Below are 70,075 nucleotides of genomic sequence, written 5' to 3'. Positions count from 1 at the left end.
CTCTCCCGATTATATAAGCTAATAAGTAGTATATTAATTATAGATAAAATCCTATCCTATAAAGTAAGAATCGCTTATTATTTTATATATTATTATATATTAAACGGGTTACTAGTTATCGTATAATTAGGAATCGAAGGAATAGAGCTAGCTTAGAATACTAGCTAAGGCCTCTTAAGAATACTAGTATAACTAACCTCCTTTAAATATAAATATTAATAGAACTAAGATACTTTTAGATATACTTAAGGTATTATAAAGTTCCTTAGTCTTTAGGCTATATAGTAGCTTAATTCTAGTCTTAAAAGGTTCTTTTATTTAGCTATAATTATCTATATAAGATAGTATATCCGCTAGTAAATAAAAAGAGAATTATTAACTTTAATACCTTTTCTATATACTAATATACTACTAATAAATTCTATTAAAAATTATACCTTATACTTCTTTTTCCTTTCTATTATATAGTCTTATATAATTCCTTAATTTCCTAAAATTCCGCTTTTACTTATATACCTTAAGAACTAATTAGTAGGAAGTAGCTAGCTTATTAATTTTAAAGTAAGCCTTAAAAATAAAAGTAAACCTTATCTTATTATAAGAGCCTTACTTTTATAAGATTAATAATAGCTATATCCTTATATAGTATCTAGCTTATAATATTATAACCTTTATCCCTTTTACTAACTTTCTTAAACTTATTAAGAGGCTTAAGGTTATAGCTTATAAGAGAAAAGAAGCTTAGATAAAAGCTAGCCTTAGCTTTATCCTCTTTTATATCCTTAATATATAAGCTATAAAAGTAAAAGGTATTAAGCTATTTACCTTTATTAACTTATATAATAAAAAAGATATTAAAAGGGCCTTAGCTAGCTAAGGCTAGTAAGGGCCCCTTATAATAAAAAGGCTATTACTAATAGCCTAACTCCTTTAATAGCCCTTCTTATTAATAAAAAACTTTAACTTATACTACTTTTATTAAAACCTTTTTATAAAACCCTTTAAGGCCTATAAGGTAAAAGCCCTTATTAGTTAGCTTAACTACTATAAGGCTTCTTTACTAATAGACCTTTAAGTAGCTATAAAAGGTACTTATTAAAGGAAAGGCTTAAAAGGGGCTTTAGTTATAGACCTTACTTTTTATAGTCCTTTTAAATAGCTAACCTATACTAACTTTTACTTCTTAAAAGCTATAAGCTTAAACTATAAGCCTATAGCTTTTAAGGCTAGCTTAAGGGGTCTTAATAAGCCCTTATTAGCTAAGCTTACTACTTATAATTATAGGAAAGTAAACTAAAAGGTCTTTTTAAAATACCTAGCTAAGAAGGAATAAGACCTCTTTATAGTTATAAAAAGGGCTATAAAAGATAACTTAAAAGGGATAGCTTCCCTTTTAATAAGAACCCTTATAAAAGCCTTAAATATAGCGATACTAAAAAAAAAGGCCTTATAAAAGATCTAAGCCTTAGTAAACTAATAGGCTAACCTACCTTTAAAAAGCCCTAAGCCTAGCTTAATAGGCTTATAGGCTAGCCTAAAATAAAGGGAGCTAGAAAAGCTTTATAAAGGCCTAAATAGCTTTAAGTATACTATTAAAGCTATTAAAAAGTAATATTAAGAGAGCTTCTTAATAAAAGTAATAAAGAAGGATATCTTTATAGCTTTTTCTTATACTAAGGCTAAAGCTAACCTTACCTATCTTAGTATCTTATATATAAAAGAAAGGATAAAGATAAAAGCTAGTACTTTTATAGAAAAATATAAAGCCTTTCTAATAACTCTTTTTCTAACCTTAGACCCTAGCCCTAGCCTTTACCTTAGCCCCCTTTAAAGCCTAGAAAATAAAGAGCCTTTAAGCTATATAAGTAGTAAGGGTATAGCTAAGTAAGTCTAGCTAGAGCTAAAGGACCTTAAGATTAAGAGGGCTACTTTTAGCTCTTTTAATAAGAAAGCCTTTAGCCTAGACTCCCTTAGCTTCCTCCTTATTTAATATATATATAAGGATATCCCTACGGTCTTTAATAAGGCCTATAAAGCCCTATTTAACTAAGGATACTACCTTAAGGTATAAAAGAAAGCTATAAGTATTATACTTCTAAAGTAAAATAAGCTAAACTATACTATCTTTAAAGCTTATAAGGTTATTAGTTTACTTAACTAATTAAGAAAGGTCCTTAAAAAGCTATATACTACTTAGCTAAGATATTTAGCTAATATAGCTAAGCTTTTAAACCTTATATAACTAAGGGGATAAAAGAAATAGTTAGATATAAATATAGCCTTCCTCCTTTTATACTATATTTAAAAGAAGTAAGAGTTTAATAAGAAGGCTATTATTAGTACCCACTTATTAAATATAAAGGGCGCCTTTAATTTCGTATTAAAGGAATAGCTTATAAAAGTCTTAAGGGACTTAAACTTTCTTAAGGCCTTTATAAGCTAGGTAAACTACTTCCTTACTAAAAGGAAGATCTAGCTAGCCTTTAAAAGGTAAGTCTAGCCCCTTAAATAAGGGTGCTTTAAGGGTCCCTTATTAGCCTTATTTTATTCCTCTTATATATAAGGGGGATACTAGCGGCTAAGGGGTACTAGCTATCTTATATAAATAACTTTAATATCTTTATAATATCGACCTTAGCTAAGAAGAACGTTTAATAGCTAGAAGTAATTATTATAAAGTATAGCTTAATTTTATAGTTCTTAGAAATATCCCTTAGTATAAAGGACTAAGGAAGCTAAAAATACTTAGTATAAAAGAAGGAAGAAGGAGCTAAAAAGAGGTATATAAAGGGAAGTATAAGTAGCGAGAGATAAGATAGATATACTAGTAACGGCTAAAAAAGAGGGGAAAAACTAGTAAAAAGCTTAGTAGTTAAAAGGATATTAGTAGCTTCTTTAAGTAGGATCTTCTTTATTAATTAAGGTACTAAATAAGTATAAAAGGGGGCGTTATATAAAGGAAAGAAGTATAATTAAGGCAATATAATAATTACTCCCTTACCTTTATTACTACTCTTATAAGAATTAAATCTCTCTACCTTACCTATCCGACCTTTTACTTTTAATTTTACCTTTATATATTTTTATATACTTCTTAAATCTCTCTATATAAGAGTTATAAGCCTAGAAGGAATAGTAATCCTATACCTTCTAGCTACTATAAAAGGCACCTTTCTTATATCCTTTATAGCTTCTTTTTACCCCTCTTACTAAAAAAGCCGATTTTTACTTAACTTTTCTACCCTTCCTTATAATAATAATAAAAACTAACTCCTTTACTATCCCTATAGTTTATATAACGATTTTAGTAGAGCCTTAGGATTAAGATAAGTAAGTAAAGGAGCTATAGGCTTATATAGATAGAACTATTTATAATTTAGTCTTCTTTAATAAGTAGGACCTTCTTAAGCCCCTTCTTTATCCTAGGATAATAGACTTTATAAAAGGAGCTACCCTCTTCTTTAAGCTAACCTCTATATAGTAAAGAGCTTTTTCTACTACCTTAGGCGGCTATAAAAGTTACTAAAAGGAGTACCTCTATAAGATAAAACTATTAACTACTATATATATACCGATAATAGAATCCGTTAGTACTATAAAGCTAATTTCTTATTAAGAAAAAGCGACTCTTAGGTAGTAGCTTTTAAAGCTTAAGACCTTAATAGCTCCCTTAAGAGGCTATAAAACTAACCGTATTAAGAAGACCTATATAGCCTACCTAGGAGCTTTTTCTATTAAGAACCTACTAGCTTCTTTATAGCTAGCTAAGTAAGAAGAAATCCTTAAGGAAGCTAACTAATACTTCCTTATAAAAGCTCTTTCTAGCTAATAGCTATAGGATATATCTTTACTAATAAAGCCTATTAATAATAGTTACTTAACTATCTTTTAAAAGGCTAGCTAGGAACTAAATAAAGAAGCTATTAAAGTATAATAGTAAGTAGTCTTATTCCTTTATAGCTAGTACTTAACTTAGACGGTTCGACCTATAGCCCTTATTACTATAGCCCTTACTACTACTACTACTACTATAGCTATTACTCCTTTAGCTTTTCCTCCCTTAAGAGCCTTAATACTATCCTTAACTATAGCTACTACCCTAGCCCCGGCTATATATCTTATTCTAGATCTAGCCCTAGTCTTATTAGTTAGACCGGCCTAACTAGTCCCTTAGAAGACCTTTTAGTCTATTAGTTAAAAAATTAAGGAACTAGTTAAAATCGAACCTCTTTATTAAAATTAATAATAAGGGGTAAAAAGGGAGGGTTTTTAAGCAAACCTTTTAAAAAGAGATAAGGATTCCTTAAAGAGATAATATATAAGGAGGAATCGACCTACTTATTAAGTATATAAAAAGCCCTATTAGCTAAAAGACTACTAGTAGGTCTTTAAGGAAAACCGACTTAAAGGAATTAACCTTTTAAAGAGGCTATAAGAAATAGTATAATAGTCTCTTAAAGAGGACCCCTTATTATAGAAAAAGATAGATAAGATTTAGGTTGCTAAGAAATAATAACTAACGCCGCTGCCCTTATTTAAGCTATATATTTAAGGAAAATTTATAAGTATAGTAAATCTAGTATTTATCTTCTTTATAGATTAGTAAGACTAACCGTTAGGACCCTCTAACTATCCCTTATAAAACTTAGCTATCCTTAACTTTAGTACTTCCCTTAATATCTATAATATACTATTATAATTCCGGTCCTTTAAGAAGGTATAAAAGGAATACCTTATTACTAGGGAATTAACTATATAGATAAAGGGATATAGAAGGGTGAATTTTACGATAAAATTACTTAATAAGTCTATATAAATTCTTCGATAAAAAAGGGTAGCTTTTTACCCTTAATTTTTAATAAGCTTAATTTCCTTTTACTTTCTTTAAAAGAAAGGAATCTTCTAGGATATAACGTCTAAGCCTATAAAGCTAGTCTAAAGAATTAGACTATTAGGCTTATTAAGGAAAAATCCGGTTAATTTATTCTCGAATTCTAACCTATTTATAGGAAGGAACTACTTAAGAAGTTAGCTTTCCTTACTAAGAGGAATAGGTCTACTATAAAGGACCTTCTTTTAGTAACTTAAGGAGGCGGTCTTTTTTAATATATACGACTTAGTTACCTAGCCCCCCTAGCTTTATATAAGCTACGCCTATAATAGGGCGTATAAATAAGGGGCTTAAAGACTATCGAATATAAATACTATAGCTAAGGAAAGACTAAGAGATAAATTTCTAAATAAACGCCTTTATAGCTAGACTAGCTATATAAGGAAATTTAGGTCGACTAAACTAATATCTCTAAGGATTAAGAAAGCTTTATTAAGGTAATGTTTTTTATAAATGCTTTTTTAAGGATAGTTTTCCCTTATTTCTTATAGACCTACCTAAGTATAACTAGTTTACTTTCTAGGACTTTATTAACTAAATAAAATCCTACTTTAGCTATAAGGTAAAGAAGATATAGTTTAATAGGGAGCTATTTATAAAGGATATCTTAAAATAGCTTTAAAAAGGGAGTATTTTACCCCTCCTATTAGTACTAAATAACTAAGCCTAAAATAAAGGGGCAGAAAGATTAAGGGGAGCTATAATAGAAAGGGCCTATATAATAAGACTTAATATAAAGCTTCTATATAACCTTTAAAGGGAAGTTATTAAGACCGCTTATTACCTTTAAAACTAGACCTTAAGGGACCCTAGGGGCCTAAGGGACTAAAGGGACCTAGAGACCCTTATTAAGACCTAAGGAATAAACTAGAAATTACCCTTAAAGCTCTTTATAAATAAGAGGGCCTTACTAGCTTACCTTTATACCTATAGCTATAAGGTATATACTATAACTACTAATATATAGCTAAAAAAAAAAAGAAGATAAAAAAGCTTAATTTAAGAGCCTTTACTAGTTACCTTATTAGTTATAATTCTATAAATATCTTTTAGATCTAGATTCCTCTTTTATAGAAGGTTATTTTAACTAAGGATATAATTTTCGACGAATTTAGCTTCTTTAATAGAAAGAGGGATTAATAGCCCCTCTTACTCTTATAACGTTAGCTAATTTAAAATATCTAAACTCCCCCTTCTTAATAGTCTTAAAAAGAGGCCTTAGATAAGGAAATAAAAAAAGAAACTAATATTAAAGTAGTTAAGGATAACGCTAACTTTAAAAAAAAAGAGGAAGCTATTAAATTAGATAATCTAGATAAAAAAGGAGACTATAGGAAAGTAGTAGAGCTAGAATACGCCTACCTCCCTACGCCTCCTCCTATATAAGAAGAAGATCTAAAAGTAGCTTTCTTTATTAGTCTTCCTATCTTAACCCCTAAGGGGGTAGGAAAGGCACTTCTCTTAAAGGATTACCTAGCTGCTTTTTTATCCCTACTTTAAGAAGTAAAGGAAGGTATAGGGCCCGATATAAAAGAAGATTAATTTCTCCCTTATTTTAATCGTTTTTCTAACTTCTATCTAACGCTTATAAAAGATAGTTCCTATAAAGCGTTTATAGTAGGCCGGGTCTTTAAGCTACAGCTATTAGTAAGGAAGGTATATAAAAGAGACCTCCTATACCTACTAGTAAACTAAAAGTAGCTCTAAAACCACCCCTTTAAAGACTAGTTTTTCTAGGCTTAGAAAGACTACCTAGCCTTATATAAAGAGATAAGGTTTTTTAAAGAGGTCCTTAAGAAAAAGGTAAGGGGAAAATAAGTCCTTAGCTATAAAAAGGTCTTTATCTATAAGACTAATAAATATAGCTTCTATTAAAAGTATAAAGCCTAGCTAGTTATTTATAGGAATTAATAAGAAAAAGGGGATTTACTTACTAAGGCAACTACCTTAATAAGGATATCTTTTTAGACCCTTATAGCTATAGTAGTAGAATTTAACCTTAAGCTCGATTAAATAGATATAGTTAACGCCTTTATTAACTACTTACTTAAGGAAGAAAAAGTTATTTATATATACCTTTTACTAAGCTTTTAATAGCTAGGAAAGGTTCTATATCTTAGGAAAGCTTTATATAGACTATAAGGATTACCCTTTCTTTAGTAATAGTATTTAATAGGTTCCCTTAAAGCCCTAGGCTTTAAGAAAGTCCCTTAGGAACTATATATAATATAGAAAGGTAAAATTATAGTCTTCTTTTATATTAATAATATTATTTAGGCCTACCTAAAAGAGGAAGAAGCTATTACTAAGGAGGCTATATAAGGCCTATAATAAAAGTATAAGATAACTAAGCTAAGGGAGCTAAAGTAGTTCCTAAGGATATAAATCCTTTAAAATAGGTCTTAATAGACTATCTAGCTTACTTAGGACGCCTATATCGATAAGGTCGCTTATAAATTCCTCCTTAATTCCCTTAATAAGAAGCATCCCTTTATACCTATATTAAATAAAGAGCTTTTACCTAATCTATCCTTTTAAGCTAGGGAGTAAAAGAAATACTAATATTAATAAAAGGTAAGCTCCTTACTCTTTTTAACTATTTCTATTAAACCGGATATCTCTTTTATAGTCTCTTAGTAAGCTAGGTATAACTAGAATCCTAGCCCTAGGTATTAAGAACTAGTAAATAAAGCTATCCTTTATCTTTATTTAATAAGATTATATAGTTTACGCTTAGGAGGGTAGGAAAGGAAGAAATTAACTATTAAAATCTTCCTTTATTTAAGCGATTTATTCTTTATAGATAATTCCTTAGATAGAAAGAGCTTATAAGGGTATATTATATCCCTTTTTAAAGGAACTATTACTTAGAAAGCTTTAAAGTAAGCTACCGTTACTATATTAAGTATAAAAGTAAAGCTACTAGCTTTTTTAAAAGCGTTAAAAGAAGTAATTTTCCTTAGCTAGCTACTTATATCTTTATAACTATAAATTCTATCCCCGTTAGCTATAGAATATAATAATATATAGACTATATAAATTCTTATAAAGGAAAATAGTAAGCTATTAACCTAGCTATAGTATATCGATATCTATTAATATTAGTTACGCTAAGAGGTCTAAAAGGGACTTATTTCTATCTATTAAGTTTTAATAGTATCGATAAAAGCTAACGTTCTTATAAAGCCCTTACTAAAGTAAAAGCTAGCTATCTTTTTATAGTAAATTAAGCTAGAAGACGTTTAAGAGAAGCTATCCTTAGAGGCCCGCCTTAAGAGTTTATAAGAAGAGCTAATAGTATATATAAGAAGGTAACGTTTATAGCTAAAGAAAAGGAAGAGGTTTTTCCTTTTAAAGGGCCCCTTATTTAATTAGGTATTTCCCTTTTAAGAAGGCCCCCTTTCTTATAGGACTTTCTTATCTTTAGGCCCCTATTCCTTAAGTAGGTCTAAAAGAGCCTAGGGACCTAAAAGGGCCCTTACTTTCCTTAAGTAAAGAAAGAAGTATAGAGCTAAAAGCCTCCTTTATACGCTTACTAGCCTAAAGCTATATTAGCTATACCCTTAAGGGGCAGGCTATAGCTAAGGGGGTATATCGCGAAGTATAGCTTAATTTTATAGTTCTTAGAGATATCCCTTAGTAAGAGGGACTAAGGAAGCTAAAAACACTTAGTATAAAAGAAGGAAGAAGGAGCTAAAAAAAGGTATATAAGGGGAAGTATAAATAGCGAGAGATAAGATAGATATACTAATAACAGCTAAAAAGGGGGGGAAAAACTAGTAAAAAGCTTAGTAGTTAAAAGAATATTAGTAGCTTCTTTAAGTAGGATCTTTTTTATTAATTAAGGTGCTAAATAGGTATAAAAGAGGGCGTTAGATAGTCTTATAAAGAGAGATATAAGAAGTATATATAAAATATATAAAGGTAAAATTAAAAGTAAGGGGTTAGATAGGTAGGGTAGAGGGATTTAACTCTTATAGGAGTAGTAATAAAGGTAAGGGAGTAATTATTATATTACCTTAATTATCCTTCTTTCCTTTATCTAACGCCCCTCTTTATACCTATTTAGTATCCTAATTAATAAAGAAGATCCTACTTAAAGAAGCTATTAATATTCTTTTAACTACTAAGCTTTTTACTAGTTTTTCCCTTCCTTTCTAACTATTACTAATATATCCGTCTTATCTCTTACTACCTCTATAAGAAGCTATCGCTACTTCTACTTCCCCTTATACCCTTACTATCCTTTCTATACCTCTTTTTAGCTCCTTCTTCCTTTTTCTATACTAAGTGTTCTTAGCTTCCTTAGTCCCTCTTACTAAGGGATATCTTTAAGAACTACGAAATTAGGCTATACTTCGCAATATACCCCCTTAGCTATAGCTTGCCCTTATAGTAAGGGTATAGCTAATATAGCTTTAGGCTAGTAAGCGTATAGAGGAGGTTCTTAGCTCTATACTTCTCCCTTTACTTAAGGAAAGTAAGGGCCCTTTTAAGTCCCTAGGCTCTTTTAGACCTACTTAAGGAATAAGGGCCTAAAGAGGGGAAAGTCTTATAAGAAAGGGGGCCTTCTTTAAAGGGAAAAACCTAATTAAAATAGGGGGCCCTCTAAAAGGAAAATCCTCTTCCTTTTCTTTAGCTATAGACATTATATTCTCGTATATACTATTAGCTCCTCTTATAGACTCTTAAGGCAAGCCTCTAAAATTAGCTTCTCTTAAACGTCTTCTAGCTTAATTTACTATAGAAAGATAGCTAGCTTCTACTTCGGTAGGGGCTTTATAAGACCGTTAGCTTTTATCGATACTATTAAAACCTAATAGACGAAAATAAGTCCCCTTTAGACCTCTTAGCGTAACTAATACTAGTAGATATCTCTATACTATAGCTAGGTTAATAACTTACTATTTTCTATAAGAATTTATATAGTCTATATATTATCGTATTCTATAGTTAATAGGGTCGGAATTTATAGTTATAGAGATATTAATAGCCGGCTAAGGAAAATCGCTTCTTTTAATGCTTTTAAAAGAGCTAGTAGCTCTACCTCTATACTAAAAGTTATAACGGTAGCTTACTTTAAAGCTCTCTAAGTAATAGTTCCTCTAAAAAGGGATATAATATACCCCTATAAGCTCTTTCTATCTAAGGAATTATCTATAAAGGATAAATCGCTCGAATAAAAGTAGATTTTAGTAGCTTATTTCCTTCCCTACCCTCCTAAGCGTAGACTATATAATCTTATTAAATAGAGATAAAGGATAGCTTTATCTACTACTTCTTAATACCTAGGGCTAGGATTCTAGTTATACCTAGCTAGCCGGGAGACTATAAAAGAAATATCCGGTCTAGTAGAAATAGCTAAAAAAAGCAAGGAGCCTACCTTCTATTAATATTAGTATTTCTCTTACTCCCTAGCTTAAAAGGACGGATTAAGTAAAAGCTCTTTATCTAATATAGGTATAAAGGAAAGCTTCTTTTTAAGGGAATTAAGGAGGAATTTATAAGTAACCTTATCGATATAGGCATCCTAAGTAAGCTAGATAGTCTAATAAGACCTATTTTAAAGGATTTATATCCCTAGGAACTACTTTAGCTCCCTTAGCTTAGTTATCTTATACCTTTATTATAGGCCTTATATATCCTCCTTAGTAGTAGCCTCTTCCTCTTTTAGGTAGGCCTAGGTAATATCGTCGATATAAAAGAAGACTATAATTTTACCCTTCTATATTATACACGGTTTTTAAGGGACTTTCTTAAAGCCTAGGGCTTTAAGGGGACTAGTTAAATACTATTACTAAAGAAAGGGTAATCTTTATAGTCTATATAGAGCTTTCCTAAGCTATAGAACCTTTCCTAGCTATTAAAAGCCTAGTAGAAGGTATATATAAATAACTTCTTCTTCCTTAAGTAGGTAGTTAATAAAGGCGTTAACTATATATATCTAATTAAGCTTAAAGTTAAATTCTACTACTATAGCTATAAGGGTCTAAAAAGATATCCTTACTAGGGTAGTTGCCTTAGTAGGTAGATCCCTTTTTTCCTATTAATTCCTATAAATAACTAGCTAGGCTTTATACTTTTAAAGGAAGCTATATTTATTAGTCTTATAGATAAAGACCTACTTATAGCTAAGGACCTATTTTCCTCTTACCTTTTCCTTAAGGACCTCTTTAAAAGACCCTATCTCTTCGTATAAGGCTAGGTAGTCTTTTTAGGCCTAGAAAAACTAGTCTTTAAAAGGATATCTTTCTAGCTGCTTTTAGTTTACTAGTAGGTCTAAGAGGTCTCTTTTATATACCTTCTTTGCTAATAGCTATAGCTTAAAAAGCTAGCTTACTATAAACGCTTTATAGGAACCGTCTTTTATTAGCGTTAGGTAGAAGTCGGAAAAACGATCGAAATAAGGGAGAAATTAGTCTCCTTTTATAACTATATCGGGCCCTATACCTTCCTTTGCTTTTTAAAGCAAGGATAAAAAGGCATCCGGGTAATCCTTTAAAAGAGGTGCCTTTCCTACCCCCTTAAGGGTTAAGATAGGAAGACTAACTAAAAAAGCTACTTTTAGATCTTCTTCTTATTCTATAAGAGGAGGCGTAGGGAGGTAGGCGTATTCTAGCTCTACTACTTTCCTATAGTCTCCTTCTTTATCTAGATTATCTAATCTAGTAGCTTCCTCTTTAAAGTTAGCGTTATCTTTAACTACTTCGACGTTAGTTTCTTCTTTTATTTCCTTATCTAAGACCTCTTCTTAAGACTATTAGGAAGGGAGGATTTAAATCTTTTAAATTAGCTAACGTTAAGAGAGTAAGAGGGGCTATTAATCCTTCTTTCCGTCGAATAAGCTAGATTCGTCGAAAATTATATCCCTAGTTAAAATAACCTTTTATAAAAGAGGAATCTAGATCCGGAAGATATTTATAGAATTATAACTAACGAGGTAACTAATAAAGGCTCTAAGATTAAGCTTTCTTTTCTTCTTCCTTTTTAGCTATATATTAGTAGTTATTATATATACCTTATAGCTATAGGTATAAAGGTAGGCTAGTAAGGCCCTCTTTTTTATAAAGAGCTTAAGGGAGGATTTCTAGTTTATTCCTTAGGTAGTCCCTCTAAGGGTCCGGTTCTAAAGGTAATAGGCGGTCTTAACGACTTCCCTCTAAAGGTCGTAGGGAAGCTTTATAGTAAGTCTTATTATATAGGCCCTTTATATTATAGTACCCCCTAATCTTTCTGCCCCTCTATTCTAGGCCTAAGTATTTAGTGCTAACGGGAGGGGTAAAATACCCCTTTTTTAAAGCTATTTTAAGATATCCTTTATAAATAGCTCTCTATTAAACTATATCTTCTTTACCTTATAGCTAAAGTAGGATTTTATCTAGTTAACGAAGTCTTAGAGGGTAGACTAGTTATACTTACTTAGGTAGGTCTATAAGAAATAAGGGAAAACTATCCCTAAAAAGCGTCTATAAAAAACATTACCCTAATAAAGCTTTTCTAGTCCCTAGAGACGTTGGTTTAATCGACCTAAATTTCCTTATATAGCTAGTCTAGCTATAAAAGCGTTCGTCTAGAAATTCGTCTCTTAGTCTTCACTTAGCCGTAGTATTTATATTTAATAGTCTTTAGTCCCCTTATTCGTACGCCCTATTATTAGCCTAGCTTATATAAAGCTAGGGGGCTTAGGTAACTAAGTCGTGCGTGCTAAAGAATGCCGTCTCCTTAAGCTGCCGGAAGAGGGTCCTTTATAGTAGACCTATTCCTCCTAGTAAGGAAAGCTAACTTCTTAAGTAGTTCCTTCCTATAAATAGGTTAGAATTCGAGAATAAATTAACTAAATTTTTCCTCGATAAGCCTAATAGTGTGATTTTTCTAGACTAGCCTCGTAAGCTTAAACGTCGTATCCTAAAAGATTCCTTCCTTTTAAAGAAGGCGGAAGGAAATTAAGCTTATTAAAAATTAAGGGTAAAAAGCTACCCTTTTTCTTCGAAGAATTTATATAGACCTATTAAGTAATTTTATTATAAAATTTACCCTTCTATATCCCTTTATCTATACGGTTAATTCCTTAGTAATAAGATATTCCCTCTATACCTTTTTAAAGGACCGGAATTATAGGAGTATATTATAGATATTAAGGGAAGTACTAAAGTTAAGGATAGCTGATTTTCGTAGGGGATAATCGGAGGGCTCTAACGGTTAGTCTTAGCCTTATTAATCTATAGGAAAGATAAAGGCCGGATTTACTATACTAACGATTTTTCCTCGAATTTATAGTAACGGCGTTAGTTACTATTTCCTAGTAACCCGAATCTCGTCTATCTTCTTCTATAACGAGGGGTCCTCCTTAAAAGACTATTATACTATTTCTTATAGCCTCTTTAAAGGGTTAACTCCTTTAGGTCGGTTTTCCTTAAAGACCTATTAGTAGTCTTTTAGCCGATAGGGCTTTTTATATACTTAGTAGGTAGGTCGATTCCTCCTTATACGTTATCTCTTCGAGGAATCCTTATCCCTTTCTAAAAGGTCTGCTTAAAAACACCCCCTTTTTGCCCTTTATTACTAATTTTAATAAAGAGGTTCGATTTTAACTAGTTCCTTAATTTTTCGATTAATAGACTAAAAGGTCTATTAGGGGACTAGTCGGGCCGGTCTAACTAATAGGACCGGGGCCGGGCCTAGAGTAAGAGGCGGAACCGGGCCTAGGGCAGCCGTTAAAGATAGTATTAATACTCTTAAGGGAGGTAGAGCTAAAGGAGCAATAGCCGTAGTAGTAGTAGCGGGGGCCGTAGTAATAAGGGCTGCTATAGCTATAAGGGCAGTAGGTAAAGCTATTTAGGTCGAGTGCTAGCTATAAAGGAATAAGACTACTTACTATTATGCTCTAGTAGCCTCTTTATTTAGTTCCTAGCTAGCTTCTTAAAAGATAGTTAAGTAACCGTTACTAATAGGCTTTATTAGTAGAGATATATCCTATAGCTACTAGCCGGAAAGAGCTTCTATAAGGAAGTATTAGTTAGCTTCCTTAAGGATTTCTTCTTACTTAGCTAGCTACGACGAAGCTAGTAGGTTCCTAGTAGAAAAGGCTCCTAGGTATACCGTATAGGTCTTCCTAATACGGTTAGTTATATAGCCCCTCGAGGGAGCTATTAAGGTCTCGAGCTTTAAAGCTACTACCTAAGAGTCTCTTCCTCTTAAAGAGAGATTAGCTTTATAGTACTAACGGATTCTATTATTACTATATATATAGTAGTTAGTAGCTTTATCTCGTAAAGGTATTCCTTATAGTAACTCTCGTAGTTACCTTAGGTAGTAGAAAAAGCTCTCTATTATATAAAGGTTAGCTCGGAAAAGAGGGAAGCTCCTTCTATAAATTCCGTTGCCCTAGGATAAAGAGGGGGCTTAAGAGGGTCCTACTTATTAAAGAAGACTAAATTATAGATAGTTCTATCTATATAAGCCTATAGCTCCTTTACCTACTTATCTTAATCTTAAGGCTCTATAAGAATCGTCCTATAGACCGTAGGGGCGGTAGAGTTATTTTTCGATATTATTATAAGGAAGGGTAGAAAAGTTAGGTAAAAATCGGCTTTTCTAGTAAGAGGGGTAAAAGGAAGCTATAAGGGATATAAGAAAGGTGCCTTTTATAGTAGCCGGAAGGTATAGGAATTTTATTCCTCCTAGGCTTATAACTCTCGCAAAGAGAGATACGAGAAGTATATATAAAATATATAAAGGTAAAATTAAAAGTAAGGGGTCGGATAGGCAGGGCAGAGGGATTTAATTCTTATAAGAGTAGTAATAAAGGTAGGTAAGTAATTATTATATTGCCTTAATTATCCTTCTTTCCTCTATCTAATGCCCCTCCTTATACCTGTCTAGTATCTTAATTAATAAAGAAGATCCTACTTAAAGAAGCTATTAATATCCTTTTAACTACCGAGCTTTTTACTAGTTTTTCCCCTCCTTTCTAGCCGTTACTAGTATATCCGTCTTATCTTTCGCTACCTTTATAGGAAGCTATCGCTACTTCTACTTCCCCTTATACCCCTACCCTCCTTTTTATACCTCTTTTTAGCTCCTTCTTCCTTTTTCTATACTAGGTGTTTTTAGCTTCCTTAGTCCCTCTTACTAAGGGATATCTCTAAGAACTACGAAATTAAGCTATACTTCGTAATAGATAGAGGAAAGAAGGATAATTAACGTAATATAATAATTACTCCCCTACCTTTATTACTACTCCTATAAGAATTAAATGTCTTTACTTTACTTATTAAACCCTTTACTTTTAATTTTACCTTCAAATATTTTTATATACTTCTTAAATCTCTCTACGCGAGAGTAATAGCTACTAACCTATTTAAATAAGCTAAGGACTAAGGGGTCTACTTTAACCCCTTAAAGATAAAACTTATTTACTTTAGTAAGTAAAGGTAGCTTATTTTTAAGGGTATAATAGTAAGAGGCTTATTATTCTAAGTAAAGCCCTTAGTATAGTAACTAAGGGTCTTCTTTAATTCTAAGCTCTTATTTAAATAATATATTAAGAAGAAGGTAGCCTTTATATAAGCTACCTTTAAAGAACTATCTTACTTAACCTTTATATAAAAAGGCTTATTATTTAAAGCTTTTAAGTAGCTTTACTAAGCCTATATAACCTTTATAGTAAACTATAGGGCCTAGCTTTAGTATAGGGGGCCTAAGACCCCTAAGAGCCTTATAAAGCCTTTTTAAAGGCTTTAAAACTAAGCTCTTTTAAAGGTCTTAAGGGCCTTTAAAGGATCCCCTATTAAGGCTTTAAAAGCTAAAGTAGCCCTACCGCTACTAAAGGTATAATTTAAAAAGGTATACCTCTCTTATACTTTTTAGTCTTTATACTTCTTACTTAGTTACCCTATAAAGTAAGCTTATAACCTAGCTATATAGGATAACCTTACTAACTTAAGCTTTAACTTAAGGACCCTAAGCTTTATTAAGCCCTATATATAGCTCTTTTACTTCCTTAAATACTTAGTAGCTATTATAAGACTTAATTATAACTTAGAAAGAAAGAAAGCTAGCTAGGAGCCCTTATAGGCCTTAGAGCTTAAGGCTTTTATTATAATAATAAAGGCCCTTAAGTCCTTAGCTAAGAAGTAGTACTAACGCCTCTTAGCTAGCCTAGCTAGCCTAGAAGACTTTAGGTTATAGCCCTTAACCTTTTATATTAATAGCTTTAAAAGGTACCTTAAGGGGTCCCTTATAAAGACTAACGCTTACTTTTTCTATAAATTAAGCTTAGAAAATAAGCCTATTAAAGCAAACTATAAGACCCTTAGGCCCTTAATCGAAGTAGCTAATATAAGGCTATTTATAATACTAAGGGTCTTAAAGGACCTAGCTAAGAGGCCTTAGCCCTTAAAGCTTAGCCCTCTTAACTATCTTATAAAAGCCTATATCTTTATAAATAGCTAAGCCGCTATAAGGAAGGTTATAGGTTTCTTAAACTTAGCTATATATATTAAAAGGCTCCTATTTAGCTTAGAAGCCTTAATAAATAGCTATACTAATATACCCTAGCTACCTAAGGATCTTTAATAACGAGCTAGCTAACTAGCTAGCTAAGAGAGGCTTAGGGGCTCTTACCTAAGGGACCTTTATAGTCTTTATTAGCTACTTATAAAGAAAGGTCTAGTAAGCTACTAAGGACTATTAAAAGGACCTTTAAGCTACTAAGGTAGCTAAAGGCCTTAGGGCTAAAGGCCTAGGTAAGTACTATATATTTATTTAAAAGACCCCCTGCCTAGCCCTTAGCCTAGAAAAGGATCTTATATAGAGGCCTAGGCCGACCCTCTTAGCCTTTTACTAGCTCCTTTTTAGGGCTAGCTTCCTATTTTCCTTCCTAAAAAGGACTAATAAGGTAGACCGAGATAACTACTAGTATAGCTAAGGAAGGTATATAGCTAGGCTCCTTAGGATAAGGTGCCTAAACTATAGGAGGGAAAGAGAGGTCCTTTACTAGACCTCTAAGAGACGGAAGGAGGTCCTAAGCCTACCTATTCTCTATAACTCTAAGGAAGGAAGGGAAGCCCTTTTAACCTTCTTAGCTAAAATAGAGATAGGGATAGCTAAGTAGCTCGAAAAGGAGTAACCTAGGGGCCCTAGGGCCCTTAGGAGGGAAGAATACCGCGTAGGAGGAACTAGACTAACCTTTCCTTTATTATTGCCTTTATAGCTACCCTTTCCTTAATTAGTTATAAGCGCCTAGGCTCTATAGCTAGCTAGGACTACTAATAAGGGCCTAGGCCCCTCCTAGCCTTACTATAGCCCTAGAGGCTATATATAAATAATAATATAAAAAAACCAGTATTTTCCTTAGTCCCTTAGGCTACTTATAGGATAGTAATAAGGTAGAGCAGTAGTTATAGCTAAATATAATAAGCGAGACGTCGCACGGCCCTATAAAACGGATGTATTTATTTACTCCCGTATTCCTATGTAGGGAGAACGATGCACATGCTACCTGCTTCTAAGTGCTCCCAACCACTAAAGAGACCAAGTTCTCCTTTTAACGTACGGTTCCGTGAGCGGGCACGTTAACGGCTGGTAATAAAGGTCACTATAAGATGGTTTAAATTGAATTCTGGTACTCTGGAGACATTAGACACGACGGGTCCCAAACTCTACAGGACAAGCCATTGACCCTGGCACTCCTTTTGCCCGGCGACTTTAGTGATTCTCTATAGAAACTAGGTGTGCGGCTTAATACATTTGTCGCAGACCGGCTTATACTCCTTTGGCGTGAGGTGGACAAGTCGGCCTTGGACGGCTCCGCACTTTGGCCCGTCAGGGAAAAGATCCTTCGAGTAATAGGCTAAGTTAATCCGATGGACTTGATCCCCGGCGAGGTCGCCAGAAAGACAATTTAAACGGAATCTATTGACGGATCCTTGTAGATAGAAGAGTTCTCGAATACATGGGTTATCTGGAATATAACCATTGCACCGTCGGAATGCTTCGCTATTTTCGAAGTCTGGCTTTTGTTCTGGAGTCTCTGCGGGAGTTCCGGTCTGGCCGGGAGCAGGCTTGGGTGGCTTCAAGGTGGCGCAAACCCCCTCCGTCGAGCCGGGCTTGGCCTCCCGTGTGGCGAAGCATTCTTCGGCGGTCTTGAAACCTCCTTTGATTCGATAATCGGCTATGTTGCACCAGATTTCGGTGCCGACGCATGACTCCGAGAACCCCCCAAAGTGACAATCGAGACCTTCTCCCTCAGTCCAAGGAAGCTTCTGGCCGGCGGCGTGCTTGGTCTGGGGCAAGGCACCGACCGGAACGGCGGTGCTGGCGAGAACAATGGCTGACTTCATTTTCGATTGCTGGTAGAGTAAAGACTGACCGTAAAAGTAAAGGGTGGTATTGGTTGGCTAGACAAGTGAGAATGAGTGTGTCTTAACAAGCCGATAAAGACGCCGGTGAACTCTGAGTATTTATAGAGATATAGTAATTGCGATCCGCCGTCATAACTTCGTTACAGCATAATGGAGGTGTCTAGGCCATGACTCGGGTCCTAACCGAGATGGTCGTGTTACTGCGGATACTAATATCGATTGCATGGTATATTTATCTCGAAAGGGTTACGCTATATAGGATACAGGGTTGCGGTATAGTATAATTATTCGAGTTGTTTTGATTATGCTTACCATGCATTGGGTCGGCGATCGAAGTGGGCTATATACGTTGCATGATGCAGTAGGTTTATACAGGCGTCGGGTATCCTATAGGAACGTCTCTTTAGAGAAGAGGAGGCAGCGAGAGGCAGAAACGGAGCAAAAGCGGTAGGTAAAAGATGCTAGATAATAAGAAAGGAAGAAAACCCGGTATATAAAGAAAGAACTTTAGCACGATAACCGGAAAATAATATTAGTCTTAAGTAGTAGCTTAAGATTATAGTAAAGGAAATAAGGGCTTAGAAAGGTAAATTTAGTAATATATATCTTAGCTTATTTATTAAGAAAAGGGCTTATATAGGTATAGTAACTATAAATAGCTAGCTATAAGATAGTATTTAAATATTCCTTTACTTAAGTTAAGTTAATATTATATCCTTAAGCTAAGACTATTATATTAGTTAAATAAACTCTTTATATATAAATATTAAGTTTACTAAGTATAACTTTAGCTTTTAATAGTTACTTCTCTTAATATACCCTTTTACTATTATAGCTATTTAAGTAGTAAGGTAATAAGTAAAGGAGTATATAATTTAAATAAATATAAGTATAATAACTAGTATTATTCTTAAGGGATAAACCTATTAAAGGGTTTATATTAATAGATATAATAAAGCGTACTCTAAGTAATAATAAGGGTATTATATAAGTAGTAAGTTAAAGGTTATAGACTATAAACTATAACTTAGTAATTAAAAATAAAGATAGAATTATAATAAAGATAGTATTAAAGGCTATTAAGCTATTTAGTTTTAATAAATAAAATTATATATCCTTATATACTTTATAGTCCTTTATAAATTATCTTATATAACTAGTAATCCTATCCTTAGATTGCTTTTAAGTATTAGTAATCCTTTATAAAGTTATTATAAAAAAGATATAGCTGCCTATTAGATATAAGCGATAGCGTTAATTAACGTATATAGAGTACGCGATATACCCCCTTAGGGATGCTAGGTTAATTTATCCTAGGATACCTAGACTCTTATAGAGGGATAATAGGTTCTTATACTAAAACCGCGCTTAATTGCGCTAGCGGGACTCGAACTATAGGCCTTCGGGTAATACGCGCTAGGCTAGCTAGAAGAAGTACGTGTATAGTTACCGGGAAGTTCCTAGAGGGGTAACCCCTCCGCCTAGGCTTATAACTATCACGGAAAAGATATAGCCGCCTATTAGATATAAGCGATAGCGTTAATTAACCTATATAGAGTACGCGATATAAGTATTAAGGCTAAATAGTAATCTTAGGTTAAAACGTTATTCTTAAATAGTATTAAAACTAGGGCATTTTATAGTAAATTGCTATAAATTATACCCGAATAAGGCTCCTACTTATTAGGTTTTAAATAAAGGAAAAAAGGATAATAGGACTCGAATTTCTAAGAAGAGAAAATCTTCTTCTTTGTCTTCTTCTTTTAGGAAGAAATCCCCTTTTAGTAGTATTTCTACTACTAATAAAAGAAGGAAGGCTCGAATTATAGAGCTAGAGTCCTATTCGGACGATAGTAATAAGGTCTTAAATATAGCTTCGTAAGAAAATATAGACCTAGATATCGACCTTATAGACCTTTCTAGGGCTCCGACCCCTATATAAACGTCTAAGGATTTAGAGGTAATTTTAACCTCTATAAATACCCCTATAGTAGAAGCTAATAAAGACTCTCTTTTAGGACCTTTAAAAGCCTCGATTCCTAAAATAAAGGAATTAGTTTTAAAGGTAAGAGAAGGAGGATTTCCTAGTTATAAGAATAAAAGGATCTTTAATTTTATTTATAATACCGGAGCTACTAGGTATATAGTATCGAATAAGAATTTCCTTATTAACTATAAAGAAATTAAGTCTAAAGTTTACTAGGGAAAAGCTTCCTTTATATTAGTAAAAGGAAAGGGGGACTTAGTATTTAAGTTCCTATATAGTAGTAAAAGGTATATCCTTCGAGACTGCTTTTATAAACCTAAATTAAGGGTAAATATACTATCTTAATCTTATTTTAATAATACCTATACCTTAATAGGAGGAAATAAAGTCCTTTTATTAGATAATAAGGCTAAGGTCCTTACTAAAGGATTTCTTAGAAATAAATTATATTATATTCCTATAAAACCTTTATTAAAAAGCTAATTAATCCTTATTATATCTTTAAAGGCAAAGGATATAGATTTTTATACTTAGCACTTACGCTTAAGGTATATAAATAGTAGGGCTATTTTAGAAATATTAAAAAGATATAATAAGGATATAAAAATACATTTAAAAGAGGAAAATAAAATAAGATAATACGAAATATATATTAGAGCTAAAGCAATAAATAAGGTTAATAAATAACCTTTATATAAGTCTTATACTTATTTAGAAAAAATAGTATTAGATATTTAGGGGCTAATTAAAGTACCTACTTATAATAAATATTACGACTATATTTCTTTCTTAGATATAGGAACCTAATATCTAGAAATATACTTTCTTCGAAAAAAGGGGGAAGCTCTAGATAGGTTCCTAGAATTTAAAAATAGGGTAGAAAATAACCCTAAAAATACTAGGATTAGAGAAGCATTTTTAAATAATGCTAAAGAATTTATATATAAAATAAAGCTTTACTACGAAAAAGAAGGAATTACCTTTAATTCTAGTCCTCCTAGGACGCCGGAATCTAATAGTAGAATAGAAAGAATAAATCGTACTATATTAAAAAAAGTACGAGCTCTTTTATTTACTACTAGGCTTCCTAAATATCTATAGGGAGAAGCTATTTTAATAGCTACCTATTTATATAATAGATTACCGTATTCTATAATAGGATTTAAAAGTCCTATAAAAAAGAGGGATAATATAATACTACCTTTTAAGACCTTAAATAAAATTAAGACCTTTAGAAGCCTTATATATTATAAGAATAAAGACCTTAAAAATAAGCTAAATAATAGAGCTTTTAAGGGAATAATAGTAGGCTATTTAGAAAATATATATAAAATCTAGGATTTTACTAAGAGAAAGATTACTATCTCTAGAGATATTATTATACTAGAAAATAAATTTATAAAAAATCTAGAAATTTTAAGTAGTAATAATACCTTTGATTTTAATTCTATTCTAAATAAAGATAAGCTAGAAAGTTATATCCTTATAGAGGAAGCTATTAAAGAACCTAGAGATAAAAGTCCCTTGCCCTTTATAGAAGAAGAGTCTTTAAATAATAATCCTATTCCTACTACTAGTAAAATAGTAGTAGAATTACTTAAGAAGCTAGAAGGGTTCGATTCTAACTATATCGAATACCCTAATATTAATTTATTTCTAAACTACGATTTTATAGAGCTAATTCTAGCTAGTATAGAAAATTAGGATCTAAAAATTCTAAAGACCTATAAATAAGTAGTAAATAGCCCTAAAGTAGTATTTTAGAAAGAAGCTATAATTAAGGAAATTATTTAGCTAATTAAATATAAAGCTTAGGAGTTTTCCTACCTCCTTAGGGATAAGGAGGCTATAGGAGGCTACTAGGTCTATACTATTAAGAAGGATAGTTAAAATAATATAATAAAATATAAAACCCGTTTCGTAATATAGGTATTTAAGTAGATCTATAGCTTAGATTTCCTAGATACCTTCTTAACTATAGCTAGACCTAAATCTATTAAATTTCTACTTATTTTAACTATTATCTATAAATTTAAAGCTTTATAAATAGATATAATAAATGCCTTTATATATACCGATATAGATAGTAAAGTATATATCGATCTTCCTATAAGCTATAAAGAATACGCTCTTAAAGAATATTATTTAAAATATAGATTAGCTTATAGAGCTAAAGGAATTAAATTAACTAAATTCCTAGACCTATATAAAACCGGTTAAATTAAAGCAAAGCTAAAGAAAGTATTATATAGCCGAAATTAAAGTCCTAAGCTCTAGTATAATTATTTAAAAATTATACTAAATAAACTTAGATTTCTTCCTCTTTTAATAAATAAAGGAGTATTTATAAATAAGGACTATAGTATAGCCTTAGTAATTTACATCGACGACTTTCTTATATTAAGGCCCTCTAAATCTATAATAGAAGAAAGATTATTTAAAGAATTATCTAAATTCCTAGATTTTACTATCTTAGGAGATATAAAAGACTTCTTAGGTCTAAATATTATAATAAACTAAGAAAATAAAGAGCTATATATATCCTAAGAAATTTATACCTTAAATAAATTAAAGGAATTTAATAAAGAAGGTTTAGGAACTTTAAATTTACCCGCTATAGTAAGCTTTAAGCTTATAAAAGTAAAGGAATTACCTTCTAAGAAAGATATATTATAATTTTAAAAAGAAATAGGATCTTTATTATACTTAGCCTTATTTACTAGGCTAGATATCTTATATTCTATAATTTCCTATACTAGATTCGCGGCTAAGCCTAACTAAATATATTTTAAGGCTTTAAATATAATTTATAAATATTTAAATAAATTCCCTAGCTTAAAGATTAAATATAATTATAATATCGCTTTTACCTATCTATATATAAAGGGTTTTACTAACTCTAGCTAGGCGTCGGATTTAATAGACGGAAAATCCTTTTCCGGTTACTATTTTTATATATATAATAATATAATAAGATAGGCTTACCCTAAGTAGAAAGCTATTGCCCTTTCTACCTATAAAGTAAAGTATACTAGCCTTAAGGAGGTAAATAAAGAAGCTATTTATTTAAATATACTTTTTAAAAATATTACTAAGGATCTATCTATTAAGATTCCTAATACTATACCTCTTATTTTAATAAATAATACTACTACTATTAAATTAATAGAAAATCCGGAATTTTATAAAAGGTCTAAGTATATAAGATTAGCCTATTACTATACTAGAACTAGTATAAGAGAACTAGAAATTAGAGTTTTTTATATTAAATTAAAAGATAATATAGCTAATACTTTTATAAAGGAATTAAGACCTAGATTACTTTATAAGTTTAGAGCCGGTCTATCCTTAATATAAGTTCCTAAGTAATTAAAAGGGGTTTTTAGATATTTCTTATACTTTCTATATCTTTCCCTTACTAGGTTTTTCCTTTTTAGGCTTCTTAGAGAAATATTTACTAGGTTTTTATCTATTAAGACTTTCCTAGTAATAATAAGTTTTACCTTATATAAGGTTATCCTATAAATAATTATTATAACTATAGATTTTTCCTACTATAGGTTTTTCTATTAGTATATACCTAAGGATTTTTTTTCTAAGAAAGAATAGGTTTTTATATATCCTATTAAGGTATAAGAATAGTTTTCCTAAATTAGGTTTTTACCCTATATATATACTACTATAAATAAATTAGTAAAGAGTATATAAATATACTTTTTAAGGGAGGCTATAAGGAATAGTATTCCTACTATAAATAAAGTAGCTATAATATACTCTCCCGATTATATAAGCTAATAAGTAGTATATTAACTATAGATAAAATCCTATATTATAGAGTAAGAATTACTCGTTATTTTATATATTATTATATAGTAAACGGGTTGCCTATTATCATATAATTAGGAATCGAAGAAATAAAGCTAGCTTAGAATACTAGCTAAGACCTATTAAGAATACTAGCACGACTAACCTCCTTTAAATATAAATATTAGTAGAACTAAGACACTTCCTAATATACTTAAGGTATTACTAAATTCCTTAGTCTTAGGGCTATATAGTAGCTTAAATCTAGTCTTAAAAGGTTCTTCCGTTTAGCTATAATTATCTATATAAGATAGTATATCTACTAGTAAATAAAGAGAGAATTATTAACTTTAATACCTCTTTTATATAATAATATACTACTAATAAATTCTATTAAAATTCCTACCTTATACTCCTTCTTCCCTTTTATTATATAGTCTTATATAATTCCTTAATTTCCTAAAATTCCGCTTTTACTTATATACCTTAAGAATAAGGTAAAACTAATAGTAAGCTTTAAGTTAAGTAAGAAAGTCTTAAAGTATACTATAAGTACTATTAAATAGTCCTAGCTATTTTAGTTTAATTACTTTTTTATAGTCCTTAACTTATTTATTATTATAAAGTAAATAATAGTATATATATAAGTACTATTTATAAGATAATAATAATAAGCTATATAAAGCTCTCTTATACGCGGCTAGCCTATATATATATATATAGGATCTAGCCCTCTATATATAACTATATAGCTTAAGCTATAGCCTAAGCCTATAACCTATAATAGTTAAAGACTCTTATATAATACCCTCTCTTAAGCGCGGCGCGGCGCTACTTAATTAATAGCTTTTATACTATTAGGCCTATACTACTAGCTCTACCCTACCCTCTCCTATTAATCGTGCTAGCCTTACTGGCCCTATTATCCCCGCGCTTATTAGCCTAGGTAGCTAGAACTAAGCTCTATACTTATTAGCTAGCTAGCCGTTTAAATAAGGGCGTAACCTATTATATATACCCTTAGGTAGCTAGCGGCTAGCCTAGACCTACGTAAGCCTTAGGTTGCCCGTTCCCTTAGCCTTAAGCAGCCTCCTCTACCTAGGGGTATATAAGGTAGTATCCCCCCTTTCTTTCTTTCTTTCTTTTTCTTCCTTCTTTAACTATAATAGTAGTAGTAATAAGTAAGTTCCGCTCTACCTAAGGCATTAGTTCGTTCCTAGCTATATAAGCCGCTCTATTAATATATACTTATAGTAATAGCTATAGTAGTAATAATAGCCTTAATAATAATAACTTTAATTAATAAGTTCCTTACTATATAGAGCGGGGGGCTATAATCTATAATACTAACTTCTATAATAGATATATCTACCTCCCCCTCCCTTACCTCCTCCTTCTTAGAGCGTATAAAGTTATTCGTTAATACTATACTAAGCACGGCTAATAATAGCTCCGCCGCTACTACTACTCCTACCCGCGCCCCTATAACTACGCCTACTACCGCCGCCTTTACTTTTACTATACTAGACGCCCTTATATTGCCCTTCTATATAATAATACTATCCCTACCGCTAGCTATAACGCCTAGCCCCTCTACCCTTACCTCTGCCTTTACTACCCTTATAAGTCCGCTACCTAGCGAGTATAGTAGCTATTTTCCGCTAACTTCTTAAAATATAAACGCTAAGTATAAGCTAGAGCCGCCCGCGTAGCCCCCTATATATAGTATACGTTATAAGAGCTCCCCTACGCCGACTAAGTTAAGCGCTACTATAGCGGTAGTTATTATTAGTATATATATACCGGCCGCGCTTATAAGGCGGCGCCTCTTATCCTACTTACTATAGCGTTAGCTTAAAAGGCTAGCGCGTATAGGTAGGTATAAGGGGCTACTAAGAAGCGCCTTACTACCGCTGCCGCCGCCTACTATAATCTCCGCGCCCTTAAGCGCTAGGGCCTTATCCCTAAGTAAGTTCCTTTCCTTTAGCTCTTTTACTTCCGCTATTAACTCTCCTAGCTCTAGGGATACTACCTCCGTCGCCCTATTAGCGGTCCCCTTAGCCGTGCCCGCCGCCGCCCCTACCGCTATTACTAGCTAGGCCCCCCCCCCGCCCCCGGAGCCCTTAGAGCCGCCGCTACCGCCGACTAGCTCGTAAGCTTAAAGGGCCGCCTAAGCGCCTTAAAGAGCGCCGCCGCTGCTAATAAGGTAGAGGAGGATAATAAAGATAAGGATAAAGGTAATAATAAAGATAAGGAGTAGGTCTAGGTAGTTTAAGGGCTCCGCCCTAAAATAAACGCTATTTTTATCTCTACTTATATTATTACGCTTATATTATTATAACTACTTACTTTATTTTACTTACTTTATAGTCTTAGCTTAGGCTACTATTAATAGTCCGCTAGTTTATTATTTTTATCTACTATTCTAAATAAGGCGTTAAACTTATTAAGGGCTATAGTTCTTATAAACTTATATATAAGTTCTTATATAAGGTCGAGATACCCGCGCTACTTAATAAAGACCTTTTAGCGTTTCCCCTTACTAACCTTTTTATAGCGCGTAGCCTATATCTCTTTAACCTTAAACTTATCCTTTCCTTTTACCTTAATTATAAGCGGTTAAGCGTCTACTACTTCTTATTTAAGTAGTAAGTTAAAAGAGGCTTTATAAAGAAGGTCTATATTAATCTTATTATAGACCCTTATTAAGAGACTATCGAGCTCTATAACTTATAGGCTAATAACCCTTTATACTATAAACTTTATATATAGCTAGTTAAGCTTCTTTTTTAGCTATACCGACCTATAGTTATTAAGGTCTAGCTATACCTTATCTCTTACTATAAACCTATCTACTAAAGCCCTAGTCTTATTAGTATACTGCTCTTAATCTTACGCTATAGTAGCTATCGCGGATTAGTAATAATTTATAGGATCTAGCCTTTTATACGTGACTATATAGCTTAGGCTATAACCTAAGCCTATAACCTATAATAGTTAAAGACTCTTATATCTATTACCTCTTTTATTCTTAAGTAACTAAACCTTTTATTAAAAAGTAATATATTATAGAGTAAGTAAAGGTATATAGATAGGTGCCGTTTATAGGATAATATTAATAAGCTATACTAAGCTTTTCTATATATAGCTAGCCTATATATATATATATAGGATCCGGCCCTTTATATATAACTATATAGCTTAGGCCGCGGCCTAAGCCTATAACCTATAATAGTTAAAAACTCTTATAATAATCTTATATATTATATCTTAAGGTAGTATAATAGCTTTAAAGTTAATTAATTTAACTTACTATATAATTATACTAGTAGTTATAATATTACTTAAAGTAATATAGTATTATATTAAATAAGAGCTTTTAATATATAATAATTTATATTATTTTTAAGGAATAAACCTATTAATAGGTTTATATTAATAAATATAATAAAGTATAGTCTAAGTAATAATAATTATATTATATTAGTAATAAGTTAAAGGTTATAGGCTATAAGCTATAACTAGGTAATTAATAGAGTACTACTATTTATATAATAATATATTACTATTTATATCCTTAACTTATTTTTAAGATATTTATTAAAGCTAGCCCGCCTTACTTATTTATACCGCGCGCGCTTAGTAAATACCTATACTACCTAAATGCCTATACCTATACCTACGCCCGCCTATATATATATATAACCTATATATATATAAAAGGTAATAAAGGCTATATAATATATACCTCTTAATTCGCTTAAATAATTAAAGAAAGGTATAAGTAATAAGCGTAGAATCGGGTAATTAATAACGTAAGCGGAAGGATTAGTCGAAGGAGTATAAGGTAGGATTTCGTCCGGAATTTATAACGAGTATATAAGGGGCTAAATAGTATATTAAAAGAATAGCGTTGCAAAGGATGCTTATAAACTTACTTATTCTATCTACTACTCTTAGGGAAATCCTTTGTCTTTTATAGACTATTGCTCGCTTACTAGTAGACTAATTAGTTAGCTTTCTAGTATATTCTATAGTACTTAAAAAGCTCTATCTATAGTATATCTTCCTAACTTAGTAGGTAGTCTAATTATAACGTAATAGTTAACGTAGGACTATAGGTTCTAGTATAAGTAGTAGATTTAACTAGAATGTTCTATGCCCTACCTATTCTTATATCGCGGATATCTTCGAAACCGCTAGGCTAAAATAGGTAATATAGTATCTATTCTACTCGTAATTAACTTATGCATTTTTCGTATATTTTATTTTATTAGGATAGGCTTATCTTAACCCGCTTTTCCTAAAGGAAGGTATAGATATCTAGTAGAGGTCTTTGTCTTTAAGGGTTATTCCCTTAGACTATATTATAGAACCTCTTTTTACTAGCTTATTCTATAGAGCCTCCCTATACCTATTATTTCTTTATAATAGTAAAATAAGAATATAAGGGTATATTCTTATAATAATATATTTCTAGGCCTTAAGCTTAAAGTTATAATAATTAGCACGTTAATTAATCTAGCTCCTCCTTACCCCTTATAGCTTTATAGGCGGCGGCGGTATCGCCGCCTTTATTATATCCTATTTAATAATTTCTTTAATACCTAATAAAGCTAGCTACCTTAATAAAGCTAGCGGCGCGCCCCTCTTACTACGTCCTCCTCTTAATCCCCTTCCCCTTATATTTCCTCGAGCTAATAATCCTTATTATTACGCTACGAGAGACCGCGTGCTATAGCTAAGTTTATTAATCTCGTCGCGCCCTTAGCACCTTCGAACGCTTACGTTAAGCCGCCTTAAGCTAGCCTAACTTAAATTAGGTAGCTAGGATGCCTTTATAGCTAGCTATAACTATAATGCTATCTATAATATTATTTATAATACCGGCTATAATGCCCTTACTATAAGGGAGCTTAGTATAAGTAGCTTATTATTATAGGGCCGGCCGCGTATAATAGTAATAACGTCGGGGTCGCGGATTCGTAGTAATAGCTCCTTAAGGTCTTAATAGTAGTAATTAGTATTAAATTTACCTAAAAAGGGGGTCTTTATTAATAGCTTCTTAAGCTACTATTATAAGAGAATATTATACTTTTTAAGCGTTAACCTAGCTTAAAAGTATTAAAGGATTATATATATATAAAGTAGCCTAAGTTAGTATATAAATCGCTCGCTATAAAGCTATAATAGCTATAGCTCCTATATTAGTAAAGGTATTATAGTAAGGGTAAGCCTATATTATATAGTAAGTAAGTTAACTACTTTATAGGTAATCTCTATATTAAGATCCTTAAGCTAAATCTACTTAAGGATCTAACGATTTTATTATATCTCTTACTAAGTAGCTATTTATATATATATTATCTTTTTATTCTTAATTATCTATATAAAGGTATTATAAAGATATAAGAGGTTAAAGGTACCTATAAATAAATAAGACTTTATATTCTTATAAGCGGTCTTAACTAAGCTATCTATATACTACTTAAAGTTATAATATTAGCTAATAAAGTAGCTTACTTACTATTTATACTATAATATATATTTATTTAAGATATATACTATAATTATTAAGGGGCCGGCGTATACTTAGCGTAGTAGTATAGGGCCGAATAATTATTTATCTAAAGCTAAGGAGAAAGGAGGAAAACTCTATCTTAGTCGCGACGGCTATCTATCTTCCTTAGTCCCTAGCTCGACCCGTGTTCGGCTACTATTTAGCCTAAGTTTAGGTCGAGCTCTGTCCGTGCGTGGGTCTACTTTAGCCCGACTTTAGTGCGGTCGCTATAATATAACCTTAGCCCTTTACGGGCGTAGCCTATAATAATAATATACCCTTAGTATTAACTAAAAGTCTTATTAAGCTACCGCTATATTATATAGAAATCCGCTTTAGTTTTTAAGTAAATAATATACTTCTAAGCTAGGAATATTCTTTTACTACTAAATTTAACTTCCTTATTACCTAGACTAAATATAGTAGCGGTAGCGGCGTTAGCGGCTCTTTATTTAATAGCCTCTTTAGCGAAGATAGCTTTTACTTCTTAAGGGATCTCTATATTAATAGAGTTTTTAGGGCTATTAAGATCTACTAGGTCTTTCTAGCTAGACTAAATTTAAGCCTAAATAATACTATTAATATAGAATATATAAAGTTATTATTACGTTAAGGGGAAAATATAAAAAAGGGCGTTTTTAAGGGTAGCTTCTTTATTTATAATAACTATAAAGGGCTCTTATACCTTAACCTATATATAAAGAGTATTAAGGGACTTATATAGCTACTAGTATCCCTCTTTTTTCTTTAAGTTAAGAAGGCTAAAAGTAAAGTTAGCTAAGGACTTTTAGTTAATAACTCTAATAACCTAGAAAAAGAAAAGACTAAAGTAGTTAGTTTTATATATATTATTAAGGCTAAGAACCCTAGGGAAACGTTTCTATATCTTTTAATACTATAGATAGGTCTATAGTATACCTTAAATCTTATTTTTATTATATAGGTTAAATTTAATATAATAAGGAAGGTCGCTTACTTAAAGATACTATAAAAACGCTTATATTACTATTATACTACTAAGAGCTTAAAAATAGATCTTTTAGTAGTCGTTATAAATATCTTTAATATAAAAGAATACTATTAAAGGTTTAGCTTTATATAAGATATTTAATATCTCTTAAGCTAGTAGTACTTTATATTAAGAGAGGTTCCGCTTAAGAGCTTACTATATATTAGTCTACTAGCGATAAATATTATATATAGAGGGATTAAGGGAAAGCCTATAGTTATAGCGATCCTTAGTAATATAGAAATCCTACTTTTAAGCTTCCTTATTATATAACGCTATTATAATAAGGTAGAAGGGGTTATTAAGCTTTTAAGTAAAAGATTTATATAGCTTAGTACTTAAAGAAGCTCGCTATAGGCTATAATTATATATAAAGAGAAGTTATATTATAATAGAGACCCTATTAATATCTCGCTTATATATACTTAACCGCTTAATAACCGCGGCGCTATTCTTATAAAGAAAGCCTTAAATAAATTTATATACTTTATTATAGGTTTTAAAGCCTAAGGAAGGTAGTAGGGGCGGTATTATATCTTTATATTCTTAGGAAGTATCGCGGGCATTATAGGTATTATCTAATATATTAAGGAGGGAGAGAAGGGGGTCTATTATAGCGCTAGTAATAGCTTTAAACTTAGTATATATATATAAGTTATATATATAGGTTATATATATAGGTTATATATATATATAAGCGGGCGTAGGCGCGGGTATAGGTATTTAGGTAGTATAGGTACTTACTAAGCGCGCGCGGGGCCTTCAGCTCCGTGGGGAGCCTCCCAAAAGCATATCTTTGCAGACGCTCAGCCTCTCTCTTGCCTCTCGGAGGAGCTCCGTGTCCGCCTCTTCCAGGATCCCCTCCATCACGTCCAGAAGCTCGGGTAGGCCCTCGTGAAGCGCCGCCGCAGTTGCCTCGTCCAGACCTAATAGGCCGGCAACAGTAGAGAGGTATTCCGCCATGCGGGCATACGTGCTGTGGGCCAGTTGCGACGGACGCAGTGGGAATCCCTTGCCCGGAGGGCGTCCAACGGCCTGGACAAACGCCCAGATGGTAAGGACCGCATAGTACATGATCCAGGGCCTGTGGGGATCCGTTTCATTGCGAAGCGCGTACTGTATCGCGACAGGCTGGGCAGTGTGGGGGCTCGTGCGCCGTCTTGGATGGGGTTCCACGAGCACACGGTGAAGCAACTTGAACGCGTGAAGCACGGCATGGCGCGTCGATGCCCGCTTGGCCCAAGTACTCATGCGCTTCACCGCATTTGTGTGGTCTCTCGACGACACCTTGCGACCGAGAAGGCGATTGGCGCCGGCATAGACCTGGCAGTCCACGATGTCAGTGTGAAGGCCGATGTGAACAAGGTGGAACAGGAGCGAGGCACTACCGATGGGCCCGTTGGACACGGGCCCATGGCTAGGCGGCTCAGCTACAGAATCGGTCATGGCAACATCGAAGCTCTGCTTCCAGTTGCCAAGGGCCCTAAGCAGCATCTTCCTCCAGCTGTCCTGTGTTTCCGACGACGGCGTCCGCAAGTCCAGCCATTTGAGATGGGTCTCCTTGTGGCTCAAATGCCACCCCACGCTCAGCAGTCCGGAGATGATAATCATGCGCCCAAAGGCATGGGTCTTGACCTCTTTGCCGTGCAGTGCGCTTTTCAGCCCGTCCAAAAAGGAAACTTGCTCAAAGCCGTACATGCGGAAGTTGGCATCGAGTTGCCGGACAACGTCAGGGCTGCTGGCATTCCACAAGCTGTCGTCGCAGGGTAGGGGTAGTCGAATCTCGTGCGCTGCCATGTCTGCTGTGTGACCAAACATGGCGGCGTGTATGATATCGAGCATAAAGGCCCCAAAGACGACTCGATGCATCGACTCCCGTTCAGCCCATCGAACCCACCAACTTCGAGGATCCAACGGCATGCCGGACTCGGTCCGCTCGGCGCCAGGGTTTTCGTGATCAATCGGAGACTCGCTGCCGGTTCTTCCTATCAGGGGACTCCCTCGTCGGAGCAGAGTCAAGAAGGCAGGGTGGTATATGTGGGCCCTCTCGTGAAACCTCCTCGAGGAGCACAACTTCTCGTAAAACTCAAGGAGCAAGAGCGCTTGGGCAACCCACAAGCCTATCGGTGGCGTCGCGTCGTCTGATGTTAGAATCTCCCATCTCACGCTGTCAATGATGACATCTGCAAAAGTGCCGTATTCTGATAACTGACCCGTCGTGTCCCTGCCGCGAAGAGATGCCGCACCCAGGGATATCATCACGAGAAGGAGGGGAACAGGGCAATCTTTTGCGGAGAAGGTGTGTCGATGGACAACAGGCAGTCTGGGGGATACATTGTCCCAGAACTCGCTTAGACAGTCATGGATCATGTCTAGATTGAGTGCCGGCATGTCGCCGCCGCATTCGTGAATCAAATTTGCCATGGAGGGCTCGTAATGCGGCTGCTTATTGCGAAATACCTGAAACCAGTGGAGCAGTTCCTGGCGCCGAGATTCCGTGATCCAGGCATCAGACAAGTCAGCCTGTCGCGTCCCTTGTTCCATGGGCGAATGGCTGTTGAGTGATTCGTAGTCGTACTGTATCTTGTTGTTGAGGGTCGACTCCAAGCCGCCTTCAAGGAATGGGATGTGAGCAACGCTCAAGTCGGTGTATGTTGATTGGGGATCAAACAACCAGGTCGCGAAGTTTTCTGGCGCAAGCTGGTTGTCCGGGGGGTAGACGACGTTGGCATAGGGGGCCGCGGCAGCAGTTTCCTGCATGGCTTGTGCATGGCCACTGTAGAAGCCTTGCCTATGTACACGCATCAGGCTCCCCGGCCCTCTTCGGTCGACTGAAGAAGTCCATGGTGCTCCCTGGGTCGTACCGGCGGGGGGTGGATGGTGTAACGGCGGTGGCGGCGGGTCCGAATCAGAGGTCAGGAGGATAGCTGCGTCATGCGGGCCCGCGGATGAGGCTGTCTGGGAGACGGAGCACGGCTGAGCGCAGGACTCACGGCGAGGCTCAGTCAATATCGTGGTCCCATCTCCACCAACATCAAAGCTCGGCATGCGATTGCGCGGGGTGTAGGAGGCCGTGTGGCGCTTCTTATGGCGGGCCAAGAGGTCGAGCCGGACAAACTTTTGATCGCAGTCGCCAATGTCGCATCGAAAAATCTCCTTGGGCGCGTCTGTCTACAGGTCAGTTGTTGGGGGCTCGCCGGCAGGGCAAAGCAAGACTTCTCACGGTTCAGCTGATGGCGCTGCAGGTGCTCGGCCCTCGAGTAAATCTTGTCGCAGCCAAGATGGTCGCAGGCGAAGCGACGCGGCGCCCCTTTTCGACTGGCTCGCTTATATCCTCCGCCCCTGGGCGAAGCAGTGTTCGTAGGCTGTTGCGACGCCATTCACGCATGTTGCTGCGGGTTATAGGATGGAGACGGCGTCGGTGGGGGCGCAGGGTTTTGTGCTCATAATGTTCAGACGGCAGCCAGCGAGCGAACAGCCGCGAGGCAGAGACAGCGTCGCGGGCCAATGGCTAGCGGGACAAGCAAGGAGCGACGACGGCGATAACTGAAGTTGTAGGCTCGATGCTGTTTCGCGGGGCTCGCGTCCTTCGGTGTCCAGGGTGACCCCCACGTGACGTCTGGCGAGACCTGAACAGGAAGGTATGGCGTGGGGGTGACAATGCCGTCTTCCACGAATCCTCGTCAGCCAAGCACAGGACTTGATTTGTAGCAGGATCGCGGCAGAGACGCGTGCCCACGGACATTGTTTCCAGCTCGAGTGGCAAATTGCCAGTCAATCAATCGAGCCCATCGTGCACGGCAACTTCATTCTGACCCGGCCGTTGTCTATCGAAACCGACCCATCTTGCGGGAGCGCGGCTATCTATCATCAGCCAACAACGGCTGCCAAGCCGCTCAACATCTGGAACCCGCATCCTCGCATCCTTATCGTCTCTTTCCTTCGATGCGCCAGTCATTCGTGGCCACGGCCGATTGCAACCCAGTCTGAAATCACATCTTCGATCCGTCCAGGCTACTGTGCCACCGTCCAATCCCAGGTTCAAGCCTTGATCGAATTCATCAGGCCCTTGTCCAGGATCGCATGTAACGTGTCCTCCTTTGGCTTGCCAGGCTTGGGCTCTCTGGCTCCTTGTCCATCACCCTCGGCGACCTTGTGCGCTGTGAGTCGTGGCGCATCTCCCGCTCATGGAGCTGCTTGAGGAGGCTCCGAAATCTCGTCCTTTTGTGCCTCGTCATCAACCAGCTCCACGGATTCGGCCGCGCTACTCAGGCCGTTCTCCTGGTTGCTGCTTTCCAGTCCACCAGAAAAAGACAGGAAGTACTGGGTGACCTCGGTCTTGTCGTTGAAGTTTGCCAAGTCCAGCGGAACATAGTTGCGCTCGTTGGCCAGGGCCGGTGAAGCACCATGCTCCAATAGCAGTTTTACCGCGTCGAGGTGCCCGCCAAGTGCCGCCCAATGAAGGCCCGTGTTTCCATGCTCGTTGGCCTCATCGATAAAGGCCTGCTTCTCTTCCTTTGGCCGTCCTTGGAAGGCGTCAAGGAGCCTGCGCACCGTTCCTAAGCGGTTCCGTCAGATCAGGCCACACACAGCAAGGGAGGGTGTGCGAAGTGGCATTGCTCTCCATGGGCAGAAGCAAGGAGGCAAACCGGCATACCTAAATGGCCGTTGCCGGCTGCCATGTGCAGGGTTGACGATTTGCCCTCATCCTTGGCTCCCAGCAGTATCTCGGCAGGAGACACCTTTTCCCGATCCGCGAGAGCGGCCAAGCTCTCGTCCAGGTGCACATTCTCTCCAGCACGGGCAAAGTAGACGAGATCGTCAATTTCGTCCTCCGTTAGGTGCGGCGCCATGGCGTTCAGTGAGGTCGCCCGCTCATTCAAGTGCACACACACAGCAGGACAAATTTCGTTCAAGTGAGGGGACCGTGTGGACTTTGCCCCTTGCTGACTTTTTCGCACAGTATATTCAGTATAGGGTAGCCAGGAAACACCTCAAGGATTCGATCCACCAGAGGCATGGACTATTACAACTTGATCCTTTTCTTCAGCGATGTGCGTCCATCTCTAGTATGCTTGTCTGAACTTTTCACTGGCCAGAGCGCCGTGTGGTGGGCCCCTCATTGTTCTCTCGATATTGGAGAAAACATCGGACCTATGTTGTCATCCAACCACCCGCCTAGGTTTCCGGCATTATCCAGCCACTGGATTTCCGCCTTGATGCCCATCATCAACATTCTTCGGAGCTCTCGTTGAAGCCGCTCCAACTCTGGGTCATCTGTGCACAGTGTCGAAAGATTTAATAGGGTGCGAGTGGCGAGTTTGCGATCTCTCGCCGTGAGTTGTGAAATGGGGTCTCGACAGCTTGTCGATGATATTGAGGCTCTAGAGGCGTGGGGCGCTAACGGCTGGTTGGCCCCGTTCGGTGAACCGTCGGAGGACGCTGGATTCTGAAGGGCACCGACGAATTCCTGAAGATGCCGTGCCTTTACTCCCAGCCAGCGCAGACCACGATTCTGGGCCGCCGACTCGTGCGCCGCGCCATCTGAGCCAAAGCGATAGCAACGGAAGATGTTCAACCCATCCGGGTCAAAATCAGTCAAGACCAAGATGGGCAACTCTGCATGTTGCCCGTGAATGAGTTGCAGAAAGGACCGAGTCGTCAGGTCCGGATAGCCCTTTGCCTTGGCGACCATCAGCTCAGTCGGCAGCCAACGGAGAGGGTCAAAAAGGTATTACCGTGATGAGCAGGCCAGGGCCAACCGCAGATGTCTCCCAGTACCGGGACGACGCCAATGTGCGAAATGTGGCCTTGAGCAATCAGTACGACTCGCGGCCAGGTCCTCGATGCAGCGGACATACATCCTTTTCAACGACAAGAATCCATTTGACGGCGGCACACTCGATACCGGCAATAGATCGCAATACAGGTATGGGGGTGCCCTTGGCCGATCAGCTATGCCGCACTTGGTCACGCGCCAAAGAGCATACCGTGTCTCCGAGTGACGCGGTGATGGCCGAGCCATCGTGGTTTCGAATGGTCAGCGGTCCAGAGACGAGGCCTTTAGGTGATGCGACCTGGCCAGATTAGAGTCAACATCACCCGAGAGCGGCGGGCCTAGTCTTACTATGTTTAGGTCATGACGATGGACTCCCAGAGTCAAAGCAAGGTCATCAACAAGCTCGTCGACGACTCTTTGTTTGTCGAACAACTCCTGATGCTGGTAGAATATTTGGCTGCAAGACCACACGGCGTCAGTAGGTGCTTTGGGCCTTGGGCGAGCGGGCTTGCACGCACCGTTTGGTGAGAATGCTTCCCGAGACAAGGGCGTCGTGGGACAACTGGATGACGAGGAGCACGCGAGCTGGAGAGCGTGAGACACTGCACAGCAGGACTTGACGCCGGTGATTGTCTACCAAACTTTTGGCCCTCGAACAAGGTCCTCCCAGGAAAACAGACTCGTTGGCGGCGGCTGTCGCCATCCTGAGTGCGTAGGTTTCGGCGGGACACCAGCTCCATGCTCATTTCTTGGCCTGCGGACAGGTGACGGACCATGGACTCGAGAAGGGTTTCCATGCGAGCTATCAGGGCACCATTGGCTGCGTTGGAGGATTCTGACTGGCCAAGGCCACGGCTGCGGAGGCCTTCTCGACGAGGAGGCATGATGGCGCCGCGGTGAGCATCCGATTCGACAGTGGGCCGGGCCTACCTATTCCTTGAGAACTCTCTCGCGATGTTGATAACCGTTTCTCAATCATTGTTACTTGTTTTCTCCCAATAGTGATGGTCGGTCAGGCGCTTGAACAGGCGGGCACGGAGCCACGGCTTGACTATCCTCCTTGTCCGCGTATGGCCCCGCTTTTTCCTGCGCCGTCGAGAGGCATCATGCATGTGCCTGGTGCGCGTCGTATTCTGCGGTAGGTACGGAGTAAGTTACAGCGCACAATGGTTCGAGACAGCATGGCCAGCTTCATAAAATCCTCGGCCCCGCTCAAAGAATCATTAACAATCCCGCGTCCACCAACTCCCTATGCAATCTTGCTGACTCGAACCCGCAAGCCTTCGTTCTCGACGCCGGCCGATGAAGATGGGGAGCACGGCGGTTGACGAGAAGCGCGCAGCCAAGTCGCGCAAGCGAGCGCCCAACGCCGAGTCCAGCTCGCCGGAGAAGCTCCCAATCCAGCCACAGACGGACCCAACACGATGGAGAATGAAGGACGACGACAGCCGCCACACCTGGCACTATCTGTCCGATAGCCAGGCTGCCGAGGACTGGCCGCAAAGCCTTGCCGATAAATACTATCTGAACCTGCCCTTGGTGCGAGACGACGTGTTCCCCCTGCAGCTCAAGGACTGATTCGAGTAGGGTCTGTCGAACCTTCCGCCAGCCACTACAGCTCTGGACGCGGCAAGAAACGGCTTCGAATTCTTCGAGAAACTTCAATTGCCGTCGGGCCATTGGGGATGCGAGTACGGCGGTCCCATGTTTCTCCTTCCAGGCATCGTCATCGCCTGGTACGCGACCAAGACACCGATACCGCCTGCCTATGCGACAGAGATCAAAAAGTACCTGACCGCGAGAGCGAACCCGGACGACGGTGGCTGGGGACTTCACACCGAGGGCGAGAGCACCGCCTTCGGCATCACCTTGAACTATACGGTGCTCCGACTCATCGGCGTCGACCCCGAAGACCCAGTCATGGTCAAGGCGCGAGGGACGCTGCACAAGCTCGGAGGCGCCGTCAACGCCCCCCATTGGGCCAAGTTCTGGCTCGCTGTTCTCGGCGTTGTCGACTGGGACATTGTGAATCCCGTGCCGCCCGAGATCTGGCTGCTGCCCGACTGGGTGCCCATTGCCCCGTGGCGCTGGTGGATACACATGCGACAAGTCTTTCTGCCAATGGGCTATCTCTACTCGAAGAAATGGAGCTGCCAAGAGACAGATGCTATCCGTGGACTGAGGCAAGAGCTGTTCGTCCAGCCCCATGGCGAGATCATCTGGGCCGCCCACCGTAACAGCATCGCCCCGATAGACAACTACTACCCCAAGTCGTGGCTTCTCAACAGCGTCAACTGGCTCTTGGTGAACGTCTGGAATCCGTACCTGAGGCCAGACTTTATCAAGGAAAGAGCCGAGGCGTGGGTCAGCAAGCTGGTCGACATGGAGGACGCAAACACGGGCTATGCCGACCTAGCGCCAGTCAATGCCCCGCTGAACACGCTCGTGTGCTTTGTCAGAGACGGGCCAGGCGCTTATAGTGTCAAGCGGCACATTGAGCGGCTCGAGGAATATTTGTGGGTAAAAGACGAGGGCATGCTCTGCAACGGCACAAACGGTGTGCAGTGTTGGGACACGGCCTTTTTGATCCAAGCCGTCTTTGCGTCCGGGCTCCAGGACGACGAGCGGTGGAGGCCGATGCTATCGCGGGCTCTCCATTACCTGGAGCGCCAGCAAATCCGGGACAATTGTGAGGACCAAGAAGTGTGCTACAGACAACCTCGCAAGGGCGGCTGGCCCTTTAGCAATCGCGATCAGGGGTACGGGGTGAGTGATTGCATCTCGGAAGCCCTCAAGGCCATTATCCTTTTGCAAAAGTCGGGCGGCTTCCCAGAAATGCTGGACGACCAGCGCATCTTCGACGCGGTGGACACGCTCCTGCTGTACCAAAACGACAACGGCGCGCTGTCGTCGTACGAGGCCAGGCGGGGTGGAGAGTACATGGAGATGCTCAATGCCGCCGAGGTGTTTGGGCGCATCATGGTCGAGTACGACTATCCCGAATGCACGACGGCCTGCGTGACGGCCCTGTCTCTGTTCACCAAGCACTGGCCGGACTATCGGGCCAAGGAGATCCAGCTCTTTGTCCGACGAGCGACCAACTGGATCAAGACGAACCAAAAGCCAGACGGCAGCTGGTATGGCAGCTGGGGCATCTGCTTCACCTACGCGACCATGTTTGCCTTGGAAAGCATGGCCAGCATCGGCGAGACGTACTCCAACAGCCAGATCTCCAAGGCGGGATGTGACTTTCTCGTGTCCAAGCAGCGCGAGGACGGTGGCTGGTCCGAGAGCTACAAGGTGGGCCTGGCGTCGCGCGAGGCGGGATGAATGGGAGTGCTGACAGCCACCTCCAGGCTTGCGAGACGATGCAGTATCACGAGCATGCCACGGGATCGCTCGTGGTCCAGACGGCCTGGGCCTTGATTGGGCTGATGGAGGCCGAGTACCCGGACGTGGAGCCGCTTAAGAAGGGCATCGGACTGATCATGGGGCGCCAGCAGGCCAACGGCGAGTGGCTGCAGGAAGCCATCGAGGGCGTCTTCAACAAGTCGTGCATGATATCGTATCCCAACTACAAGTTCACGTTTACTCTGAAGGCCTTGGGGATGTTTGCGCGCAAGCATCCCGGCGTAGAGCTGGGTCGTTTGGATTAGAGGGGGGCGCAGAAGAAAGTCTGGGCGGACCTAATGGAAGCAATTCTGATTCGGCTGTGCCACCAATCGAACTCAACCTGTAGCTTCAGACGCTGCCAAAGTGTCGTCGTGCCTCGTGATGCGGCTTCCAGTTGCCACGGCGGTGGCTGCCCCACTATAATGAGGTAGGCTTTCTAGAACAGCCGTCACTGCCAGCTGCAACTCGTATATTAACTAAATCCACCGCCCACCTCGGTCTGCGGAAACACATCCCAACAAACCACCAGACCTCATCTTTACTGGATTTCGCCACGCCCAAGAGCAGCGGAGACGTGAAAAAGAAGGGAAAAGCAACCCCAAAGCAACCAGCGCTTTCCTTTCACTGCTCTACGACTCTACTCAACCCTCCCTCGCCTCCCCCATCACCCCCCTTGCTCCCTTCCGCCAACCGCACGCAACAGAGCAGCCAGCACATGGCGCACATCACCCTGGCCCAGCAGGGCCTCGCGGCCGTCGAGGCCCGCAGGTGGGACGAGGCTGTCGCCAAGCTCTCGCAGGCGCTGCAGTCGTCGTACAACCCGGCCTGGCTCGTGGCCCGCTCCAAGGCCTTCGTCAGCCTCAAGCGCTTCGCCGAGGCCCTCGACGACGCAGACGTCGCCTGGCACTCGGCCTACGAGCGCAACAAGCGTCCCTTTCTCATCGAAGCCCACTACCGCCGCGCCGTGGCCTACTATCGCATGGGCCAGTATGCAAACGCCGACTGCTGCTGCATCTACGCCATGAGGCTCGTCAAGGGCTCTCCCGCCTTGGAGCAGGACGATCCCAAGGCCAAGTGGACCGACGAGAATGGCTTCTGGACGGCCACCATGAAGGACGCCGTGGACGAGGCCAAGGCTGACGAATTCAACCGCGGTAGAGAGGCCGGCCGCGTAAGCCATGCCATCCTAATGGATGGGCCGCGCCCCCAAATCGCCGAGTGGAGGCTGGCTAGCACCCTGCGGATGCATATCCTGCGCGCCATGGAGACCCTGCCTGCCGACGACGAGGCCAGAAAGGTGACGGTAAGCCTCAAGCCCGAGCACAAGGAGCTTGTCAATACTGCGCCGGCAGCGGGCGCCGAAACCGAGGAGACGACCACGGCGACAGCGACGGCGACGCAAGCCAACGACGACCCCCCAGCAGCGACCAAGGCCTCGCCAGTGCCCACCGATGCGCAACTTCGGCTGCAGGAGTTCCAGAGCGGCACCACCATGGTCGTGTCCGTCTTCTCCAAGGGAGTCGACAAGGAAAAGCTCCAGGTCGAGTTCCTCCCCTTTGCCGTCCACCTGGACCCCGTCATCTGGCCCAACGGGGAGGAAAAGAAATTCAGTCTGCTTCTCTGGGGAGAAATCGATCCGTCGGCGTCCAAGTACTCCGTGACCCCCAACAAGGTTGAGCTCAAACTTGCAAAGAAGACAGCCGGCAAGTGGCCTCAGCTCCAAAAGGCAGAGGACGAGGACGCTGCCAAGGAGGATGCGCTGCAGTCGTAAGTGCCATTTGACTGCCGCGTCAGGATACGAGAGGTTGGCATTCGACCACTAACACGCCTGATGTTACAGCAGCATCGTGGGCGACAAGGGGAAAGGCAAGGAAGTCGACTCGACGTCCACCCCTTCCGCAGAACCCAAAGCCCCCTTCTCCCCCTCCAAAGCGAGTACCAGCACCTCGGCCTCCAGCTATCCCTCGTCATCGCGCAGCGGTCCCAAGGACTGGGACAAGATTGCCACCGACGAAGACGAGGACGAAGACGAGCGCGACATCAATCTTTTCTTCAAGAGGCTTTACAGAAACGCCAACCCCGCGCAGCAGCGCGCCATGACCAAGAGCTTCATGGAGAGCAACGGGACGTCGCTGAGCACCGACTGGGAGTCCGTCAAGGCCCGCATGGTGGAGACGGTGCCGCCCGAAGGGGTCGAGGCCAAGAAGTGGGAGTAAGGTGATTTCGTGCGGCAGCAGGGAGCGGACAGGGGGGGCATGCAACAGAGAACAGAGAATAGTGAGCCATGCTTGCTTTGATGGTATTCACAGACGCGTGCACAAGGATTGTTTGCGGTGGCATGACGGGACCTGTTTCTATATAGTCTTAGGCTATCTTTAACTTGCTCTCCCCTCTCAAGTGCTCCATCTTTTCAGGGGGTTTTGTGACGCGCAGATTCAGCCGCCAGCTTCGTAGCATCAACACGCGAGTCCGGGTCGCCGGAGCACAAGGCAGCCAAGCTCTACCGGACCAGGCGCCTGGCAACGGGAGGGTCAAAGTTGCAAACCTCGGTGCGCAGCTCGGCATGCCACTGGGACAAGCGCAGCGCCTCCCTGGCCACGTCCGGGGTCCACGGGACCGGACCGCGATAGGCATGGGCCTGGGCGAGGGGCACGTGGGCGGCGCGGCTGAGAAAGTCCTCGGCGGCAATGTAGGCGCCGCGCAGCCAGCGGTGGCCGTCGGAGCCGGGATCGAAGGCGGTGCGGCCGTGCAGGACGCGCAGGTTGTTGAAGATGACGCACTCGCCGGGCTGCAGCTTGCGGCGGTGGACGGCGTCGGGGGCGGAGAAGAGGCGCTCGAGGAAGCGCGCGGCGTCGACCCAGGGGCGCAGGTCGCGGGCGGCGTAGTCGTGGGGCGCCTGGAAGGGCGGGCTCCAGAAGAGGTCCGGCAGGGAGGAGCCGCCGCGGTCCGGGCCGCGCAGCACGGGGCGGAGGGCGTGGTAGTGGAAGCCGTTCCCGGCGTAGTGGTAGGGGATGAGGCGGCGGTCGAGGGGCGCGAGGCGACGGCTGGCGCGCACAAAGGGCCACAGCAGGTGGGCGGCGCGGTCGCCGTCGCTGAAGAGCGACTCGCCGCCGTCGCACGAGTTGTCCAGGCAGTGCAGCACCTGGACCATGGGCGGCGGGTCGAGGTAGAGCAGGTCCTGGTGGAGGCCGAGGGCGCCGCTGGTGTAGGCGACGTTGTCGGCGCCGGGCTTGGCGCGCACGTCGAAGGTGCGGCCGTAAAACGTCTCGCGGATGTTGGCCATGCGCGTCGTGATGTCGACGACGGAGCGCTCGTCGCGCGGCACGTTGCGCAGGTAGACGATGCCGAGCCGGCACACGTCGAGGACGGCGTCCCAGAACGCCGGCCCGCCCTGCATGTAGTCGTCGAAGTCGATGGTGCGCACCTCTTGGTCCAGCACGGCGCGGTCCCAGTAGCGAACGCCCGTCTGCATCGTCACAGACCGCTGCCGGGGGAACATGACGGTGTTGCCGCCGCCGCCGCCCTCACCCTCGCCCTCGCTGTCCTCCGGCTCCCGCGCGCCGCGCCGCCTCAGGGCCACCTCGACCGTGTTCCAGGGGACGAGGGTCTGGTGCAAGCTATCGCCGCTGCCGTCGGACAGGCGCGGGATGTCGTGCGCAAACGTCACCACCAGCCCCGTCTCCGAGGGCTCGACGTGGGCGATGCCCAGGCCGTCGGGGATCTCGGTCGAGCGGTACGTCTTGTTGCCCGAGAAGGGGTCCCTGCAGCGGGCGCAGGCGCAGCTGTCGCGCAGCGTCATGGGCCTGAGCGCCTGGACGTCCTTGCGCGCGTCGTCCTGCGCGAAGATGGCGTCGACGGTCCACGCAATCGTGACGGGCTCGTCGGGGAACGCCGGCATCGTGTACCGCAGCTGCGGCGCGTCCTCGGGCATCCGCCGCGCCGGCCGCGCGCGCGACGAGCTCATCAGCGTCCTCGTCGTCCTGTTGCTGCTCTTGCTGCTGCCGCCATGCTGGAGAAGACGGGAGAGATGCGTCGGGCGCGGCAGCAGCAGCCGCAGGGTTCGGGGTGGCGCTGCTGCTGCTGAGACGGCGCGGGAAGCGATGCGCGTTGGAGACAGCATGGCCAGAGGCGGGAGCTTGGGCTGCATCCAAATTCTGTCCTCCCGGCCACGTGCTCCGAAGGGTCAACTGCCCCGGGCAATGAAGTGATCCTGCTTTGCCCTTGCTTTTTCCGCAATGTAGGCTGCAGAGAGAAGGGCGCGCCTACGCCCCCGCGGCGCTGCCAAGCAAGACACGGCGTGAAGAAGGATGGCCTTCGAGAGCCGACGGGTATTCGGATAGCCGCGGAAGCAAAAGTCGGTCGGCCGGATTATTGTGCATGTGCGACGTAGGTTTTTGGTTGGGGCAGGGCCTACTCTGCGGACGAAGGGGAGCCGAGGCAAGCCTTGAATGCAACGCCATCGAACTCACTCCTGTCAGGAAACTATGAATCACATCGTGGCAAATGTTCCTGTGGTTTGCATCCGCACGTCCACCCTTTAGCCGCGGCCCATGGCAGTCAAGCGCATTCGCGAATTCACTTCTCGACAGACCCGCCCTACGGCATCAAGACCAGCCACATCGTAACAAGTCATAGTATACAGCTAAATTAGACAGCCAGCTTCATCGGTTCCGGTTGCTCGACCATCGCTTAACCATCACCTCTCTGATCTTGTACAGCTTCAGCGCGTCCGTGATGCCTGCGTCCAACGCCTCCTCGAACCTTGGCGGCGCCGGCACGTCCACGTATACCAGCACCAGGCTCTTCATAACGTGTGACAGTACTCGTACAGAGTTGTGCAGCCAATCCCACGTCTTCCGTGGGCCCCGTTTCCCGTGCTGCTTCCACCAGGCGTCCGAGTACGAGGGAATGATCATGAGCCCGAACTCGGCATGGTCAAACACCGGCCCTCTGGTGTACAGCAGCCAATCCACGCCAAACTTAATTCCAGCTCGGGGCACCCAGCCGAGCGACCGAAAGTGATGGTACACAACGTAGTGCAAGAGAAATCCGTCGTCCGGTCCCAGATCCGGTTCCTCAGGGCCGACCCGCGGCGGAAAGTACGAGTATTGGCGGAAGCGGACCAGCATGTTCCTGGTCGACAGAGGCAGCCCGGACTCGGCGTCGGATATGCTGAGAGCTCCGAGTCCGAAACACAGGAAGAAGGCCTCCTCGGGTGTCAACTGCAAATGCTCCTGGTTGATAATGTGTTCCACCTCGGTAGCGAATGGGGCGCCATCTGCATCTGAAGCGGGTACACTGGCCGGGACCTCGCCAGGTATGGGCCTGCCACAATCATGTCCTAGAAGCTGCTGGCTGCTTCTCCCACTCGCCGAGGTCTGGTTCGGACTGGGAGGGTCCGAGAGCTGGAAGGTGGTTGACTCCACCTTGGGAGAAAAGCGAACGCTCTTTTGCCGGCTTGGAGACTTGGCCTCAAAGGGGTTGCTGCAAGATTCCGAATACTCTGTGGGCTTGAACGCGCCGCCGTTCTGCCCATGTCCGTTTGCAAGGGCCTCAGCTGGACGGCCGTCCAGAACGTCGTCCGAAGCATCAGCCACGGCGGCTGGGGACTGCGCAACCCCATTCGCGAAGTCGCGGGAAGGAGAGTCTCCATTGGCCACATGGCTGATGGACTTTCCATGGGACAAAATAGGCCGTCCATTTACATCCGCCGGGAGCGGTTCAGCGAGCCGCAGAGTCGCCGAAAGCTCAGCATCTGAGTTTGGCAACGCTAGAATCTGCTGCGGACCAACAGGTGCTGCTGGACCGGCCGGAACGGGGAGTGGACTTGTCGAGTTTGCCCGACGAGCTTCCTCTTGACGTGCCTCTTCCAGCCTGGTATTCCGAATGGCTTCTTGCTCCAGCCTGGCTCGCTCCCACTTGGCTTGTGCGCGCTCTTGTCGTCTCTGGACTGTCAGAATTTCACTGACATGGGCATCCTGGAGCCCCCTCCGGACTCGCTCTCGCTTCAGCCAATTGGGTTCGCTACGGCTTAAGCTGCCTTTGCCGTAGAAGCCTTGTTCCCAAAGAGCTCTCATGGACGTGTCATCTGTGACATGGACGGAAGTCGTGGCCTCGGACCAAACTCCATGGTGGATGACGGCCGGCTCCGCGGGAGGCGGAGAGAGCACCTGGCCCAACCATGCTGATGCGACATGAAAGAGGGACAGGGGATTTCCAGGGTAAAAGGTCGGGAGGGGGAAGGTTCGGATGGGGGCGGGGAGGGCGTATATCTGGTGGATCGAGGGCCCACGCTTTGCGCCCGGCGATGTATGAGTCGCCTTTCCTCTCGGGCCAGGCGCTTGGGGTGGAGTTTTGACCTCAGCCATTTTGGGGGAGGATCATCTTGGCCTGGACGAGGAAAGTCAGCATTGAAAGCGCATGGCGTTGAGACTGAAGCGAGAGAACAAGGCAAATGTTTCCAAGACTGCGTCAGATACCGTTGTAGTCTATAATCAAGGGCTATCACCGAGGCCAAGTGAATGGTTCCTCTGAGCACATTGGGTATATTTTGTCATCATTGCAGTCAAGGAGATGGAATAGGCCAGAGAGCCTGTCGAGACGTCGAGACGCAGCTCAACCGACGCTGGGCAGAACAGATTGAAGTCGTCGGTGCAAGAGGCCTCGAACAAATGGAGCGGAAAAGGCGTGCGCACTTACTTGTCCAAGGACCTATCGGACATGGTCCGGAGTGTACGGCAATGCTCCAGAGACGACGCAAAAGGGGCCAGCCGAGATTGTCTGCTGGCGCTGGGGCGGCGGTGATCCAAGGAAGCGAAATTTTTGCGAGGCAGAGGGGCGGAAGCGGCGGTTGGGAAAAGAAGAGCTCTTATGTAAGGCACACACACAAGCATTCGGTACTTGCAACAAAGTACCATGATCAACACCCGAAACGGTGGCTTAAGCGAGCCCCCGCCGGAGAAAATTTCGTCAGAGTGCTTGTTCGTGTTCCGTGAAGCCGTTCATCTTATCTCTCGACCTGGCAGCACTACATGTACAGTGCGCACTGGAAGTACATGATGGCTTGGTGCGGTATGGCAGAAACTTGTTCCGTCAAGCACGCTGTCTGTGGATCTGGACGGGCTGGTCGTGGTGCTTAACTTAGTAGCTGTCTGAGAACTGACGGGGCGACGAGTGAGCACCCTCACCCTCATTATTGCCGAGTACAGGCTGTTCATCACTGCTCAAGAGGTACCACCCATCCCATTCATTACTACCTTACCTACGGAGTAGTCGGACTGACTGATTGATCTGGTATTGGTCTAGGGAGGCCGAGGTACGTATACCTCGCGTCGGGCTCTGCACTTCGCCTCTTCCGCGCCTATAAATGAGCCAAGGCCGGCCTGCTGCCATGACACACAGCCCCCTAGTACTGCCAACCAGCTTTTGATGCCTGGCGCGCAAGGCGACGACGCTAAACGTCTCCCTCGGCCTCCTTTGCGAAACCTGAGACTACCGCCCAAGGCCTTTGAGCACGACGCTCTATGCTGCCGGATCCTCGGCCCGAGTCAGGCGTCACGTCTTCGGCTGCCGATTCGTCCATCCGCCCATCCGACGCTCTCAACCACAGGCCCGCCACCGATCTCTTTCCAAATTCCGTCATTATATAGCAGGCGTCCGCGCCCCTCAGACGGACGGCACATCGCTCTCTGCTCTCTGCCATCCGCCGCCCCCCCGCCGCCAGCATAAGCACCCATCACCCCCCTCGGTCCTTGTCTCATCCCATGCGGGTTGGCGTCCCTTCACGGGCGTTTCGGCTTCCCCAAACGATAGAGGCCATGCGGCCTGAAGAACGCCGGCAATGATTCCCTTGATCGAGACGGCCGCCTTCATCTGTCTGGTTTGGAGCGTCGTCATCGTCTGCGTTCAACTTGTCGGCATCAGCGCCGTGTAAGTAAATGGCGCCCACGTTACTCTTCATCTTCATACTGACTGGGTATCCTGCATAGCTTCCGCTACTTTTCGCGTCGACCAAATCCTCCCGTCTCGTCGAGGCTTGGCAAGGATGCGCCCGCCGTCACCATAATTCGCCCGGTAAAGGGCATCGAACCTCACCTCTACGACTGCATAGCCTCCACTCTCCAGCAAGACTACCCCGTCGACAAAGTCTCCCTTCGCCTGTGCATCGAGGACGAAAACGACCCCGCCTATCCCATCCTCAAGAAACTCGTCGCCGACTTTCCGGCCTTTGACATCCAGTTGCTTCTCGAATCCCGCGACCCAGCCCTCCACGGCCCCAACGCCTACCTCAACCTGGGGCCGAATCCCAAAATACGAAACATCAGCAGGGCCTATCGCGAGGCCAAGGGGGACATTATCTGGATCATCGACTGCAATGTCTGGGCCTCGAGCGGCGTCCTCGGCCGCATGGTGGACAAGTTGGCGGGCTTCGCCGACGGGCAGCGCTCGATGACGCCATACAAGTTTGTCCACCAGATGCCCTTTTTGGTCGACACCATGGACTACGTTGATCCGTGTCCCGTCACGAACCAAGCTGCGGCGTCGCAGGCCACGCAAACCACTCCTGGGGCCGAGCCGTCGGCGGCGGCGGCCGGCGGTGCGCTCACTCGAATCATTCGCAACGGCGGCGGCCGTCTCGACGAAATGTTCTTTGGCACCACGCACGTCAAGTTCTACGGTGCCATCAACGCCGTGGGGGTTGCCCCCTGTATCGTGGGCAAGAGCAACATGTTCCGCAAGTCCCATCTCGACCTGGCGACGACGCCGTCGCGAAACCCCCTCATCGAGAAGGACGACGTGCGGCCCACTGGCGTCGACTACTTTTCACACAACATCTGCGAGGATCACCTGATTGGCGACCTGCTCTGGCGCTCCAACATCGCGGGCCACCGGAATCACGGCATGGTCTGGGGCGACCTGGCGGTGCAGCCCATGGCGGGCATGTCCGTCTCGGCGTATGCCGCTCGGCGCATCAGGTGGCTGCGGGCCCGCAAGTTCACCGTGCTCGTTGCCACCTTGGTCGAGCCCGGCGTCGAGTCTCTTGTCTGCTGCGCGTACTTTTCCTTTGCTCTCACAACCTTGCCTTGGTTTCGGGCGCACCTCGGCATCCCGCAGACGTGGAGTGCCGCGGCGCTGATATGGACGATCTGCGTCATGTCCTGGATGTGCGTGGACCGCATCGTCTTTGGACTGCTGCATGCGGGGACCACCATCGAAGTCGACGAGAACACGCCGCGGTATGCTCGGGGCACGTCTCATGCGGGGGGGGTGCCTCGCAGGACGTTTGGATCGTGGCTTCTGGCTTGGCTTGGGCGCGAGCTGATGGCGCTGCCGGTCTGGGCCTGGGCGGTGCTGTTCGGGACGACGGTCAAGTGGAGGGGGAAGACGTTCCACGTACGGCTGGATACGTCGGTGGTCGAGGTCACGGGCCAGACGCCCGGCCGCAAGGGGTCGCGGACTCCGGAGCTGGAGCGGGCGAGCAAAGACAGGGTGGACTAGGAGGGCGGAGGTCGACATGTACATTTTGCTCGATATCAACTTGCTTGCTCAAGGGTTGGCCGTTGTTCCTCGGCCTCGCCGCCTGAGCCCTCGTCTCCCCGTTTATCAGCGCGGCGGCGAGGTGGTTCCGGCGCAGGCGAATGCGCTTGTCATCTCGGAGGACCCCTGTATGTATGCAGCAGCCCGCCTTACATGTCGGCATCATGGAAGCACGCGGGCTTTAACCCGGACACGAGCCCTAGCGTTGAGCTTATCACCGGGGTAGAGAGACGTTGGCATCTTGGCTCGATCGCATCAGCAGTCCGGTTGGGCAGGGCATGGCAAGCTGCCGCGTTTGGCAGCCAATACTTTGCACTCCATGCACCACCACACTCGGGCTGTCGGCACCGGCATCGTCAGTCTCCCCCCATCCCCTCCCTCTCTCACTCCCTCCCCGCCGCCTGGGGTATCACGACGGGCCGAGAGCAAAAAGGCCACATGCTAGTGCTGCTACGGCTGCTGGGCAATTCGGCTACCAGGGCTCCACGACATGGCGCGCGTCGCTCCTCGGAGGGGCCGAGCACGACCAACAAGCAGGCATCGTTGCTCTTTGGCCTCATGTGAAGCGGAATGGAGCCGATGTAACCACCTGGGCAGTTGACGATTGCCCCCCGCCCGCCAGCTGGCTAGCAAGCAGCAAACCACGGGCTGGCGCGAGGTGCATGCATGGCCTCGAACTGCAGCCTGAGACCTTGTTCTCATGACTGCACATCTTTCGTTCCCCGCATACCCGGGCTCCGGCCCCTTTTCCCGTTTCCTGTTCGCCGCCCTGGAGGAATGTTTTTTTTTGGTGCTTGAGCGCGACGATCGTGCATCTCTCCCCCGACAAGCACCTCTACTCCCCCCCGCAGTTTCGTCTTCGCCGCCATGGCTGCAGAGGATGAGGCCCCGTCGGCGGCCATGGGCAAGGCGGAGAAGGCCCCCGTCAAGGTGAGCGAGGAGCGGTATGGCGACCGGATCCCGCACGATATGCTCGAGACGCTGGCTCCGAACGGCGAGGGCGACTTCATCCTGGCCAAGATCAACGCCATGTCCGAGGAGGAGGCGCTGGCCATTGTGCAGGAGTCGCTGCAGTTCCACTCGGACGACTGGAACTTCCCGTCGGACATGCGGGAGCGGATGCGGCGGCTGCTGCTGGGGCCCAAGACGTACGGCGAGCACTACGAGCGCGACCTGCGCATCGACGCCGTCGTGATGCGGTGGTCGTCGCCGTACCCCGGGGTCCGGGCCGTGGCGAGCCCCGTCGACGACGCCGACGGCCCGACGGAGACGGCCCGGGCGTACCTGCTCGGCATCGGCTGGGCCGTCATCGGGACCTTTATGTCCACCTTTTTCAACAGCCGCTTCCCGGCCATCGGTAAGTGGGCGCTGTTCCCTCTCCCTCTCTCACTCTCACCCCTTGCTCACTGCTCGCGCCCCCCCACCCCCGGCCCAGGCCTCAACGGGTCCGTCATCCAGATCCTGCTGTTCCCATGCGCCAAGACGCTCGAGCGCGTGCTGCCCGACTGGGGCGTCAGCGTCGGCGGCACGCGCCACTCGCTCAACCCGGGCCCGTGGACGTTCAAGGAGCAGATGTTTGCCACCATCACGTACAACATCGCCATCTACACGACCAACAGCTACGGCATGATCCTGGTGCAAAAGTCGCCCGTCTACTACGGGCTCGGCTTCGTCACCTTTGGCTACCAGCTGATGCTGACGCTCTTCGTGCAGCTCATGGGCATGGGCTTCGCCGGCTACCTGCGCCGCTTCAGCGTCTACCCGGTCAAGGCGCTGTGGCCGACCATCCTGCCGACCATTGCCATGAACCGCGCGCTGACCAAGCCGGAGCGCCGCGAGAGCATCAACGGCTGGACCGCGTCGCGCTACCGCTTCTTCTTCGTCGCCGCCGGCTCCATGTTCGTCTACTACTGGCTGCCGGGCTTCCTCTTCACCGCGCTGTCGCAGTTCAACTGGATGACGTGGATCGACCCGCGCAGCCTCCCGCTGGCCATCCTGACGGGCTCCGGGCTCGGCCTCGGCCTGCTCAACCCCGTCACCACGTTTGACTGGAATGTGGCCACGTCGTCGTACGCGGCGCTGGCCCAGCCCTTCTTCAGCACCCTGACCATGTACTGCGGCAGCGTCCTCGGCGGCTTCATCATCCTCGCCATCTACTACGGCAACCAGTACAACACGGCCTACCTGCCCATCAACTCGTCGGCCGCCTACGCAAACGACGGCAAGCCCTACGTGGTGCAGCGCGTCGTCACCGCCAACCGCCTCGACCGCGCCCGCTACCAGGCCTACTCGCCGCCCTTTTACACGGCCGGCTACGTGCTCACCGTCGGGGCCAACTTTGCCTTCTACCCCGTCTACTTCCTCTACATCATGGTCAACCAGTGGCGCACCATGTCCAAGGCCTACGCCGACTTCTACCGCGGCCTGCGCCACGGCAAGGGCAACTACGAGGGCGCCATGGACGTCCACAGCCGCCTCATGGCGCGCTACCGCGAGGTGCCCGACTGGTGGTTCCTCGCCATCCTGGCCGGCGCCGTCGTCGTCTCCGTCGTCTTCGTCCGCGTCTATCCCGTCGACACGCCCGTCTGGCTCGTCTTCCTGCTGCTCGGCATCAACGCCGTCTTCGCCGTGCCGCTGTCCTTTCTCTCGGCCACGACGGGCACCAACCTCGGCCTCGGCTCGCTCGTCCAGATCATGACGGGCTACCTGCTGCCCGACAACCCCAACGCCTTCCTGTTTGCCCAGACGCTGGGCTCGTGGGCGCTGGCCGGCTACGGCGACAACTACGTCCAGGACCAGAAGATGGCCCACTACTGCAAGATTGCGCCGCGCGCCGTCTTCCGCAGCCAGATTGGCACCATCGTCATCACCTGCTTCGTCGCCGTCGCCACGCAGAACTTCATCCTCGACCACGTCGAGGGCCTGTGCACCCCCGACCAGCCCAGCCGCTTCACCTGCGCCGGCGACGGAGCGCCGCTCTACGCCAGCTCCCTCATGTGGGGGGTGCTGGGGTCGGACCGCATGTTCGGCTCGCTCTACCCGCTCTTCAAGTGGTGCTTCCTCATGGGCGCCGCCATTGCCGTCGTCTTCCTGCTCGGCCAGGGCCTGGGGCCGCGGTACCTGCCGGGCCTGAGGGAGCGGCTGCGCGGCCCGCTCGGCCCGCGGGCGTTTGCCGTCGTCGACAGAACCCTCTTTCGCCTCGTGGGCTCGCTGCTGTGGCTCAACCCGGTGCTGGTCATCCAGGGCATCCAGCACTGGGCGCCGTCGAACCTGGCGTACAAGACGCCCGGCATGCTGCTCTCCTTTGTCTTCATGTACTGGCTCCCGCGCCGGCGGCTGGCCTGGTGGACAAAGTACAACTACACCCTCTCGGCCGCCTTGACGGCCGGCCTGGCCGTCAGCGCCCTCGTCATGTTCTTCGCCGTCGGCTACCACCCGGTCCGGCTGGACTGGTGGGGGAACCGGGTAAGCACCGCCGGGGTTGACGGATCTGCCGTCGGCCTCTACCCAATCCCTGAGCGAGGGTACTTTGGCCCAGAAAGGGGCACATTTCCGTAGGAAGAGGCTCGGTCCGAATGGGGGGGTAGCAGATGTGTTTGTCTTGGCGTCTCGGTTCCAGACTCTTGGGGGGGCCCGACGGGAATATTCTGCCTCGGCCTGCTTGCCCCTTTTGTGCCCAGGAACTCGGGGTCATGAGGCCGAGCATGCCATGGATTTTGCCTGCCTCTTCCCGGGCAAGGGTTCTGCCGCGTACAAGTGGAAAAGCCCGAGTGCCGATCAGGCGATTATATTTAGACGAGCAGAAACCGCCACTGCCCCCAGGACGGGCACCGGATAGTTACGTGAGGCCTGCCAAGAAACTTGAAATTCCTCTCGCACGAACCCCCTCTGTTGATTGTAGGAGCCAGGGCATGAGTGAACAGATGCCTCGGCTGGACTTGGGCCACGATCCGGAAAAGGTGTTCACGACTGTTTGGGGTTCGGCACAAGGCTGCTTAGCGCAGCAAGCTTAATCTTTGTTTGGGTTTTACCTCGCCCTTGCTTGTCTCGAAACCAACAAGAGACGGACAAGGGGGGGCGACAAAATAGAGGCGGATGGTGCCGCGGAATCTGGGGCCGGTGCGGGGGAGGGGCGGCGAGTGCTACGATACAAGTCCCGTCACAGGCATTGCCATATTTGACCACGGAGACGGGACAGATACACAGGGTCCAGCGTGTTTTGGGTCCGGGAGATGGGGATTTCTAAATATACCGAGGGGACGTCCCTTTTTGTTGCTCAATCTTGCATTCTGCTGGCAAGTAATCGGGGTGCCAAATAAGTGAACAGGCTCCGCGTCGACGCTCAGATGGGCGGTTTCCGATGCGTGCTGGGGGGGGATCATTGTGGTCACGCTGCGCATCGCATTTTGATGGCGGCTCTCTGCCATCTCAATAGACCCTCTCCCATTACGTTTTACTTACGTCTTGCCATCTGTCTGTGGTTCTGGACGCCCAGCGTCGGCTTGGGCGCCCAGGCGAGGGATGGGATTCCCCGCGCGCGCCGGCGGATGCAGACATGAATCGCTCACGACCCCGAATCCTCTTGGAATTGACACCATTGCGGGTCAATCTGCAATGAGACACTCTATCCTCTCTACTAGCTGCCACTGGGGCGTGGAGTTGATGAGTCGCCATGCCGCAACCCCCAACTATGCCGTCGCCCCATCCGACGTGGCGTGGAAGGCGTATTCCTGGCCGCCTCTATTATTGCATAGTTGTATCGTGTTTTCTGGTCAGGGCCTCCTTGCCGATGCCGTGGACGATACATGGGGCTCTGGCTTGAACTGGTCGTTCAACGAGCCGAGGCCAAGCCAGGGCGCCGTCAATGCATCCGGAAGTGCGCCCTTCACTCGACGCTTTTTGGGCCACAAATTACAAAGCGACGAGGGAACGCAAAACGCGTAGACCTCCGGACCTGACAGGAGTGCGCGCATCGTCGAGTGTCGGCTATCGGGGGCGCATGGGCTTGCGCCGAGGTGAAGAAGCAGGCGGCTGGAGTCTCGATACGATGGCGAGACGGTTGCTCAACCGTGCGCCCGCGCGCCTTAGTTCCCGTACGGGAGGCACGGGCCACGGTTTCTCTTGGCAGGTGGACCGATTTGTTTTGCCTTTTCCACCTCTCAGGCTCCTTTCGGTCTCTCGAGGAGAGCAACATGATCTGCTTTGGCACTGGCGAGGCACACGTTTGTTCCGCGCCGCACAGGCTTGGCTAGCGTATGTACTGTATGTAGGTGCATGGGCATGTTGCCTGGCAGCTTTATCTTTATCAGCCTGGTAAACTTTGAAAGCCTGCCGAGCCTATCATGGCACGCCTATATCTTACATGGTCCCCTGCAACAGGGTTCGAAGGGTTACATGCATGGCCGGGCAGGCAACCTCCCCCGGCAGGCCCGGAAAGTCCAGACCCAGTCCCGGGGCTGGAGTGGGTTCGACGAGGTCAGGTGCGCAGTCGGTATTATGCCCGATGGCAAGAGAGCAATACGGGTGGGTTTGTGTCGCCAACAGTCCGGTAGTCTTGTACGTAAGAGAGATGGCGTTCAAGGGTTGGAGGAGCCTCGGAGTAACTAGAAACAGGCATGCCGTCGTATGACCACGTCGGCACTCACCGGGGCATCCCCCTCAAGGATCAGGGCTCCTCACCGTGTGTGGAGTCGTGGGGTTTGGACTCTGGAGATGGTGGGTGATGACTCGCCCAGGACCGAGGAAGAAGAAACATGGACGACTGAATCGCGGGGAAGACGGGGCAAGCGGCGGAAACAAAAGGACGGAGGATTCCGCAGCGTATAGCCAAAGCGAAGGGGCGCTGTGCTGTCCGCGGGCTTCTGGTTGGATTTCACCGGGCTTGTGCTTGTGAAGCTGCTCCATGTCAGCCAGCAGCTGGGAAGACTGGCAGGACATTGCCACCTATACAGTTACATTAGGTGGTATATTACTATGCGGTACACTGCTATACAGTAGGTAGGCACATTGCTATACCGTAGATACACCGCTGTGTAGTGGGTGCACCACTATATAGTAGGTACACTACTGTACAGTGCAGTACCCCGCCTAAGTACCTAGCGGCTGCTTGGGAAACACGCCAGAAAAGGCTACTGCCTACAAGGGCTTGGATTGGATTGCCCCTGCCTAGTTGACCCCCCCTCCCCCGCGGCCCGCCCTACCGTCACCTCCCCCGCACGGCGACGAGGGAGACACGCCCCCCGGCTTGTACTATTTTTTATTTTCCCCTCCTCCCTTGCACATTCGAATGCTGATCGCGACGACAGGTTTCGACGCCCTCCTCCGACATGTTGTGTGTTCTGGAACACGGACTAGCCTGGACTGGTGCCAAGGATCTATCCGACCCTTTGAGACCCCGTCTGTTCAGCCCAGGAGACGTGGATGCTGGGGAGGGGGGCCGAGGGGGGCAGAGGGGGGGATTTGATGAGGCTGCATCGGCATCAGCATCAGCATCAGCATCAGCATCGCCATCGCCATCGCCATCGCCATGTCCTCCGCGTCAGCCGTCGCATCTGTCAAGCCGCCTGGAGTGGCCCTCCGTCGCGTGGCATTTCTGGGCGCCCGTGCTCTGGTGCCCTGGCCAAGAGCCGGCCACGGTCTCGCCGAAGCATACAGACAATCTGGTTCGTGCCACGCTACACGCACTCAACTCTCTGCCTCGTGGCCAACAGATTCTTCTCACAGACCACCATCGTCGTCCCCGAGTCCGAGCCCTCGTGTCGAAACATCAGATAGCAAAAATAGACGTCGAAAGAACAACCGGTTCCAGCCCGCGACACACGCCTCTCTCCCCCAACACCCCCCCTATGCCCTTGTTCCGCCCACGCCTCTGCCTGTAGAGATCTGGGGAAAGCTCAGGTCCCCTGTCTCGCGCCACATCCTTGTACTTGCATGCCCTGGCCGAACCCTCGACTCATCCACGTCTTATCACAATAATATATAAACATGTCTCGGGGCTCCCCTCCCTCTCCTCTTCCCCTCGCTGACCTCGTCTCCATCTTACAGCTTCTCGTCTTCCCTCCCCACAAAATCCATCATCGCCGGCTTCGCAATCCCTCCATTCCCCAGTCTCTACCGAGGAAGAGGTTGCGGTCGAGGCCCCCGACCGTTGCGACTACCCCTCGCAGCCATGCCGTCGACGACGCAACACGAGCCCGCCGATGACTTGGCCAAGGGCGTCCTCGCCACCGCCAAGCAGTCCTGGCGCGACCTCTTCGTCTGGAAGCAGCGCGTCGCCCTCTCCAACGAGTATGGCGAGACGCGCTGCGAGTGGCACCGCCCCGACCCTATCCAGAACCCCTTTAGCCTCTTCGCACAGCTCTCCGCAAGGGACTGGCTCTTCTTTGTCGTCGGCTTCTGCGCCTGGACCGCAGACGCCTTTGACTTTCACGCCCTCTCCATCCAGACCGTCAAGCTCGCCGGCTACTATCAGCGCAGCAAGGCCGACATCACCGCCGCCATCACCCTGACTCTGCTGCTGCGCTCCATCGGCGCCGCTGCCTTCGGCCTTGCTGGCGACAAATGGGGCCGCAAGTGGCCCATGGTCTTCAACATGATTATCCTCGGCGTCCTGCAGATTGCCACCATCTACAGCGCCACCTTCTCCCAGTTCCTCGCTGTCCGCAGTCTCTTTGGCCTCTTCATGGGAGGCGTCTACGGCAACGCCATTGCCATGGCCCTCGAGCAATGCCCGTGCGTGCCTTGCCCCCTGCCCCTTGATCATCCTCACCCATGACCCTCTGCTAACCCGCGCTTTCTGCCACGTAGATCCAACGCCCGTGGCTTGATGTCGGGCATTCTGCAGCAGGGCTACTCCTTTGGCTATGTCCTTGCTGCCTGTGCCAACCTGGGCGTCGGCGGCGGACTGGACAGTTGGAAGACGGTCTTTTGGATCGCCGGTGCGTTTTGCCTCCCCCTGTACCCTCCACTCTTAGTCGTCGACGACTGACTCGGTGTGCCTGCAGCCGGTATATCCATTGCCATCGGTCTCATCCGAATCTTGTTTCCAGAGTCGCAGCAGTTCCTCGAAGCCAAGAAGCAGGGCACCAAGAAGTCGTCTCCCGGCGCTTTCTGGCGTGACACGCGCAAGATGCTGAAGCAGGAGTGGAAGATGTGCATCTACTGCATCATCCTCATGACGTGGTTCAACTACTACTCGCACACGTCGCAGGACTCGTACACGACCTTTATGTTGACGCAAAAGGAGCTCAGCAACGCCGGTGCGTCGCGAGCATCGATCCTGATGAAGGTGGGCGCCTGCGTCGGCGGCACCATCATCGGCTACTTGAGCCAGTTCTTTGGCCGCAGGCGGGCCATCATCTTCTCGGCCCTCATGTCCAGCTTCATGATCCCGGCCTGGATCCTGCCCGAGGGCGAGCGCGCCCTCAGCGCCACCGGTTTCTTCATGCAGTTCTTCGTGCAGGGCGCCTGGGGCGTCATCCCCATCCACCTCAACGAGCTCTCGCCCGTGGCCTTTCGCTCCACCTTTCCAGGCGTCACGTACCAGCTGGGCAACATGATCTCGTCCCCGTCGGCGCAAATTGTCAATGTCATCTCGGAACAGACGTTTGTCCGTCTGCCCAACGGCGACCAGGTCGAGGCCTACGGGCCCGTCATGGGCATTGCCACGGCCATCATTGCCGTCGGCATCATCGTGACGGTCGTGTTTGGGCCTGAGAGGCGCGGCAGGGTCTTTGAGAACAGGATTGCCGGCATGGACACGGAGACTGCGACGGAAAAGTCGATGGAAGACGAGCCGCACGACGAGGAGAAGGCGCGGGTCGAGGTGGCGGAGAAGAAATGAGCATTCGTCAAGCAGGGCTGTTCTAATAGGCGAAGCAAGCGGAGCCGGGCAGGCTGGTCAATGCGAAGCCATCTAGGGAGAGGTCGATGTGGGCGTGGCAGGGGAGAGGCTCCATGCACTTTATACCCAAGAGCCGAGCCATGTTTATAAATTTGACACGATATATGTGACGCCACCGAGACTTGCGCCGCAGGTCTCCTCGAGCTGGTTCTCGACCATGTGCGCTGGACATTGGTGATGGTACGTTTATTGTCAGGTAATCGGCGATGGCAGAAGCACCGGCTCTGGCAGGGACCGGACAACGCATGTGGGCATTGCGGCTTCACCGCAAGCGTTGCTGCTAGTGACTTGTTCTTGGGGGTTTCTAGCTTGGCCCCGTCGATATTCTGATACATTGGTTCGTTTACCATTCTCTATCAACGACAACCCCCGACTTCATGACAACCCATGTACCAGCCTCCCGACTGAGTCCCCCAAGGGTCATCACGCCACTCTGCTCCGTCCACCACGGTGCCGTTACTGGCCTCCGTACACGGGCGTTGCGGCATAGACCTCGGGCTGCTTGTGCATTTCGGCAACGGTGCGCTGTTCGGGCTTGAGTCCCCAGGTGACAAAGTACGGGGTCAGGTCCTTTTGTGCGATTTCCGCCGCCTGCGTCATAAAGTAATGTTTCTTGTCGGCGTCGGTCAGGAAGGTCTCGTTCGTTTTGCGGGCGTTTCGGTGAAGTTGAGCGTAGAAATGGTTGCCAAACACGACGCGGAGCTGCTTGAGCATGACAAGCTTGGTAAAATTGTCTTGCTCGTCATAGTCTTTGTTGCTGGCGGCTTGGGCGAGATATGCCTTGGCCTGGTTCCATTCCTGGACCGTCGCGTGCTCCGTCTGCGGGTCAGAGACGAGCCTGTGGAGATGATTGGCTGCCAAAGTGTAGATGTTGACGGTAACCTCCAGCATGGCTCCCCAGCTCCACGTCGACTCCTGTTGCCGAAAGTGGCCCAGCTCGTGCCACATCTTCTAAGACCTATGAAGCGTGCGTTGGGCCCAGATATCGCTGGTCGTGTTGCCTCCAATGGCAACACGATAATTGGCCGCGTTCGCAAACTCCTGCTTGTTCCCCTGCACAACCATGATTCGCAAGGGGCTGGGTCTATCCCGCGGGTCCGGCGCGATGGCGTCCAGGCCGCTGATGTCGTCTTGGACAGCCATGATATACGTGTACGATTCCAAGAGCTGCACTTGATCCCGTCCTTCCTCGGCGAATTTCAAGGCCTCCGCCGCCAGCCCGGTGAGGATGACGCGCTCGCCGGCGTGCTCCGCGAATGGGACCTTTGTCACTCGCAGCATGTCCAGCCACTCGGCTTCGGTCGTCACCCCGGGCCGGTAGAAGGGAAACGGGACGGCCGCGGGTCCGTCGCCGAAAGTGACGGTTACGGGAGGCGGTACCTGTTCCCGTTCATTGGGCTTGTAGACGTAGCGAATGTAGAGAATGCCGCCTCGGGCAAACTTCAGTGTCTGACGGCCGTCTCTCAACCACGGCGCCGGGAGTAGCCTAGCAGACTTGTCTGTGTTCGGATCATTGGGGTCGATCAAAGACAGCGTGCCGAGCAGGATCTCGAATATCGACTCATTGCCGCCCAGCCCAGAGACTTCGATTGTGATGGGCTCGAGCGGGTTCAAGTAGAAGCCCGTTGGCTGAAAGTCGGCCCAATACCGGGACACCTTGAGCCGCTCTTTCTCGCTATGGGCACTCGGTAGGGCCGAGACAGTCATGATGCGCGGCTGGGCAAACTTGGACAGATCATCCTGCAACAGAGGCTGAGGCTTCGGACCCAGGCTCTTGCCGCTTGTATTCACTTGAGAATAGTGTTCAGTCCAAGCCGTATGGCCGGTGACGTTCCGAAACTCATTAGAGCCCGAATTGCGATCCGAAGGCCGCCCGGTGTCGTCCGAGAATACTTCGGAGTCCCGAGTACTATCTAGGATCAGCTTGGTGCCGTCCGAAAACTCATTTGAGCCCGAATTGCGATCCGAATACTGGGGAAGCGCCGCGGCCAGTGGCAGCGCGAAGGTGAACCACGCGGGACGCATGTCGCTTGTAAGTGGTGTTGATTGTTCTAAGAGAAGGGAGTGATGCGAGCGGACCAAGTCTGCTGAACGATAACAGTAAACAGACTAAGGGGAGAACAAAGGCGGATGATTCCAAGGAGAATGTCGGTTCAGGGTCTTGTCCACAGTGTTGTGCCGCAGCGGAAACAACTCGAAAGGAACGGACAGAGGGTTTTATAGATTTCAGATGACTTGAAGTACGGACTCGAGAAGCAAACGCTTGGTCGCAACCCGCCGACAGGATGCTCTTGGAAACATATGAGGCATTTCCATAGGCCCGTCTCAAGGCTTAGCCTCGATGGCACTCAACACCGTCGAGTCCTTGCGAGTAACATCAAAACTCGAAATGCCGGTGGCCGGTTTGCGGGTTAGCCGGCTGCATTGAAGCTGCCGCGTTGGCACATACAGACAAGCCCCAGCAGCCATACAGGAGAGGAGATTGAATGTAACGATGCGGGATGCGCCCGCTAAATTCGAAACGTCTCCAACTTAGCATTTATATCAGCAGAGGCTCTAGGTATTTATCTTAACTTAATAATGCGAGTGGCTAGAGGATATAGGGTTTTTTTTTATATTATTACTCGCATACAGCCTCTAGGGCTATAGCGAGGCTAATAGGGGCCTAGGCCCCTATTAGTAGTCCTAGCTAGCTATAGAGCCCGGGGGCTTATAACTAATTAAGGAAAGGGTGGCTATAAAGGTAAAGATAAAGGAAAGGTTAGTCTAGTTCCTCTTACGCGGTATTATCCCCCCTTAATAGCCCTAGGGCCCCTAGGTTACTTCTTCTTAAGCTACTTAGCTATTCCTATCTTTATTTTAGCTAAGAAAGTTAAAAGGGCTTCCTTTTTATTATAAGGTAAGTAAAAGGATATACTATAAGTGCCCTTTATTATATTATAATAATAAGCTATATAGGATCTAACTATATACTATACTTAGTACTACTAAATATATATTTATATATATAGCCTACCTTACCTTATAACGCTATTAGCTAAGGTCTAGGCTAATACTTAGACCTATATTAAAGGTAAATACCCCTATATAAGGTCCCCGCCCTTCTTTTTATAGGCGGTCTCTTATAACGTTAATCTTATACCTTAGCGCGCGGCTAAGAGATAAATAACCTATTAGCGCGCCCTTATTACTCTTTCCTCTTAACTATATTATTATTAATAGTAGTAGTAGTAATAGCTATAACTAAAACTATAAGTCTCTTAGCGCCTAGCTATATACTACCGCCTATATATAAGCTAACCTACACCCTTATTAGTTATTTAAATAATTTAATATATCCTCCCCTACCTTATCCTACTTCTCTACTAAGATCGATGCCTTTATCGACCGCGCCCTTACCTCGCCCGCTACCCTACCTATTACCCCCGCCGCCCTAGCCGCGCCCGCCGCCGCCCCGCGCTACCCGCTACCTAGCTTCTCGGCTATTAACTTTGCTACCCGCGCCGCCGCCGCCCTTACTACGCTCTCTGCTACTAGCCGCCGCGATAATAACGACGACGACGACGATAATAATAAGCGTAGGTCCTCGCTGCCCTCCTCTATAAGCCCCTTTGCTTTTATTCTCCTAAGCGTTACTAACCCTTATATTAATATAAGAGTACTATAGCCTAAGGCGCTACCTATAAATCCCCTTATATATAGCGTGCCTTATAGTCCCTCCTTTATATTAACTAGGCTAGCCGCCCTTAAAGTAGCTACTTTTTATATACCTAGGCTAGCTATACTTATAAGGTTATACTGCCTATCCTTGCCTATACTACCGCGGCTTAGAGCGCCGCGGAGCTAAGTAAGAACTAAAATAAAGCTAAGCGCGCTTTAACCGCTACCGCCGCTACCTACCGTAACTTATAGTTCCTTAAGCGCGCTGCCTTTATACCTAAGTATATAAGCTCCCTTTCTTATACTTTCTATAGCGCTAACTCTCTTTCTCTTAGGGGCACTATTACCGCTACCTTAGCTGCCCTTGCTACCTCTACCGCCGCCGCCGCCTTTACTAGTACTACCGCTGCCGCCGTTGCTACTTAGCTAGGTAGCTTAAAGGGCCGGATCTATGCTTTTAAGGCTAGGGCCGCGCCCTATATTAAGGAGGAGGTTAAAGAAGAGGATAAGGAGGAAGATAAAGATAACTATTTAATAGTTAAGACCTTATTAAAAAAGAAGGCTTACTAAGCTTAGTTTATACGCCCTTAAGTATACTTATAAAGGCTAATATAATTTCTTTATACTATTATTAACCTAAGTATACCTTACTTACTATTTATAGTTATAGTATTTATAATATATACTTATAGCTTATATTAATATAGTAACTACTATAGTCTTAGTACCTTACTAGTTACTTAAGGGTAGGGTATAGTTTCTTTTATACTTTAAGGTACTAGCTACTTTACTATTAAAGGGGTAGCTTTTCTTACTAAGTAGTTTTTTTATTAGCTTATAAAATGCTATAAACCTATTTAAAGCTACCGCGCCGTTAAACTTAAAAGCTAGCTTTTATATTAAGTCTTAGTAGCTATACTATTTAATAAGGGCTTTATACTTCTTACTATAGCCTATATTCTTTTAATAAGCTACTTATACCTTCTTTACTAAGAACTCCTTCTTTCTTTTAATAAGGATAGCGGCTAGTTAAGGGTCTACTATCTCTTAGCTTAGTAAAGGGTTTATAGTAGCGTAATAAAAAACGTTAATATTAATTATACTATAGATATTAAAGGGTAGCCTTTTTAGCTTTATAGTCTATAAACTTAGTACCCTCTTTACTATATACTTAGTATATAGCTAGTTAAGCTTATTCTTTAGCTTTATTAACTAATAGTTATAAAGGTTTAGCTAAACCTTATCCCTTACTATAAACCTATTTATAAGATCTTATAACTTATTAGCTTACCGCTCTTAGTCCTAAGTAATAAACGCTATTAAAGATTAATAGAACTTTATAACTTACTATAGCTTTTATATAAAGGTAAACGCCCTACTTTTTAAGGAGCTAGTAAAGTAGCGCTCTATACTTATATTTTATTACGACTACGGTTAGCGGGCTATAGGAGAGCTAGCTAAGTTTACGTAATAAGGCGGCTCGGAATAATAGTCGGGACGAGAAGTTACTTAAGCTTAGCTTACCTAGAGCATACGTAAGCTAAGTAAGCTTTATATAGATAGATTACTACTTAGGAGTATAGCTTACGAGTAAGCTATAGTAAGCTATAAAGGGGATTATAGCTAGGACCGTAATCTAAGGATAGTCTCTATAAGTATATATAGCTACCTACTTTTACTCCTTTAGATAAATAGCTCTCTAGCTTTTAATATAGATCTTTATTATAATTCTATCTTTAATTCTAATTACTTAGTTATAGTCTACGGTCTATAACCTCTAACTTATTACTAACGTAATATATATATTATTACTTAGACCACGCCCTATTATATCTACTAATATAAACCCCTTAATAGGTTTATCCCTTAAAAATAATACTAGTTATTATACGTTAAAAGCTCTTATTTAGTATAATACTACGTTACTCTAAGTAATATTATAACTATTACTATACCTATATAGTAAGCTAGATTAACTAACTCTAAAGCTACTATATTGCCTTAGGATATAACACGTAAGATTATTACCCTTTAATATAAGGTATAGTTACTTAGGAATAAAGGAGGTAATAGATAAGTTAGGGACCTTAAAGAAGTAGTTAAACTAAAATAGCTAGGACTATTCGATAGTACTTATAGTACGCTTTAAGACTTTCTTACTTAACTTAAGGCTTACTACTAGTTTTACCTTACTAAACTCTTAGACCTAGTTAAAAAAGTACTTTATATAGGAAATTATTTATCTAGAATAGTATTTACTTAGTTTAGACCTATTATAAGGGATTTTCTCGATAACTAACTAGCGCGATAAGATAATAAGATAAATAAAGTCTTTATTAGTTTCTAAGGATTTAAAGAAGCTATTATATAGGTATTTAGAATAACTAATAAGGAATAAAAAGCTAAATAAAAACTTTAAGAACTTTAATAAAGGATCTTAATATTAGATTATACTATAAAGTTCTATTAAGTTACCTTAAAGCTTAATTAAAACGACGAACCTCTTATATTACGATTCTATAATAGGCTTAAAGAAGAAGTTAAGGACGAGCTTTATAAGGAAAATTAACTTAATAACCTCTTAAACTATATTACTATAATAGTATAAATTAACGATAAATAGTATATATAACGCTAAGAAAAGAAATAAGGAAGAGAAAACTAAAACCCTTTTTATAGGAATAACTTTAACTAATACGCTAACTATAAAAAAAAGCATAAAACTCTTATTACCTACGCCTATATAACTAACCTAGGTAAGATAGATCTAAATATAATATAGAAAAGTAAAGGAAAGTATTTTAACTATAGGAAACTTAGATATTACTTTAAAGAATATAGATAACCTTATAAGGAGAAGAAAACCTACTAGGTACTAGCCTTAGAAGGTAAGAAATACTTAAACGCTACTAATAGATAGGAACTAAAGTATAAACTCCTTAATTAAACTATATACTATAATAATAAATATATAGTATATTTAAGTAATAAGAATAGTACTAGATAGTTCTTAAAGCTATTAAAGGAAACCCTTATAATAATATAATAAAGGGATCTTAAAATATAAAAATAAGTTAAATTTATAAAACTAAAATACCCTTATCTTAAAGGAATCTCTTAAGACTAGATTAGGAAGAACGGTAAATAATTCTAAAAAGATATATAAAATAAAAATCGATAATAATAATAAGTAGTTTATAAATAATATAATAAAGAAGATATAAATATAGCTCTTATACTTACGAAACTTAGATAATAACTTAAAAAGGAATAATAAAGTATCGATAATATAAGCTTTAAAGAATAAGAAATACTTAGAGAAATAAAAGATAAGACCGAACTTAAACTATTACCCTTACTACTAAGGGAAAATACTTTAATTAAAGAATATACTTTATACTTTAAAGAATTTAAAGAAATACTTAAAATTAAAACTTAATAAATACCTTAAATTCTTATAGAAAACTAATAAGCTATATTAATTCGGTATTAACCGGTACTATATAAAGGTAACTACGCTATAGCTATCGCTATAGTTAATATCTTTATAGCTCTATAATAAGAATAGTAACTATAAGGAGAATTTAAAGATAACTTATAAATACTACTTACTTATAAGTACTATAAGTATATTTTATAGATATTATATATTTACTTAGATTATATAATATACTTCTAAATAAAGGTATAATATAATACCTTCTTAGTTAGGTTTAAAGGATAAGTACTTTTAAAACCCTACTTAAGTATAAAACTAAACTACTAGAAAATCGATTAATACTACCTAAATAACTAAGTTATATTATTAGAACTTAATTATAGCACGCTACTTAAATACCGCGATAATTATAGTTTATTAATAAGATATCTTTTAAAGATATATAAAATCTATAAATATATTAAAATAAAGGAATAGTATAATACTACTTACTTTAAAGTATTTAAACCCTTAATCTTCTAAAGACTTATATAATAAGTTAAATATAATAAAGAAGATTATAATAAATATATATACTTAAACTATAGAGTTTATAAATATAAAAAAGTATAAGTATAGTATAAACGATATAATAGTATACTAAAAGATTATTAATAATATATATAAAGGCTATAAGCTATATTTAACTAAGGAAGAATCGATATAGAAATACTATATATAAAATAGAAAGATATAAAACGAAAACTTAACCTTTAGTATAAAAACGAATAAAATTATAAAGTATAGTATATAATTAACTATAAAGTAGTATAATATAAATAATATAGTATTAAGAAATAAGAAATCTTTAATTAGCTATATAAAATTAGTCTCTTAAGCCCTAATATAATACTATACGATAAAAATATAAAGAAATAATATTAATAATAAATTAAAGAAGAATACCTAAATAAAATAAATAAGGACTAAGTAAAAAATAAGGTATACTATCTATAAAAGGGCTATAGACTAGTATAATATAATAAGATCTAAGGACCTTATATATAGTAATAGTAAGCTATAATAACTAAATAGTATTAGATATTTAAATCGTAGGATATTATATATATATACTTTTAAATTATAGCGCGATAAGTAATTATATTTTACTTAGAGTTATTAATTATTACTAACTTATATAAAGATATAAGAAAGATCTATATAAACTTATAAATATTAAGGGAGAGGCCTTTAACTATAATAACGGAATTATTAATATAGAGATTAATTACCTTAATATTAATATCTAGGGCTATAATAAATAAGTTAACTTCGATATTATAGATATTAAAGAATATAACCTTATATTAAGGCTTTTATAGCTATAAAAGAGCAACCTAATAATTAACTAGAAAACTAGCTAGCTATATTAAAATAAAGATATAAGTTTCTAGGATTAGTAGATTTAAAAGAAAGTAAAATTTTATAATAATTTAGCTACTAAATAAGATAAAAGGGATAACCGTTTAAGTAAATTATTATAGGCTTTAGCAATATAAATAAAAATAGTAACTAAACTAGCGGATATAATAAAATCGATTAATTGTCGCGAAGCGTGGCCTGATTTCGCAGTTCTCGGAGATATCCCTTGGCAAGAGGGACCAAGGAAGCTGAAAAACACCCGGTGTGGAAGAAGGAAGAAGGAGCTGAAAAGAGGTGCAGAAAGGAGGGTGGGGGCATGAGGGGAAGCAGAAGTGGCGATGGCTTCCTATGGAGGTGGCGAGAGATAAGACGGATGTGCCGGCAACGGCTAGAAAGGAGGGGAAAAACCGGCAAAAAGCTCGGTAGTCGAAAGGACATTAGTGGCTTCTTTAAGCAGGATCTTCTTTGTTAATTGAGATGCTAGAAGGGTATAAAGAGGGGCGTTGGATAGAGGAAAGAAGGACAATTAAGGCAATACAACGATCACTCCCCTGCCGCAATTGCTGCTCCCGCAAGAATCAAATCTCTCTGCCCTACCTATCCGACCCCTTACTTCCAATTTCACCTTCGTGCATTTTCATGCACTTCTCGCATCTCTCTTCGCGAGATTAATAGGACCTATATACTAACTAATATAGCTATATAACCTAGCATTTAATATAAATAGAATAAAGGATATAATATAAAGATCTAAAGAGTTATTACTACTATAAGGAAAGACCTTAAATAAATTAATAAAGAGCTTAAGTTATAAGAAACTAGCTTTTAAAAGAAAGAATAAAGCCTATAAAATAAAATAAAGAATATCCCCTAAGAATACTAAAAATATAATAAACTCTTTAAAGAAGAACTTAAGATAGGGTTACTTAAATATAGCTAATAGGACTATAAAATTTATCTTAAGGATAGAATAACGCCGACGTTTTATAAGATTTATAACTTAAACGAAAAGTAACTATAAACGCTATATAACTACCTTAATAAGAATCTATAAAAGGGATATATATAAATATTAATATTTAAAGTAAGCTACTTAGTTATATTTATTTTAAAGAAAAACGGTAAGCTATAACTAGTTATTAACTATAGACGCTTAAACGATACTATAATAAAGGACCGAATACTATTACTACTTATATTAAAACTATAAGATTAACTATATAGTAAAAAATAGTTTATAGCCTTTAACCTTAAAGGCGCTTATAGCTTAATATATATAAAAAAGGGATATAAATAAATAATAGCCTTTAAAACGAAATTCGGACTATTTAAATATCTAGTAATACTATTTAGATTTATAAATATACTAGCTACCTTTTAATAGATAATTAATAATATCCTATACGAATACTTAGATATCTTTATAGTAGTATACCTAGATAATATCTTAATCTTTTTAGATACCTTAGAAGAATATAAGGAATACGTCTATAAGGTACTCTATATACTTTAAAATATAAAGTTACTAGTTAAACTAAAGAAAAGTAAGTTCTATATATAAGAAGTAGACTTCCTTAAATATATAATCTTATTAAAAGAGATATAAATATAATAAGATAAAATTAACTTAGTTAAAGAATAGCTAACGCTAAAGAACGTTAAGGATATATAAAGTTTCCTAGGATTTATAAATTACTACCGACGATTTATTAAAGATTTTAAAAAGATTATAGTACTACTATATAACTTAATAAAGAAGGAAATAGAATTTATATAGGACGATAAAGCTAATAAAGCTTTCGAATATATTAAGACTATAATTATATAAGAACTAGTCTTAACTACCTTTAATTTAAAATAATAAATTAAACTTAAAACTAATATATTAGACTTTACTCTAAGAGTATAAATTAAATAAAAAGCTAATAAAGGAAAACTATAACTAATTATATTTTACTTAAAAAAGCTATATAGTATAGAACTTAATTACCCTATCTATAATAAAGAATTCCTTATAATTATTTAAGCTTTTAAGGAATTTTAATACTACCTTCTTAAAAGTAAGTATAAAGTTAAGGTCTATATAGATTATAAGAATATCTTATACTTTATAATAATATAATAGTTAAATAGACGATAGATCTAATAGGCTAAATACTTATTAGAATTTAACTATAAAATAATCTATAAAAAAGGAATAGAAAACGGTTAAGCTAATACCCTTAGTCGATAAAGTAACTATAATATAAGGGCACCTATAGCGAAAGGATAGCTCCTAGAAATTAATAAAAATAAAAACTATTAGTAACGATAGCTAAATATAATATTTAAAGTATAACCTAATAACTTAATATATTAAAAGATCCTAAAATAAATAAAAGAATATAAATACTAAACGGATATAATATAGAATATTTAGAAATTTTAATATATAAAAATAAAATCTAGATATTATTAAAATTATAAGTTAAAGTTATATAAGATATATATAAATATCTAATATATAGATACTAAGGAATTTAAAGAATAATAAAACGGATTAAATAATAATATAACTTCCTATAGCTTAAAGAAGTAATATAAGAAGTTATTAAAGAATATAAACTTTATATATAAAGTAAAGCTAAACGATATAAACTATATAAAGAATTATAACTACTACTAATACTAAAGAAACTATAGGATTTAATAGCTTTTAACTATATTATAAAGCTACTACTATTAAATAAACCTATAACTCTCGCTAAGAGAGATATAAGAAGTATATAAAAATATATAAAGGTAAAATTAAAAGTAAGGGGTCGGATAGGTAGGGCAAAGAGATTTAATTCTTATAGGGGCTATAATAAAGGTAAGGGAGTAATTATTATATTACCTTAATTATTCTTTTTTCCTTTATCTAACGCCCCTTTTTATACCTATCTAGCATCTTAATTAATAAAGAAGATCCTACTTAAAGAAGCTACTAATATCCTTTTAACTACTAAGCTATTTACCGGTTTTTCTTTTCTTTTCTAGCCGTTACCGGTATATCCGTCTTATCTCTCGCTACCTTTATAGGAAGCTATCGCTACTTTTACTTCCCCTTATACCCCTGCCCTCCTTTTTATACCTCTTTTTAGCTCCTTCTTCCTTCTTTTATACTAAGTATTTTTAGCTTCCTTAGTCCCTCTTACTAAGGGATATCTCTAAGAACTACGAAATTAAGCTATACTTTATAATATACCCCTTTAGCTATAGCCTACCCTTATAGAAAGGGTAATATAAGAGTCTTTAATTATTATAGGTTATAAGCTTAAGCTATAGCCTAAGCTATATAGTTATATATAGAGGGCTAGATCCTATATAT

The 70,075-nt window shown here is 43.2% G+C and overlaps 13 protein-coding genes across 13 annotated transcripts; 5 read left to right on the top strand and 8 right to left on the bottom strand.

Annotated features, from left to right (window-relative positions):
* Positions 1-17,619: 17,619 nt before the first annotated feature.
* On the bottom strand, positions 17,620-18,234 carry HRG_00665 (uncharacterized protein; the record flags this gene model as incomplete). The annotated part of the gene is made up of 1 exon (XM_044859136.1): positions 17,620-18,234. The coding sequence occupies one exon, from the start codon at positions 18,232-18,234 to the stop codon at positions 17,620-17,622; it is 615 nt and encodes a 204-aa protein (XP_044725536.1).
* A 13,143-nt stretch (positions 18,235-31,377) lies between these two features.
* On the bottom strand, positions 31,378-33,995 carry HRG_00664 (fungal specific transcription factor domain-containing protein; the record flags this gene model as incomplete). Its single annotated transcript, XM_044859135.1, has 4 exons — positions 31,378-31,731; positions 31,798-33,369; positions 33,649-33,782; positions 33,839-33,995. 4 exons carry the CDS (start codon positions 33,993-33,995, stop codon positions 31,378-31,380), a joined length of 2,217 nt encoding a protein of 738 aa, XP_044725535.1.
* Positions 33,996-34,800: 805 nt separating this feature from the next.
* Positions 34,801-35,468, bottom strand: HRG_00663 (ankyrin repeats (many copies) domain-containing protein; the record flags this gene model as incomplete). Its single annotated transcript, XM_044859134.1, has 2 exons — positions 34,801-35,174; positions 35,273-35,468. The coding sequence occupies 2 exons, from the start codon at positions 35,466-35,468 to the stop codon at positions 34,801-34,803; spliced, it is 570 nt and encodes a 189-aa protein (XP_044725534.1).
* Positions 35,469-35,734: 266 nt separating this feature from the next.
* Positions 35,735-37,278, bottom strand: HRG_00662 (type IIB DNA topoisomerase domain-containing protein; the record flags this gene model as incomplete). Its single annotated transcript, XM_044859133.1, has 8 exons — positions 35,735-36,022; positions 36,080-36,298; positions 36,354-36,425; positions 36,477-36,557; positions 36,606-36,692; positions 36,743-36,851; positions 36,913-36,979; positions 37,032-37,278. 8 exons carry the CDS (start codon positions 37,276-37,278, stop codon positions 35,735-35,737), a joined length of 1,170 nt encoding a protein of 389 aa, XP_044725533.1.
* A 424-nt stretch (positions 37,279-37,702) lies between these two features.
* Positions 37,703-40,050, top strand: HRG_00661 (prenyltransferase and squalene oxidase repeat domain-containing protein; the record flags this gene model as incomplete). Its single annotated transcript, XM_044859132.1, has 3 exons — positions 37,703-37,933; positions 37,982-39,694; positions 39,751-40,050. 3 exons carry the CDS (start codon positions 37,703-37,705, stop codon positions 40,048-40,050), a joined length of 2,244 nt encoding a protein of 747 aa, XP_044725532.1.
* Positions 40,051-40,502: 452 nt separating this feature from the next.
* HRG_00660 (SGS domain-containing protein) lies at positions 40,503-42,003 on the top strand (the record flags this gene model as incomplete). The annotated part of the gene is made up of 2 exons (XM_044859131.1): positions 40,503-41,554; positions 41,628-42,003. The coding sequence occupies 2 exons, from the start codon at positions 40,503-40,505 to the stop codon at positions 42,001-42,003; spliced, it is 1,428 nt and encodes a 475-aa protein (XP_044725531.1).
* Positions 42,004-42,287: 284 nt separating this feature from the next.
* Positions 42,288-43,907, bottom strand: HRG_00659 (taurine catabolism dioxygenase tauD, tfdA family domain-containing protein; the record flags this gene model as incomplete). Its single annotated transcript, XM_044859130.1, has 1 exon — positions 42,288-43,907. One exon carries the CDS (start codon positions 43,905-43,907, stop codon positions 42,288-42,290), a length of 1,620 nt encoding a protein of 539 aa, XP_044725530.1.
* Positions 43,908-44,448: 541 nt separating this feature from the next.
* On the bottom strand, positions 44,449-46,155 carry HRG_00658 (putative tRNA-splicing endonuclease subunit tsp-2; the record flags this gene model as incomplete). Its single annotated transcript, XM_044859129.1, has 3 exons — positions 44,449-45,661; positions 45,707-45,732; positions 45,784-46,155. 3 exons carry the CDS (start codon positions 46,153-46,155, stop codon positions 44,449-44,451), a joined length of 1,611 nt encoding a protein of 536 aa, XP_044725529.1.
* Positions 46,156-47,627: 1,472 nt separating this feature from the next.
* Positions 47,628-49,285, top strand: HRG_00657 (glycosyl transferase family 21 domain-containing protein; the record flags this gene model as incomplete). Its single annotated transcript, XM_044859128.1, has 3 exons — positions 47,628-47,716; positions 47,776-48,274; positions 48,335-49,285. The coding sequence occupies 3 exons, from the start codon at positions 47,628-47,630 to the stop codon at positions 49,283-49,285; spliced, it is 1,539 nt and encodes a 512-aa protein (XP_044725528.1).
* A 906-nt stretch (positions 49,286-50,191) lies between these two features.
* On the top strand, positions 50,192-52,882 carry HRG_00656 (OPT oligopeptide transporter protein; the record flags this gene model as incomplete). The annotated part of the gene is made up of 3 exons (XM_044859127.1): positions 50,192-50,681; positions 50,760-52,440; positions 52,510-52,882. 3 exons carry the CDS (start codon positions 50,192-50,194, stop codon positions 52,880-52,882), a joined length of 2,544 nt encoding a protein of 847 aa, XP_044725527.1.
* Positions 52,883-56,492: 3,610 nt separating this feature from the next.
* Positions 56,493-58,166, top strand: HRG_00655 (sugar transporter domain-containing protein; the record flags this gene model as incomplete). Its single annotated transcript, XM_044859126.1, has 3 exons — positions 56,493-57,055; positions 57,131-57,261; positions 57,328-58,166. 3 exons carry the CDS (start codon positions 56,493-56,495, stop codon positions 58,164-58,166), a joined length of 1,533 nt encoding a protein of 510 aa, XP_044725526.1.
* A 516-nt stretch (positions 58,167-58,682) lies between these two features.
* HRG_00654 (peptidase m60, enhancin and enhancin-like domain-containing protein) lies at positions 58,683-59,117 on the bottom strand (the record flags this gene model as incomplete). The annotated part of the gene is made up of 1 exon (XM_044859125.1): positions 58,683-59,117. The coding sequence occupies one exon, from the start codon at positions 59,115-59,117 to the stop codon at positions 58,683-58,685; it is 435 nt and encodes a 144-aa protein (XP_044725525.1).
* Positions 59,118-59,177: 60 nt separating this feature from the next.
* HRG_00653 (peptidase m60, enhancin and enhancin-like domain-containing protein) lies at positions 59,178-60,251 on the bottom strand (the record flags this gene model as incomplete). The annotated part of the gene is made up of 1 exon (XM_044859124.1): positions 59,178-60,251. The coding sequence occupies one exon, from the start codon at positions 60,249-60,251 to the stop codon at positions 59,178-59,180; it is 1,074 nt and encodes a 357-aa protein (XP_044725524.1).
* Between the last annotated feature and the right edge of the window lie 9,824 nt (positions 60,252-70,075).

This window comes from Hirsutella rhossiliensis, assembly GCF_020360975.1.
Source record: "Hirsutella rhossiliensis strain HR02 chromosome Unknown scaffold00001, whole genome shotgun sequence".
Taxonomy (NCBI): Eukaryota; Fungi; Ascomycota; class Sordariomycetes; order Hypocreales; family Ophiocordycipitaceae; genus Hirsutella; species Hirsutella rhossiliensis.
This window is presented reverse-complemented; position numbering and strand designations above follow the sequence as displayed.